The 72,089-nt window shown below is 40.1% G+C and overlaps 2 protein-coding genes across 3 annotated transcripts in view; one reads left to right on the forward strand and one right to left on the reverse strand.

Moving 5' to 3' along the window:
- Positions 1 to 1,364: 1,364 nt before the first annotated feature.
- MAT2B (methionine adenosyltransferase 2B) lies at positions 1,365 to 24,170 on the reverse strand. 2 transcript variants are annotated; one of them, XM_053461946.1, is made up of 7 exons: positions 23,834 to 24,170; positions 11,716 to 11,907; positions 4,882 to 4,996; positions 4,562 to 4,714; positions 4,001 to 4,194; positions 3,451 to 3,564; positions 1,365 to 2,743 (listed from the first exon to the last, which is right to left on the reverse strand). In XM_053461946.1, exons 1-7 carry the CDS (start codon positions 23,861 to 23,863, stop codon positions 2,573 to 2,575), a joined length of 969 nt encoding a protein of 322 aa, XP_053317921.1. In that variant the 5' UTR covers positions 23,864 to 24,170; the 3' UTR covers positions 1,365 to 2,572. The 2 variants fall into 2 exon arrangements, with proteins under 2 accessions (XP_053317921.1, XP_053317920.1); XM_053461945.1 differs by lacking the exon at positions 23,834 to 24,170 and adding an exon at positions 14,490 to 14,650.
- A 37,686-nt stretch (positions 24,171 to 61,856) lies between these two features.
- TGFBI (transforming growth factor beta induced) overlaps positions 61,857 to 72,089 on the forward strand; it is a 29,581-nt gene continuing 19,348 nt past the window's right edge. The window contains exons 1-3 of the mRNA XM_053461944.1: positions 61,857 to 62,043; positions 62,478 to 62,576; positions 71,753 to 71,817. Coding sequence (XP_053317919.1) covers positions 61,925 to 62,043; positions 62,478 to 62,576; positions 71,753 to 71,817 — 283 coding nt within the window. The 5' untranslated portion in view covers positions 61,857 to 61,924. The remainder of the gene's footprint in view (positions 62,044 to 62,477; positions 62,577 to 71,752; positions 71,818 to 72,089) is intronic.

Consider the following 72,089-nt stretch of genomic DNA (forward strand, 5'->3'; position numbering starts at 1 on the left):
GTTTCGTCAGGGGTATTCAAAAAGTTCCTGCCAATTCCTGATATTTAAAAACCCAGATCCTCACTGTTTGGTTATGCCGCCAGGGGCTCATCCATGTCAACCTTTCCTGGTTGACTTGCCGCTGATTTTATGAAGAACCTGGGAGCAAAGCTGGCACATCTGTCCCAGCTTAGCGATCTATATACTTTCACACTTATTTATACTTATTACAAATTAATCTATTCGTTATTAAACTGCTTCATGTCTGTTGCCTGTATTGTAGTTTTAAGCATTGGATCAGATGTTAGTAATGGCCAATGTTTCTCAAGTATCCTCGTTATCTGGGGCCACGTTTCGTCATATGTCCTCACACATCTAAATGTTTGCTCTGAATGTCCCTTTTGTATATTTTATATTAGACTTTCTCTGTCAAAGTTTAGTGCCCTTTGGTAAGCTTTTTTTTTTTTTTGAGGCGCTTATTCCAGCAGCCCTTGTCTGTCAAATTGTTGTAGCATCTTGGTCTTATTGATACAATATATTAGAACAATTCCTTCAATGCTATCCATTTCTTTTTGCATTTAATTTGTGTTTTTTCTTTGCGAAACAGAGATCACTGTAGCTATTAGAGGGGGATAGGATTTTGAGACTAGATAGTCATCGAGACGGGGTGATAGTAGGAAGCAGCAACACGATTTGCATTACCTATAGATTATATTCACCCCACAATTACAGGTCCAGCAGTTCTTCTATGTATAAAAAACAGTTTTTGTTCCCAACAAAGGAGTGCTTGTACAACAAAGTAGACTAGTGGCTGTCTACTTTGGGTGGGAAAAGCCAACAACAGATGCCGGTAAAGGAGGGATAATGGCATTCACATCAGAATGTACTCTTGCTCTGTTTTATAGCATTGATATAATCAGTGTTGTGTAGGGCTGGTCTCCCTGTGCTGCATTCTTCATCATAAAGAATACAAATCTAGCTAAAGTTGTTTGCAGGCTAGTATACGGTCCTTTGTGACATAGTGCCTTCTATTATACTTACTACAGGGCAATAAACTACTTCCTTGGTATTGTACAATATCAGAGTGTTAAACAATCTCTTGTTGCTCTGTATAGAGTTTGTTTTCTGCAGGGAATGTGTAAGACAAATGTCTAACTCAGGAGTGAAATAGGTTTAAATTCTACAGAATAGTATTTTCAGTTTCCTATTAATACCTTACTATTTGGTTCCAGGATACAATTAAAATTGACTAGTTTGATACTGAAAAATGTAAACCTATTTCAACATGCCGTTTCATGGTTATCTCAAACTATTAGGTAACTAAACCAGATGATGCTAACATCTAAGATTTATTTATGAATAGATACTTAACAAAAATAGGTATAATCTAATTTTTTATTTTTATTTTGAATGCAACAAAATTAAACTGCAAGTACAAACACTAAAGAGTTTATCTATCAGATGCACAACACTAAGTAAGCAGACTTAAATATCTTTTTCCAACAGATCACATGTAGGCATGTTAATACATACAAAATCATGGCCCACAAATGTTTAGCATTATTTTGCTAGGCACCATCTGTGGGTCCTACATCTTACATCTCATTTATAACAGCTGATGAGACTTTATCACACAACAAAGTAGTAATTTAAAACCGGTACTATGATCAAACCGCTGTTAAGAGAAGAAAAAAAGTTCAAGATGCAACTCTTTCTGTATAGAAAGTTAAATAAACCTCTGCACAGAAGAAATTGTGAATGGTCTTAACAGGACCGCATTATGAGCAACAACGTGAAAATGTGGTTGGACAAATTAGCTCTTTAAGCACAAGATTCAAAAAGAAGACAAAATAAATTCGTTATGGCCAGTCTTCCATGTCAAGCTCGGTGCCAATGTAACCAGAAATAACTTGTTACTGCTTGGCATTCTACATACTTACAGTTAAGTAAAAACGAGGCCTCTGTCTTGGCATGAGGAAATACCTTTACACAGAACTGTTGAGTCCACTATCACTGCTTTGTTCCATGCAGCTCTTAAATGCCAGTTTTAACAATGGTTAATTGGTTGCAATATTCCAATATGTGCTACACATACTTAGAAACATTTAAGTTGTAAAAATATTTTAATCTATAATACTACAAAACAGCAATGTTTACAAGCAAAGTTTACAGTTTTAAATGTAGTTTTGATGATGATAGAAGTAGGTAAAATTAAAATCTTGTCAACAATTTATTGTACTAAATTTAATTAATAAAGTAATAGGTTCACTTGCATATACACTCAAAACATGGCTGTACATGACAGGATAAATCACTAGCCATTAAGTTTCAATAAGCTACCATACACAATCTATATTGCCGCACATATTTAATGTGCACCCTGCAAACCAATATTCTCCCATCCCTTTGATTCAGTAGACAAGGAGTAAACAAAATGTATTAGGCATGTGACAATATTGCTCCACAATTTGTAAACAAAGCTGCCAGTTGACATAAAAAAAACCTTATAACATGCATACAAAACTAAATTTTCTTTAAGAAAAACCAAAAAAAGTGACAGTTTCTTTCTTCTGAAGAAACTACATTCTAATATCTAATGGAAGACTGTCTGTCTCCACCGCTTGTCAACCAGAAATGGCCACAGGGACTCCCGGATGCCCACTCTAAATGGTGTCCTCTGGCCGATGCCCATCATCTCCAGCTTTGAGCAGTTCAACCGTGGGTTCATTGGTCGAAGGGTGGCCCCAACAGGTTCATCTGTGATCTAAATTAACGTAAACCACATTTCGTTTGATAGGGTAAGGAAAACATGTATAAATATAAAAAACTAAAATATTTATGATTTTTTAATGTATTTGGACATCTAAATTAAACATAGAAAGATGTACATATCAAAGATCAGATTTAAAGTATATAAAGCAGTCAGGCATGATTAGCAATGCCTAACAAATTTACACTTTTTTCTTAAGATCTTTACAAATACGAAAGATGGTACATATTTTTCTTTTTCCGACACGCTACAGATTTAATCTACACAGAAGACTGAACACCTATCACAAAAGTGAATCATAGACAAAAGTTAAAGATAATCATCACACACACACGTGATGCAGTTCCTTTTACACAACAAAAACATACTTCAGGACATAGATTGCCAACAGCCACACAGACTATGTGGAACCACTCTGTAGCTCAAATCATTTGAGTTAGCATACAAACAAGCTCAAATTCAACAGCTATCTTACTTGAACTCATCTCATTAGGAAGTTTGTGATGTTTTTGAAACGCATCTGTCAGTGTGAGTGCAGGATTCTCTGCTACTCCGATACAAAAACACCCAAAACAGTAGGCGACGCCTGATGCAAATCCAAGTGAACACCGGTGTTGGCAATCAAAATATTTTGTAGAGGTGTAACATTCTAATGATCAATTGTTTATAAGAACTTTTGCTACTTTTGCTACTTTGCTTACTGGTCTTAAATGGCTGCTAGGGAGGTTGAAGGCATCAGCCATAGCACAAGCTATCTCATATTTAGTCATCTGTTCGTTTCCAGACCAATGAAATATTCCTCTTAGGGAAGGATCCTTAAATAAAGACAAAATAAACACGACAGTTAGCAATGCAATCAAGAACAATGCTCACTAAGAGTAAAAGGGCATTAATTTAAATATAAGAACATAAATAAATCTTGTTAAAAAAAATACATTTTACCAAGTTAAAGTACTATACTATCTGCATGCTAAATATAAAATTTCTATAAACAAATAACTCCTTAATTAAGATTTTGCCGTATTCATATTTTTGCCAGGAACACATGACGCATAAGCAGCCACCTATATTGTGTCCAAAGAAACATAAAATGCTTCTGAAAAGTTCACGTTTTGTGTGATTAAACCTTGAGGATGGAGAAAAAAAAATTCCAGAGGGAGAAATTAAATGGAAATGGCACACTATTTTACAAAGCCAAGAACAAAAAAAAAAAACCCCCACAAAATTGAAACCGTTAGTTGACAATTCTACCTGCAGTTTCTTTTCCACTAACTGAAGGCAAACCACAGCAACATCCTTCACATATGTCGGAAACCTTTGCTGCAAATGCTCCATATTGGCTGACTTGTTGCTAAACTGTACTTTGTCAAACATTATAGTAACAGCACTTTCCTCAATTTTTTCAACTGCTCCGTATAGCACAGGAACTCTAAGCACAGCAGCACCTATGAAATGAGGCAACCGTTAAACAAAAAGTACTCACAAAACAAAAAAAAAAAAGTTTATTTACAGTTTTACAGGTATATGAAACTATTCACAGCTAGTATAAATGGAAGAAAATACCAAATATATGTTAACTTACCCTTATCTAAAAACCAGCCTATATTTCTATATCGTTTTGGTTTTTTAACCCCTACCTAGCCCATTCTAATTCCTACTTAACTAAACCACACCAACTACAGAACTTATTTTTTAAACCTGAGCCTTGGGACCCAGGGAATGCAGTTACTGTCTCTTCCGCTAATGATCGGCAAAAGAAACAAAGAACAGAGACAAGCACCGCCTAAAAGATAGTAACATCAATGTTTTTACCTTCATTATTTCGTAACACCGCTCTTTCCCCTTCCAACTTTGTTTTTCCGTAAGTATTTAATGGATTTGGTATAGAATCTTCGCTGTAAGGGGGATCACGTCCATCAAAAACATAATCAGAACTTATGTAGATCATAAATGCACCAATTTTGGCTGTAAGCAAAATACACACAGATAAAATGTCAGATTTTATACCCTCTAACCTCTTTTTAAATAAAAATATTTTGCACAGTTAACATATGCAAATGAATAACCTTTAAATAATGAATAACACAATAATATCTGTAATAAGAATTTTAAAGAACTTTGTGGTGATTTACCTGCTTCTTTTGCTAAATTCTCAGAAGCACCCACATTCAGCATGGAAGCAGATTCGGGCTGATTTTCCACAATGTCTGGCCTTCTTTCTGCTGCACAATGTATGATTACATGGGGCTGCAAAGCAATACATTAATAAAAAGTTGTATTATATATTACACACACGCGTTGTTTTTACATGCCCTTGGAGTATTAGTAATTTATGTACCATTTTTAAAGAAACTAGTGAGCAGGCAAAACATTTTTTTATTTCGTATGGGATTTAGATTTAACTGTAGGTTATAATAGAATGGCACAATCATAAAACAAAAACAAATAAAAAAAAAAAAAAAAAAAAAGTGACCTCTGTTCAAAAGTCATACCCTTAGATCTTAATACTGTGTATTGCCCCCTTCAGCATCAATGACAGCGTGCAGTCTTTTGTAATAGTTGTCTGAGGCCCCACGGGTGGTATAGCTGCCCATTCATCATGGCAAAAAATCTCTGGGAGATCTCAATGATACTAAGGTCAGGAGACTGATGGCCACTCCAGAACCTTCACCTTTTTCTGCTGTAACCATTGGAGGATCAACTAGGCCTTGTGCTTAAGGCCATTTTCTTGCATGAAAGCCCAAGAGGGTCCCAAGCGCAGCTTTCATGCAGAAGAATGCAAATTGTCTGCCAGTGTTTTCTGATGGTGACACGCTGCATCCCATCAGTGAGCCACCACCATGCTTTACAGTGGGGATGGTATTCTTTTCGCTATAGGCCTTGTTGACCCCCTCTCCAAACATAGTGCTTACGGTTGTGACCATAAAGATCTATTTTGGTCTTGTCACGCCAAATTACAGTGTGCCAGAAGCTGTAAGGCGTGTCAAGGTGTTGACGGGCATATTGTAACTGGGCTTTTTTGTGGCACTGGTGTAGTAGAGGCTTCTGGCAACTCATGCAGCTCATTTTTGATGAAGTATCGTCATATTGTACTCTGGAAAAAGATGGTGTGGTTGTTTCAAGAGCAGCCTGTATTTCTCATGAGGTTACCTGTGGATTTTTCTTTGTATCCCAGACAATTCTTCTGGCAGTTGTGGCTGAAATATTTCTTGGTCTACCTGACCTTGGCTTAGTATCAAGAGATCCCTGAATTTTCCATGTCTTAAGTGATTGAGCAGTACTGGCTGGCATTTTCAAAATATATTTTTATATCCTTTTCCATCGTTATAAAGTCCCATTACCTTGTTATGCAAGTCTTTTGACAGTGCTTTCCTCCTCCCCATGTCTCAGTACCTAGCCTGCTCAGTGCTTTCACGTGAGAGCTAACAAACGTATTGACTATTTGTACACAAGCACTAATTGTAATTTAAAAAGCCACAGGTGTGGGAAATTAACCTTAAATTGTACGTGAACTTTTGGTCAGGGCCATTTGGGTGATATCTGTTATTATGAGTTCAAAAGAAGCCAAAGAATTACGTGATAATAAATAGCTTCACTACCCTTAATTAAAATACTTTTTTGCATGATCAGTCATATTTTCAAAGCCAACACCAACACAATTTCTGCCAGGGTATGCAAGCTTTTGAGCACAACTATATACAAAACACACACAGTACAATAACCCATTCAAAGGGCCAATGCACCCTTAAACACTGTTCTTTTATGCTCTATTGCTACATATCAAGTTTACTTTTGCTGACAGAATTACTTTAAACATGTGTTAACAACAGAAGGAAAAATTGCACATTACATAAATACCGTATTTGCTCGATTATAAGATGACCTTGATTATAAGACGACCCCCCCCAAAATCAAAATATTAATTTAGGAAAAAAACAAAAAGCCTGAATATAAGACTACCCCTATAGGAAAAAAGTTTTACTAGTAAATATTCATTCATGTAAACTAATTTTCATATTTAATAAAAGCTATGATTGAGAAAAATATATTTTTTATTTCCTTTTATTTGCCAACCTGCCCCCCAGTTATGCACATCTGCCCCCAGGCTTGCCACTCTGCCCCCAGAAATGCCTTATACCCCCCTATTTGCCACTCTGCCCCATGATGTGCCTTTTAACCCTCTATATGCCACTCTGCCTCCAGAAATGTCTTATACCCTCCTATATGCCACTGTGCCCCATGATATGCCTTTTAACCCCCTATATGCCCCTCTGCCCCATGATATGCCTTATACCCCTATATGCCACTCTGGCATATAGGGGGTTAAAAGGCATATCATGGGGCACAGTGGCATATAGGGCGTTAAAATGCATTTCTGGAGATATATATATATATATATATATATATATATATATATATATATATATATATATATATATACTGCTAACAGCAATCACACCCCTATCAAGCCAAGGCAGCCAGTACATGCTGGAACCTGGGGATGTTAGAAGTGTGATTACAACCTCCCTATGCCATGCTACCACCCCCCTTACACATCCATGCTATCACACACACACACTCATTCACAAACATTTAAATACTCATTCATTCCATTAATCACACATACACACACACGCTCAACCCCCCCACCCCCTTACCTGAACTGCAGATCTCCCACTCGCAGACTTCTGCAGGGGCCTGGCTGTGCGAGCAACTTCTCTGACCCCGCCCCCAGAGGAAGGAGGGGGGAGGTAGACTTATGTGAGGACTGTGCTAGCTTCCTGTTTCCTGCTGCTAATAGCAGAGACGTTACTCGCGATCAAAGCCCAGTAAGCAGAACGGCCGAAGCAGAATGAGGTCTGATTAGAAGACGATCTCGATTATAAGACGAGGGGTATTTTTCAGAGCATTTGCTCTGGAAAAAACCTTGTCTTATAATCGAGCAAATACGGTAGTAATGAGAAAAAGGGGCATGCCATACAGGCATGGTGGGTACGCACTACTTCCACGGCACTTTCCTCTGCGGAAACAATCTGGCAAAACGGCAATAGCTTTTATGCAGATGGTTAGGAATTAGAGTGTTTTCAGTAGTGATGTCCGGATCATGAACGAATCGTTCATTTGATCCGATTCTTTTTAGTGATCCGGATGAATCGGTTCAGTAGACTGAACGATTCATTTGTAGCAGTTCAGTCTGTGAATCATGCAGCTGTAACCTGATCCTAGAGCTGTGAGTCATCTGCAGAGCACTCAGACAAAGACTCTGGGGTCAGGTTACAGCTCATTAATTCACAGAGGAATGATGACTCATAGAGTCAGAGAGTCGTTCAAAGATTCGAATGATCCGAAGATTCGAATGATTCAAATGATTCAAATGATTCGAATCTTACAGGGATCCGGATCTTACAAGGATCCGAATCTTACAGAGATTCGAATCATTCAGAGAATATTACTGATACCATACTTTTATAAATAAATACATTAATAATGTTCACACTGCCCCAAGGATTTAGATTCCCCTGAGTTTGCCCCCCCCTTTACCTATAACTGCACCTACAGTTAACTTTATTAAATTAATTAAATTCACCCTCAGTCATCAGCATAAAATTAACCCTTATACCCCATCAACCATAACTGCCCCTGAAATTAACCGTAACGATCCCATTAAGCATAACGGCCACTGAAATTAACCCTAAATACTCCATTAACCATAACTGCCCCTAAATTAATTGCATGTACTCCAGATAAATTACCTAATAAATTGGTATGGTTGATGGGGTCTTTAGTGTTAATTTAGGGGCAGTTATGGTTAATGGGGTGTTTAGGGTTAATTTAGGGGCAGTTAGGCTTAACGGGGTGTTTAGGGTCAGTTATGCTTAATGGGGTCTTTAGTGTTAATTTAGGGGCAGTTATGCTTAATGGGGTGTTTAGGGTTAATTTGGGGGCAGTTATGCTTAATGGGGTGTTAAGGGTTAATTTTAGGGGCAGTCATGGTTGATGGGGTGTTTAGGGTTAATTTAATTAATTTAATAAAGCTAGCTTAAGGTGCAGTTGCAGGTAAATGGGAATGTAAATCCTGGGGGCAGTGATTATTAATGTATTTATTTATAACAGTATGGTGATATTATCTGACTGATTCGAATCCCAATGAAGCCAGAGAGTCGTTCAAAGATCCGGATCTTACAATGATCTGGATCACTGTAAGATTCGGATCCCTGTAAGATCCGAATCTTTGAACGACTCTCTGCCTTCATTGACATCACTGGAGTAGGCAGGGGGAGGATTCATTGAGTAATGAAAGGGGCGGGGCCAATCGTTGGTGTGCCTGCAGGGAGTTACTGGAAAACAGTAACTCCTGTGAGTCACACTGAGTGATCCGAAGATTCGGATCATCAATCGGATCATTTCAGTGAACGAGTCGAAATGATCCGATTCACTTTAATGATCCGAACTTCCCATCACTAGTTTTTAGCTGGAGGGGAAGACTATGGGCGGTATAATTTTGTTCCATGCAACAACTAGGTTAAAGAACAATTTTCAACATAACGGTTTCTTTAATAAAGTAGCAAGGCAATCAAATGGCTATAAGAATCTTTAATGTATAAATCCCTGGATTTTAAATACCGTATTGGCTCGGATATAGGCCGCCCCCGTATATAGGCCGCACCCTAAAAGTTTGGTGCTTTTTTAAAGAAAAAGTTTTTTTTCTTTAAAAAAGCACCAAAAAAAACATGCTGCCACTCTGTCCCCCCCCCGAGATACGCTGCCACTGTCCTCCCTCCCCGAGATACGCTGCCACTGTCCTCCCTCCCCGAGATACGCTGCCACTGTCCTCCATCCCCGCGATACGCTGCCGCTGTCCTCCCTCCCCGAGATCCGCTGCCGCTGTCCTCCCTCCCCGAGATCCGCTGCCGCTGTCCTCCCTCCCCGCGATACGCTGCCGCTGTCCTCCCTCCCCGCGATACGCTGCCGCTGTCCTCCCTCCCCGCGATACGCTGCCGCTGTCCTCCCTCCCCGCGATACGCTGCCGCTGTCCTCCCTCCCCGCGATACGCTGCCGCTGTCGCTGTCATCCTCTGCCCCCCCCTCCTCGACTTACCGGAGCAGACTCCCGGGTGTCTTGCGGGGCCGGCGAGGGACATCTACGCAATACGCGTATGCAACTTCCGGTACCGGAAGTTGCATGCGCGTATTGCGTAAATGTCTCCCGCCGGCCCCGCAAGACACCCGGGAGTCTGCTCCGGTAAGTCGAGGAGGGGGGGGGCAGAGGTAAAACGCTTAGATAACCTCCCGTGCCGGCACCCCCCCCCGTGGGAAGTGCTGGCAGGGGAGGCTGTCTGAGCGTATCGGGGAGAAGGATACAGGTCCCCTGCACCGCTGCGGGGGATCTGTATCTTAACCCCGCTGCCTGCCCGGCGCCCGGGACTGCATGTCCCGGGCGTCGGGCGCTAGAGCCCGAATATAGGCCGCACCCCCACTTTAAAAACTTAAAGTGGGGGAAAAAAGTGCGGCCTATATTCGAGCCAATACGGTACATCTTGTTTGATAGTACAAAATAGCTTTAATGGTGGTGTTTCACTTGTGCTAAATTTAACACATTTTTCTATGTGAAACACTCTACAGGACTGCTATGTCCCCATCTTTCAATGATCAAGTAAACTAACAGGCCTAGATGAACTGAGCTCTACAAGGGCAGGGAGGCCCAGCATCCTGGACAAACACTAGGAAAAAGAAATGTTAACTTTTGTTATTGTTTAAATACAGACAGTATCCCTGAATACACCAAGAATAAAAACCAAAAAAAAAAAATATCAGATGCCACTGTAGTGGAAAAAAGAAAATGTTTCTATAAATCCCTTAAACTCTGATGTAAAAGATGTAAAACTTATACCCAAATATACTCAATACTGCGCAGTATTTCGGTCAGATCTGTCCGGATATGGCTATTAACTCTTCATACACATAGCCGGAGCCCAAACTCATCTGCTCAGTTATATCACATGTAACGTAACTAACAATTACCATAAAGCAGCAGCAGCAGCAACTGGGAATACCGGTTTGTATAACAGTAAAATATTCCTGCATTTATAATATTACATTAATAAAACAAGTCCTTTAGGTACAACATGGGTGCAGGTGCAATTTATGGAGGTTCAAAGTAGGTGCAGTAGCCAGTCCATCATTTTGCAATATGGGTGCAATAAAGAATTATGCGGGTGCAATGGCAAGTCATTTTTTTCATTATGGGTGCAGTTTAAATGAATGTGGGTGCAAAGTAGACCCACAAACTTTCACTTCACCCACAATGAAATGAAAAAAAATAAAGGATTTTTTTTCCACCACCCCTGCTGTCCGGTAAGGACATGTACATAACACACTATTGCCAACCACAACAATGGATTGTGTGCACTTGACGTGGAAGGGTATGAGTTGTCAGAGCAGAAATAAGGGTCTTAACGTTGAAGGCTATCTCCTACATGCAGTAAATGAAAACACCATCATAATGTCACGAGGCACTTTGGAAAAAATACCAAGAAGGTGCCGACTACTATAACTGATGTTTCTAGTTTCATCGCTAAGTATGTGAAATGCACCAGCAGTTGGCGTCAGTGACACTGTGCCTCTGGCATCCAAGTATTGTACCTCACGTGCACACTCCTCAACTATACAGGCACTGTAAGAAATCAGCCAAGAGGCAAGTTATTATGGGTTTATTAAACAGACATTCATTTCTTCTTGGCTGAATGCTCAGGACAAACTCAGAAGCATCCTGTTCATGCTATTGGCACAGATGCTTTCCAACAGGCTAGGGGTACATACATCAGAAACGTGGACCAGTTTAGACAATCTACAGTGTATCTAAAATTCTGTGCTGGGAGGAGGGAGACCTAGCTTTACCAAAACAAACGCTGGAATAACTGGGTTAACAGTTTCATTAAATACCCATGAAACAGAACCAAGCTTTACCTTAAAGTCCTGGATCAATGATCTCACTGCTGTTGGGTCTAGTAGGTTAAGACGTTCAAATCTGGGTCGTGCTCGGCTATACCCACAGCCCAACACATGCCAGTTGCTGTCCTTGAATTCTTTATACACGGCTCGGCCAAGAAGGCCAGAAGCACCAGTTATCAGTGCCCTTCTGTCGGGAACAACATCCTCCTATAAAAGGCAAGAACATCAAATTTAGTATAGGGACATTATTTAGGTAGATCTGTTAGGAGACAGACACTGTCTATAAGAGAGCAAATCAAATATATTACGCCAAGATTACACTGTTCTCTTTGATAACATCGGACAGCCTAGTAAACGAGAGAAAAAAACAAACATTTTGCAGCGATTCCCTTGCCAAATAAAATCGTGAGCCAAAAGTACAGAAGTAATTAATTCTGGAGTTTTATACAGCAACTATATTTATTGGGCTGCTAGAGATGCATACATTGCTAGTATATTTTAAAAAGGGGACACTCCAGTGTCCCAGGGAGCCCCCAAAACAAATTAATGCATTTGCAATTCTAAGTACTTTTCCATATATTCTTCAAACCTAATTTATATTATAAAAAGAGTCCACAATGTCTGTACTCGGCTCAATAGATTCAAAAACCCCCGGGTGCTACACACACACCATCAGGATACACCCGAAACGTTGATCTTTTCTTTTTGTGCCCTGGATTTTTGTTGATTGAAAAAGCCCATTAGTGCTGGAAGCTGGAGCCTCCCGCTTCCTGAAGCCAAATCAGTGGCAGCAAAGTGCTCCCAACAAAAATGTTTTTCTGAGGTTTCGTTAGCCCCCCTCCGGAGGATTTGCCAATTCAGCACTGGAGCTAACTTGCAGTAAGTACATCAGGTGTCAGGAGATGCGTTCATCCGACATGGTCTACTGCATGGCAAATGCATATGGGAGATTCTGCAGAATGCCCACCGTGTATTTTCAAAACAGACTGGGACCACGCAGCTATTGTATGCATTGAAGTGCATACGATCGCTAGAGTGTCCCTTTGGCTATTTTTCTACATTAAAATACGTTAGACAACTAAAAGAAAAAAACAACACACACATTTAGGAACTTCCAAGCCATCTTGAGAGACTTTGGTTTACTTGTTACAATGTTAATAAAAAAAAAAAAACAGCAAACCATCCTTAAAAGGAACCATTCACCACTACCATATACTCCGCATATGGGTGGGGAGGAGCAACTTCACGGTTAAATCGTGGCTAAATCAGTTTTAAGTAGTGTTATGGAGGGAGCACCTTTTAGCTTAATCAAAACAATTATATCAAATTTCCTAACAGACATGCACCACAAATGCAGCCAATAGAATATTTAACGGCAATGAAAGTATGCTTGGTATTCTTGTATGCATTTTTTTTTTTTTAAATCCTACAAAATAAAAAGTTCCTTAACCCTGTTAATCAGAGGCTGATGATTAATCAAGTATTTTCTCTTTTGTTGGTTAAAAAAAAAAAAAAAGATATTCCAACCTTACTTAAAGTCTGACCTTGACGTTTGTCTTTCCTCATTGCATAACTTAACCCCTTAATGACAAAGCCCGTACATGTACGGGCTCAAAATGCATTGTTTTCAATGGTATTAGGGACCGCCCATTGTCCTTAAGGGGTTAAACCAGAGGTCAACAAATTAGGTTTGGATCTAGGAGCCAGTTTTTTTTTCCATCCCAAATAGTGTTTTTATTTTCGTATGGTACCCAACCTGGTGCCCCGGGGTTTGTCGGGCACTGCCATAGACTACATTTACACACCCTTAGACCATACAGTAACACCCGCTTACACCATACACCAATACACGCACTCATGCTAATGCCATCCTGTAACGTAAACAAACTATTTATGTAGCCTGGGGATCCTCGCACATTAACCTACAAGCAGAGGCATACAGCCTCCACTCTTGCTCGCTATAACAGGTGACTACAGAAAGAGCTTATCATTGGAAGATAAGGTCACATGATGAAAAACAGGAAGCTGCCATCACAGGCTTATACAGACTATTCCACTGCTGCATACAAGCAGCAAACTAGTGTCAAGGGACTCACATTGCCTCATTGCTAATCCGCCTTGGTTGTAAACTGTGAAGTTATGTGAAAATACATAAGACTTAGAAAGTAGCAGAAAAGGTAAAGCACAAGAAACATTACTTTAAAACCATACTTGGCCTGATCTTACACTTAAAACAGCGTTTTTAAATAAAGTTGTTGACAAGCTTGAAGTATCGTAATTGTTTTAAATATTCTGCTTAATATACTTCAGGTTTATGGGTTCTTCTCAGCGAAAGTCTAACTTTTTTTATGATCATGATAATGATAATGTGAGCAAGACATCCCATTAGAAGCTTGCATAGCTTCTCCAACCAACAGGTTATTTGCGAATAACACATTTATTAATAATCTTAACATTACAAAATATTTATCAACTTAATTAGCATACATAAATCATCGAACAGTATTGTATTCCAACTGAAGCCCTCGATATGTTTTGGATCTCAACCACAAGATTCTGGAGCGTGCATTAAAAATAAATACCCAGCTCTCCGTGATCCATATACCCGAGGATCATGGGAGTTGCTGACCAAAACAGCCTAAAGTTTACCTCCTTTCCCAATATAACCAAAATACCCTCTCCTGGTAACATTTTACCAGCAAAGATCTGCGACAGAAAAAAAAAAAGAGTGTAGGAACCGCAAGACACAAGCACGGCCTGTTAGTTCTTCCCAAACACCTGCCTCTCACCTGCACTACCTCTACCCAGCCAGGTAAGAAGTGAATCTTGTACTCCCTGTCTCTCCCCTCCATCACGGAGCTTTGCAGAAACAGATCCCGCAAGTCTACCTTTCCTTCGGACGAGCACCGTTTTCTCTTGCCTTCTAAATGACTCTATGACAGGACATTGACTATCGGGGCGTGTCAAGCGATCGCATTGGCTTGCTGTAAGCACAATTTCCCGTGTCAACCAATCGAACTGCGCCCACAGCGGATTCAACGAGGTCCTGTTATGAGGAGGGTAGAACTCTATTGGCAGGGCATGGATGTTGGTTTTCAGACAGCCAATCGGATGGTTTACACGCGTTTTGTACGTCACTCTGTCCGTCCTTTGCGGCAGACGGACGGCTGTCTGTACGTTTCGTTCACGTTTGATCGCATGTTGTTGTGCTGCTCCAGAAAAGGCACTGATATAAATGAAACCTGCACATAATTCTAGAGTGAGAAGATGCTATCGGATTCGATTAATAATTATATATCACTATACTTGCAAATATGTAAAGCAACCTTTTTTTTATTATGTCAAGTGTTGGCATAGGGCAGTTATAAGGGGTGTAAAGTGCCTCATACAGCCATGACATCCATAAATATGATAGTTGAGTGTCACCTTATATTGTACCTTTTAAATCTATAGAATTCATGAGAATTCTTTGTATACATTTATTTTTCCCTATCACAAGCTCCATTTAAATGCATGAGATGGTAAGTTCCTGCAGAAACAGGGCCCTTGATTCCTCTTGTATCTGTATGTCAATTAATGTATTGTACTTGTCGTTATCTGTAACATTTTCATCTTTGTACAGCGCTGCAGAATCTGTTGGCGCTTTATTAATAAAGTATAATAATGAGATCCAGTTAACAAAAAATACAGCAGAAATCCAAGTATATTTCACATGTGTACAGCCAGAGCCATGTATACTTCACATGTGTACAGCATATTTCACATCTATACTTGCTGCTTTATAAATGCATGAAATACAGCTGGGATCCATGCATGTTTCATATGTATATAGTTCTGTACATGCATATTTCACAGCTATACAAACCCGATCCATACATATTTCACATATATGTAGCAAATCTTAGACTTGCCCTTGCAGCCATATGCTTACTTGCTGTACATGCAATTTCTTTATCTCTCTTCTTTTGCTATTTCCATACCTATCTCTTTTATATCCGTCCTTTCTCATTAGCTTCCCCCTGTATCCCCATCTCTCTTGTTTCTCGATATACCGTCCCTTTCTGAAGCAGAACAGACCTTACGCTCCCTTAATTTTGGGCCCGTCACCTCCCCAACATTTGGCACTTATGCACAGATGGATGGCATCTTTATTGATGGGAAAAATATATAGCTCCTGCTAACTGTGTAAGGAATATGACTGGATCCGGCTATATAGATGTGAAATATGTGTGGGTCTGGCTGTATATGTGTGAAATGTGCAAAGATCTAGGTGTATAGATGTGAAATATGCAAGAATGCAGCTATATGGATGTGAAATATGTGTGTATCTGTGCTGATGTGAAATATGCATGGATCTGGCAGTAGACGTAGATGTGACATATGAAAGGATCTATCCGTGTTGAAATAGGCATACTCTGCTATAAGGACATTCACTTTCAGGACAATCGCAAGTAAAGGTATAACGGCAGCACAAACATTTATGTACACTCGCTCCTCGAGAATGGACGCATAACAGCATGACACAAGCACGTTAGTTTGTCTTTCCAGCGTCTTTTGACGTTTGCAGTGAAGTACATGAATTGATTAGTGAAAAAAGTAATGCTTATCTTTAAGTATATTTTCATTTTACATTCGTACTCTGGAACCCATTGTGTATGTTGTGGGGTATGCTATTATGTGTAAGGTTCTGGTCCTATAAATGTGAAATATGCATGGGCCCAGCTGTATAGATGTGTAATATGGATCTGGCAGTATACTTGTATCCATCTGAGCTCTGGCATTTAATGCGGGTAAGTGCAAGATAATGCACCTAGGGCGTAAAAACCCAAGGGCAGAGTATAGAATATTTGATACAGTCCTAACCTCAACATGTGAGGTAAGGGACTAAAGAGTAATTATATAGCCTCGAAGAAAGATGTGACAGGGGGATATGATAGAAACATTTAAATACTTAAAATGAGTCAGCAATGATAAATGAAGAGAGTTTATTTAAAATGAGAAATACTTCCACAACAAGAGGACATAGTCTTAACCCCTTCAATCCCAGGGGTTTTTGGTACCTCAAAGCCCAGAGCAATTTTGCCATTTTTGGGGTATGTCGGTTTAGCGATGATTCTCTTTTCCTGTGAATAGTGTACCCATGTAAACTATATATTGTTTTTTCAAGGAGAGATAGAGCTTTCGTTTGATACCGTAGTTGGATGATTAGCTGAAGATTTAGAATGAGAAATTTAGTAAAAACTAGCGAAGATTAGAAAAATAAACTAATTTTTTTTACATTTTCCCTCTGAATCCTCACAAAATTAGGTAAAGTGATGGAAAATCCCCTCCAAGTTTATCAATTCAGGTGTCCTGATTTCAGAATTACCTAATTTATATAGATTTTCCAGACTTTCCCAGCACCAGGGAGCATACTATTAGGTGTACAATATTGTATAATTTTTATGCCTATGGCTTAACGGGTTTGGGGGTTGTGAACGGGGGCAGGAGGGTTATATTGGCTATGTTATGCTAGGGCAATGGGATGTGAGTTTTTTTTAAGAATTTTTTTTATTATCTTTTTTTATATATTTTTTTTATTTTAATTTTTTTAATTTTTTTTGTATTTTTTATATATATTGTTTTACACAGTAATGGTTAGAGGTCCTCCTAGGGACCTCTTGAACATGCCAGTGATGTCACAGTGACATCACAGCTCACATAATTTTTTTTTGTATTCTTTATATTATTATTTTAATGATTTTTTAATATTATTTTTTAAGTGGACTAACGTTTTCTTTTTTCAGCTTTTCCGTTTCAGGACGGGAGGGGGAGTGAGAGAGATGGTTTCTCACTCCCCTCCCCACGATCCCTCTGCACTGATCACACTGTGATCTCTATGCAGGTCCTCACAGACCTCAAAGCCGGCTTCTGCTGTCAGTGGGGAATCCAGGCTGTCAAACGACAGCCTGGTCTCCCGTGCAGCGGCAGGGATGTGTCCCTGACGCTGCACGAAGGGCTGGACGTACCGGGACGTCCATAGGGGTTTCTTAGTGGGCGTTTTTTGGACGTCCCGGTACGTCTATAGGGGATTGAAGGGGTTAAGCTAGAGGGGCAAAGGTTTAAAAGTAACATCAGGAAATATTACTTTTCTGAAAGGGTAGGGGATGCATGGAATAGCCTTCAAGGCGAAGTGGTAGATGTTAATACATTGAAGGCATTTAAACAAGCATGGGATAGGCATACAATTGGGCTAGATATAGGATAAGGCCAGAGAATAAGACAAGTATTCTGTGGCTGGGCAGAATAGATGGGCCGAATGGTTCTTATCTGCCGTCACTTTCCATGTTCTATGAGATGTGTTTTGCGCAGTCACATGGTACTTGGTTATCTGGGATCCTGGGTGTCGTGCATCCTCGCATAAGCTAGGGGATACTTCCAAAACATGAACACGATAATTTGTTCTCAAGATTTAATTCTAGCCTAAGTCTTGATCTCTTGCTTCTTGCTATAGCCCAGTTACAGACAAATCATGTTAGGGACACAAATGGTAATCATTCATCAGTTTTTAATAATTGTCTACATTGGTTTTCACTAAAAGAAACTTATATTTAACAGTCAGTTTAGACCTTCTCTGGAAGTTGGATCTAGAATGACACCCATTCTAAAAAAAATTCTTCCTGTCTGTTTGACTAACTACCGTCCTACCTCTAAACTGCTTGAACGGATTGTGTACAAACTTCCTCTCTTCTAATTCCCTCCTTGACCCTCTACAGTCTGGTTTCAAACCCCCTCACTCTACTGAAACAGCTCTAACAAAAGTCTCCAATGACTTGCTCTCTGCCAAAGCAAAAGGTCACTTCTCCATTCTAATACTACTGGATCTCTCTGCTGCTTTTGATACTGTTGATTACCACCTTGTTCTAGACTCACTTGCTTCTATAGGCATTCGAGATACAGCTCTCCCCTGGATCTCCTCATATCTGTCTAACCGTTCCTTCTCTGACAAGACATCATCGCCCCTTCCACTTCGGTTGTTGTCCCCCAAGGTTCAGTCCTTGGCCTTCTGCTTTTCTCTCTTTATAATTCATCTCTTGGCAAACTAATCAACTCATTTGGTCTCCAGTATCATCTATATGCAGATGAGACCCAAATCTACCTGTCTTCTCAAGATCTCTTTCCATCTCTCATGTCCCGTATTACCAATTGCTTGTCTGCTATTTCTTCATGGATGTCACAACGCTACCTGAAACTTAATCTTTCTAAAACTGAACTCATTATCTTCCCTCCCTCCATCTCCACTCCACTACTTGAATTCTCTATCACCATTAACAACACGACTGTCTCTCCTACTAACCAGGCCTGATGCCTTGGGGTTCCCCACTCTGTGAAACCCTCCACTGGCTCCCAATTACCTTTAGAATTAATTTATAATGCTGGTACTGACATATAAGGCCATCCATAATACTGTTCCTCCATACATTTCTGCCCTCATAAGCAAATACTCTCCTACTCGATCCCTACATTCTTCCCATGGGCTAAGGCTCTCCTCCTCACTTATCACCTCTTCCTTTTCCCGTCTACAAGATTTCACTCGAGCTGTCCCAAATCTCTGGAATCTACTCCCAAGGAACCTTCAGCTTTCACCCTCCCTCCCAACATTCAAGAAACATCTTAAAACCCACTTCTTCATAGAAGCATACCATCTTAGCTGCTAGAACTTCCTTGTCATTGATACAACCACCACACTACCTCTCACCCTTTCTCTGTGCCTTATGTTTGTCACCCCATTCCCTCAAGATTGTAAGCTAGCGAGCAAGGCCCTCTCCACCTAATGTATCGATTTGTCTTAGTCTGTCAATTCTTGTCTTGTCATACCCCTTGAATTTATGTATTGTATTAAGCACTGCGTAAACTGTTGGTGCTATATAAATAAAAGATAATAATAAATAATCACTGAATGTTATGATTTGCAGAATTCATTGCTCTTGTAATCTGGGATGCTTTTAACAAAACGTATACTGCAAGTCTGCATTATATTCAAAGTATAATACATATTAAGTGTACCTTGTTGAAGGACATATATATTTATGTGTGTGTATATATATATATATATATATATATATATATATATATAAAGGACCAATACTGATGCAAAGTGGTGAAAGCTAGTAGCAGGATCATTAACATCATGATTTCTCAGTGACTTCTATAGTTTGAAGTTTCCATATGAAAATAACTCCTCTGTTAAGCTGAGTAGCCTGGGAGTTATATATTTTTGGTATATATTTATGTTTATGGTATATATATATATATTTTTTAATGGATTTGATTATCATGCACTGCAGACACTCCATCCATTAATATATATATATATTAAATTTATATATATATATATATATATATATATATATATATATATATAAATACCTGTATTACCGTATTTGCTCGATTATAAGACGAGGTTTTTTTCAGAGCAAATGCTCTGAAAAATACCCCTCGTCTTCTAATCGGGGTCGTCTTCTAATCAGACCTCAAATAGAGGTCTGATTAGGAGACTAAGATCCAGATCCCCCGCACCGCTGCAGGGGACCTGGATACTCCTGTCTCACCCCCTCCCCCCATCATACACACACTTACCGGTGCTTCCTGCTGTATTGCCGGGGCAGCGGGTTGACGTCTACGGGATCCGTGTAGACAACGTCCGCTGCAGCCGGAAGGAGGTGTGGCTAGCAGCGGGGGTTGTCTGCGTCCGTCGTGTAGACCTTCCCCGACTGTCAGAGATCAGAGTTCCCCGCACCGGTGCGGGAAACTCTGATCTCTGACAGCCGGGGAAAGTATACGCGACGGACGCATACAAACCCCCGCTGCCAACTCCACCTCCTTCCGGCTGCAGCGGAAGGCGACGTCAACCCGCTGCCCCGGCTGGAAGCACCGGTAAGAGAGGGGCGAGAGAGGGGGAAGGGGGGTGAGAGAGGGGGGGAGAGAGAGAGTATGTGTGTGTGTTAGTTAAATGGGGGTATAGGGTGTGTGTGTGTTAAATGGGGGCATAGGGCATTTCTGGAGTGGCGTTAAGGGGGCATTTAATAGAGCACTCTGCCTCCTGAAATGCCTTATACCTCCCTATATGCCACTCTGCCCCATAATATGCCTTTTAACCCCATAAATGCCAGAGTGGCATATAGGGGTATAAGGCATTTCTGGAGGCAGAGTGCTCTATACAATGCCTTTTAACTCCCTTAATGCCACTCTGCCTCCTGAAATGCCTTATACCTCCCTATATTCCACTCTGCCCCATAATATGCATTTTAACCCCCTAAATGCCAGAATGGGATATAGGGGTATAAGGCATTTCTGGAGGCAGAGTGGCACATAGGGGGTCAAAAGGCATACCATGGGGCACAGTGGCATATAGAGGGTTAAAAGGCATATCATGGGCCACAGGGCCATATTGGAGTGGCAAGCCTGGGGGCAGATGTGCGTAACTGGGGGACAGGTTGGAAAATACAAGAAATAAAAACAAAAAAAATATTTTTCTCAATCATAGCTTTTATTAAAAAAAATAGTTTACATGAATTAACATTTACTGGTAAAACTTTTTTCCTTTGGGGTCGTCTTATATTCAGGCTTTTTCTTTTTTCCTTAGTTAATATTCAGATTTTGGGGGGTCGTCTTATAATCAGGGTCGTCTTATAATCGAGCAAATACGGTATTTTTTTTAACGGATGGAGTGCCTACAGTGCTTAATAATCAAATCAATTGACAAACCTTAGCTGGGTTACTATAGTATGCACACACCCTTACATAGCTTTGGCTTACTTAACAGGTAACTTTGCCATGGCAGACAGACTAAGCATCAGGTAACTATATTTGCACAACAGTTAACTATTGGCTATCTTAGCACAAATAATGCATTTCTAGATCACACAAGAAAATGAAGGAATATCTCACCTGTTGGCTGGCTTGTTGTCTTAGAGTACAGATACCACACAAAACCAACATCTTGGGAAATGCAAAGCATATGTAGCCCAAAACGTACTTTATATAAAGGATTCAAGACTAAATTTAATAATGTTCACATGACTGTTTGTGCAAGCTATTGGGCTGTGAGTGTTACGGAAATGACTAAATTTGATTTCCATTTGCTGAAAGCAACTTTGAGCGGGTTTATCCTGCAGATAATGCAGTTCTTTTTTTATCCTGGATAGACAGCAACAAGTATTGAGATAAAAAGGTACATAGAGATGCCTCGGGGGACACTCTGGAGGTAAACTCAAAAGACAAGCGTAATCACATCAGCTTTGGTTTAAGGACAAATACTCCCAGTACCAAGGAATAAAAAGGGAGTTGCAAACTTATGAAAGTTAAATAAAATAAACTCTTAGACTGAAATGCAATAATTATTGTTAAGGTAGGTATCAATTACTATATAGTATAAATACCGGTAAGCAATTGTTAAGACTATAAAGCACACCTCCCAAGTGTCCCTCTTTCTTCTCCTGATGTGGTTCTTTTCTAGGTACTCAGAACGTTTGGTAGGTATAAGTGTATCAAATTGTAAGTATGATAGCAGTCAGGGCTGCCTCCAGACAGACACTAGCATACCCAGACACACACATTGATTGACACAGCGATTAATGCTGAGCGCTGGTATATGAGGTCATATCCCGGCGTTGGCATCAATTGCCGGCACACAGTTAAAGGGAGCATAGAAGTCAATGTCTGATGTGGTGCTCTCTTACTGTTGGGCTGGTTAAAAGGAGATCTCCCCATGCCTCCCAACTGTCCTACTTTGAGCAGGACAGCCCCAATTTTTGCCCTGTATCCTACTAAGCTCATACACAGTATTCAAGACCGCAGCCCTGATAGCATTCTCCGGAATTGTACGCCTGCGGCTCAGGATGCTGGGGGGGCAGAGCTTGGGAATTCTCAAGTTCTGCCCCCCAATGTCACGATTTGCCAAGGGAGAAAGTTGTGAGGTAATACCAATCAGTCGTGCAGCTGCTCATTGGGCATTAGGCGCCCCCTCACAGCTGCACCCAAGGCCAGTGCCTCACTGGCCTCACCCTTGTTATGGCTCTGATTTTGACCATTATTTGCTTGTCTGTATCAGGATCCCATGACATAAAATGGTGTTATTACTTTAACTTCATTACTGCTAAAATGAAAGTAATATTAGCAAGTTGATCCATGGAGTAATCTGACCACTATGGAATCAAGAAGGAGTTTTTTTTCCCTGGTGCGGCACAATTGGTAATTGCCTCAAGTAGGGGTTTTTTTTGCCTTCTTTTGGATCAACTTTCAAACTTTAGTAGTGGGTATGTGTGAAAGGTAGAACTTGATGGACTAAAGTCTTTTTTCAACCTACTATGCTATACATCAGTATTGTCTGAATGCTTCTTCCTTCCATCAAATTCTATATTATTGACTAATCAATCAACAGACATGAACTTAGCACCTTACCCATAATGTAAAGGTTAACATGTGTGCTGTTTGCATCAGATGAAAAATGGTTCAGATAATGTAGTAAACTTTGTGTTACCTAAAAGTATTGGAAAAGCCCTTCCATATACTGAACAAGATTTAATGTCATTTGGAGCGCCATATCCATTCTATTTTAAAAATACATATTTTTTTAATGTATTGAGTTTTACAGTAATGATTTCACTTCAAAACTCTCAATTTAATATAGTCCAAGTAGCATAAACAATGTAGCAATATAGCAATATTTGTATGATTCTGTTACCATAGAATATAGAGGTGGGACAGATAAATGGAAAAAAAAATCCAAGGCTTTGAACACTAAAATGCCCTGTTTACTAATATTATCGAAGGATCGTATTTATTTGCATTATTTGATGTAGTTCATCTCTTTATACATTTTTTGCAAATGGCTACATAACTAAAATAATTTTCCCTTCAATTGTATTCCTTACTTTCTTTTTCTATTGTATTATAAAAAATACCGGCAGGTACATTATTTTAAAAAACGACTTATTGCCACAATGACAATCATTATCCTGGTTCACAAGAACACAATGTACCAGGACTGGATGCATTTATCCTTAGGTGTCCTACAGACAAGACAAAATTTGATTGCACGCAATTACATACATATCAGTTTCCCTTGATTTGTATAAACAATAAATCTTACCTCCTCTATTTCCATCAACAATTCGGGCATTTTCAAGTGTGTACAAAAAAAAAAAGCAATAGACGTAGAAACTGGAGATCTCTGCTTAGTCTTTGTCTTTCTGTGCTGGGCACATGCACCGTAAAAATATCCCCTGCCTTTTGTACATAAAGGGCAGTTGTTCTACCTGTTTAAGATTCTTTTTTTTATTGTTCAATATTTAAATGTCCAATCAAAAATTAATAGGGCCGGTTTAAATGTGCACACACATGTAGATGTATGAAATACATAGAAATGACAGTGGGCTCCTTGTTCAGTGCTGATGTAATAACTCCTTTGTGTCCTGTGAGTGGGCGGAGCATTCACATTGCTTTGTGTGCTCAAGATGTGAGACATAAGGCTCATTCAGAAAGTCTCAGTTTCAAGCGTCTGTTACTTTTTTCAGTTTATCCGCAAATCAATAAACACACACACGGTTTATAACCTATTTATAACCTTTGCTGCAGACTGAGCAAGAAATCAACACAAATCCTCCCTACTTATTTTCTTGAACCTGATGGTTCGACTTCATTGAAAGTTCAAGAAAATAAGTATTGAGCGTTTTGTTTTCTGTGTATATGAAACATTTACTAATTGTATATTTGTCTTGAGCTGAGGTTCTTTGCAGCTGATGTCACATTATATTAGTAAGGCAGCTATTTCACGATAAGATCACCAAATGCACTGATTAGGCTGCATTAAATGTTTGAGGGGTGCTGACTGACAGCAATGATATTTAAGCTTAGACTGAGCCTAATACAGTTTAAAGTAAAAATATATTTTTATATATGAGATACCAATGTATTCGCTGTTACGCCGGATCAGGCACCACAGGTGATGGACCCACGATGCAGGAATGGCGAGAATATCCGATAAACAAGCCGGGATCGAGGCAGGCAGCACAGGAGCGTAGTCAGTACAATAGCTGGCGTCGGCGCAGGCAGCACAGGATCAAAGTCAAACAACAATAGCCGAGGTCGGGACGGGCAGCGCAGGATCAAGGTCAGAGGAACGAAAGCCGAGGTCTGGTACACGTGAATATCAATCAGAAAGCAAGAGCAACACAAACACCCTGAGAACAATAACATGGACTCGTTGAACGGGCAAGGAAACATAGAACCAGGAAGTTTAAATAGAGCCAATGGCGGGAGAGCAGGTAAGATGACGTCATCGCGACCGACGCAATAATAGCATCCTCGCGATGGCAACCTAACAAAACCTCCTGCCTCTGTTACCTCTGCGAATGACGCAGAAGAGCCACACAGGCAGGGGAGGTAATGTAAACAGCCTCCGTGGACATGCAGCGACGATCGAACACTCGATCGCCGCCGGCATGCCTGCGGCGGCTCAACCACAAGGTCCTCTCTGCTTGTGTTGCCGCCGCGAGCGACGCGGAAGCGCCACACAGGCAGAAGAGGTACTGGTCGGGTGCGGCGAGCATGTAGCGACGGATCGTTTCTCCGATCGCCGCTGATATGCTGCGGCAGCCCGAGCAGGGCTGTCAGTGGCTGGGAGGCGTGCCTGCTCGATACGCACGCCCCCTCGTGTGCGTGTAGAGCGCACGTCAGTACACGAGGGGGACGTGCGCGAGGAACACCCTGGGACCCCAGCCGGACAGGTAGGTATGACACAACCCCCCCTCCCAGGAGCGCGCTCCCGGCGCGAAAGACCAGGACGGAGAGGGAACCGGGCATGGTAACGGGAGACACAGAGGCTTGATCTCCAGAACGAGGTTCACCCGTGTGCAAGGTAGAGAACAAAGGCGGTGACAAGAAGGACTCCATGTAAGTATATCGCCTTTGTCCCAGTCAATGCGTGGGTTGTGCAGCCGTAGCCTGGTGAACCCCAGTATCAAGGGGGCATGAGGTGACTGTATGAGTTCGAACGTGATGGTTTCTCTGTGGGTTGCCCCAATGAACACAGTAAGTGGACTGGTCTCTTGGGTGACCACTCCCCGACCTAAGAGACTACCGTCAACAGCCGTCACCACAGAAGGAGTCTTTTTGGGACGTAGCGGTAGCCCGTGTCGTACGGCCCATTGTTCGTCCAGAAACACTCCAGCCGCCCCGGAGTCTATGAAAGTGTGGGTGACCACGGAGTGGTCTAGCCACCTAAGCGAGACGGGTATCAACATGCGTTGGGGAGGAGAAATGTTCTTAATGCTTAGGGGTTCTCCTCCTTTCGTTTCCCGGACGTTGCGGGCATGTACGTAGGAGGTGATCCGCTTGACCGCAGTAGAAACAGAGACCTTGATTCCTCCTTCATGTCTTTTCCGCTTCGGTGAGGTGACGTATAGTGCCGATCTCCATGGGTTCCTCGGAGGGATGGCTAGGTGTGGTAGGTGGAGAATGAGGACTGCTATGGGAGGTAAACGGCCGATATCGCCTGCCTTTGTCTTTCTCCAAGTGTCTCTCCTGAATGCGCTTGTCCACGCGCAAATAGAGGGTGATAAAGTCCTCCAGGTCAGATGGGGGGTCGTGGAACAACAGCACATGCTTGATCTTGTCATTGAGACCCTTCCGATAAGCGGCTCGGAGGGCGCCTTGATCCCACTGGAGTTCACAGGCTAGAGTACGGAATTCCACTGTATATTGGGCTAGAGTCTTATGTCCTTGTTGTAGCTCCAACAAGGAGGTCTCCGCTGTTTCTTTGCGACCTGGCATATCGAAGACTGAACGCAAGGCTGCCATGAAAGCTGGCCAGTCATCCATCAGGTCGGATCCCTGCTCAATAAGGGGAGAGGCCCACAGCAGTGCCTCACCCTTCAACAGTGAGATGATGAAGGACACCCGTTTGGAGGAGGTACAAAACGCCCGTGGATGGTTACGGAAATGCAGCAAACATTGGTTTAGGAACCCCCTGCATTCTTTAGGATCCCCAGCATATTTGTCCGGGAGAGGCAAGCGAGCGGTAGCGCCTCCTTCCTCTGGGCTGGGATCCCTAGGTAAGAAAGACGGTCTGGCAGAGGGAGCGACAGCCAGAGACCGTAGCAAGTCAGTCATGGTGTCCAGTTTGCTGGATAAGGACTGTAATTGCGAGGAATGGGACGTAAGAAGCTGGTCCTGCAGGTCCATGGTATGGCCTGTTCAATGTGTTACGCCGGATCAGGCACCACAGGTGATGGACCCACGATGCAGGAATGGCGAGAATATCCGATAAACAAGCCGGCATCGAGGCAGGCAGCACAGGAGCGTAGTCAGTACAATAGCCGGGGTCGGGGCAGGCAGCACAGGATCAAAGTCAAACAACAATAGCGGAGGTCGGGACGGGCAGCGCAGGATCAAGGTCAGAAGAACGAAAGCCGAGGTCTGGTACACGTGGATATCAATCAGAAAGCAAGAGCAACACAAACACCCTGAGAACAATAACATGGACTCGTTGAACGGGCAAGGAAACCAGGAAGTTTAAATAGAGCCAATGGCGGGAGAGCAGGTAAGATGACGTCATCGCGACCGGCGCAATAATAGCGTCGTCGCGATGGCAACCTAACAAAACCTCCTGCCTGTGTTACCTCCACGAATGACGTGGAAGAGCCACACAGGCAGGGGAGGTAATGTAAACAGCCTCCTTGGACATGCAGCGGCGATCGAACACTCGATCGCCGCCGGCATGCCTACGGCGGCTCAACCACAAGGTCCTCTCTGCTTGTGTTGCCGCCGCGAGCCACGAGGAAGCGCCACACAGACAGAAGAGGTACTGGTCGGGTGCCGCGAGCATGTAGCGACGGATCGTTTCTCCGATCGCCGCTGATATGCTGTGGCAGCCCGAGCAGGGCTGTCAGTGGCTGGGAGGCGTGCCTGCTCGATACGCACGCCCCCTCGTGTGCGTGTAGAGCGCATGTCAGTACACGAGGGGGACGTGCGCGAGGAACGCTGTGGGACCCCGGCCGGACAGGTAGGTATGACATTCGCTACTTGAAAATCAATAACCTCTTCTTATACCGAAGATTAGATTTGTTGCTTTTTCTATGTTGTACTTTATTTATTCTTGCACATTAGTGTTGATTAACAGAGATCCAGGGCCAAATTGGGAAATAACCGAATACCAGCCCCATATTTCATGGTTCCATAATTGTGCATACTTGCCCCAATTGTTTTGGATAACTTATGGTGAATTTGTGTGTCAGCCCTGTCCCAGACCCATTTCAGAACATAATCAAAGATGACCATTACCAATGCCCTCGGCAGTAGCGTACCTAGCGGGGGGCGGGGGGGGCGGTCCGCACCGGGTGCCGCTCATCAGGGGGGTGCCAACTTGCCGGCACCCGGCACCCCTCCAGAGACGGACAGTAATGTCCGCCGCTGGAGGAGCAGGCTCGCAAGGGAGCGGTATCGGAGGTCTTTAACAGACCTCCGATTCTGCTCCCTTGAGTGATTTTAAGCCGGTTTCCCTGAACCGGCTTAAAATCACTCAAGGGAGCCGGAGGTCTGTTAAAGACCTCCGATTCTGCTCCCTTGCGATCCGCGCGGCAACTGCTGCTGTGCAGAGGGCACTGTGGGCGCGGCTTCAGTGCCGCCGGGATCTGACAACAAACCCCGGCGGCACTGTAGCCGCGCCCACAGTGCCCTCTGACCCGGAAGAAGACAGTAGAAGAGGAGCGAAGAGGAAGACTGCTGTAAAAAGAAAAGACTGCTGTAAGAAGAAAAGAAGTAGAAAAGAAGGTAGGAAATCATTCATTAAGACTGAGTGACAGTGAGAGTGGATTGGTATGTGTGGATTGGTATGTGTGGAATGTGTGGATTGGTATGTGTGGAATGTGTGGATTGGTATATGTGTGGATTGGTATATGTGTGGAATCTGTGGATTGGTATATGTGTGGAATCTGTGGATTGGTATATGTGTGGAATCTGTGGATTGGTATATGTGTGGATTGGTATGTGTGGAATCTGTGGATTGGTATGTGTGGAATCTGTGGATTGGTATGTGTGGTATGTGTGGAATCTGTGGATTGGTATGTGTGGAATCTGTGGATTGGTATGTGTGGAATCTGTGGATTGGTAAGTGTTGATTGGTAAATGTGTGAGAGTGATGGGTGTTATGCTGTACCGTTTCCAATGTCTTTTTCATTATAATTATGCTCTAAAGTACATCATAACTCCCATCACTCTATACTGTTCCGTACAGTGGCAGAGCTGGGAGACAGAGGCCTTGCACCCCCACCGCAGGGTGCTGGTCAGGTTCTATGTGGGCAATGTGGACGCTGGCTTTGGGGTGTGCAATCTGTGATCTATGCCTGTAATTTAGGGTGTTTTATCTATAACTTTAATGCTGAGTTTTTATGTGAATTCCAATTGATCAATACCTGAAAAGCTGGGTTTGTGTGTTAATGTGTTGGTCTATATCTGCTATGCTATGTTTCTATACATTATTTATGTTTACCAGCAATTACAGGATTTGTATGTCTTATTCAGTTGATCAATACCTGGGGTGCTGTTTCCATGTGTTGTTTATTTGATCTATACCTTCAGTGCTGAGTGATTTCCAGTTGATCTATACCTGCAATGCTGGGTTTGTGTGTTCTGTTGATTTATACCTGCAATGCTATGTTTCCATACATTATTTATGTATACCTGTAAATACAGGATATTTATGTCTTATTCAGTTGCACGTGCTGTTTCCATGTGTTGTTTATTTGATCTATACCTGAACTACGGGAGTAATTAAAAGAGAGTTGTGGTTTAGTGACGTAGGGGACAAATGGACTTTGGGGATGATTACGGGGAGAGGACCTCCCAATGTCACAGTGGAGTCAGAAGAAGGGAAGGCTGTACTGACTCTCACAGTCTTCCCCTGATCTGCAGTTGAGGGCAGTACAACATAATCCCTATCACTATACATCGATCTAGACATTTACAATAATGCAGCATAACCCCTACCACTATATACTAAGCCAGACACTGAAGTGGTAGGCCTACACCACATCAATGGCTTTGTATATAGTGATATGGGTTATGCTGCATTATTGTAAATGTCAGGCTCAATGTATAGTGATATGGATTACGCTGCCCCACCGTCAATGTGTGCTCAGTATAAAGTGATAGGTGTTATCCTGTATCACCGGCAATGTGGGCCTCAGTATATATTAACAGTTATGTTGTACCACCGTCAGCGCGTGCCTCAGTATATAATGGAAACAGTTATGTTGTACTACTGTCAGCGCGTGTTTCAGTATATAATGATAGCAGTTGTGCTGCACAACTGTCAATGTCTGCCTCAGTGTATAATGATAGTTATGTTGTACTACTATAAGTGTCTAGCTCAGTATATAAAGATAGCGGTTATGCTGTACCACCATCAATATCTGGCTCAGTTATAGTGATAGGTGTTATGCTGTTCCACTGTAGTATCTGGCTCAGTGTATAGTGATAGGAGTTATGCTGTTTCACTGTAATGTTTGCCTCAATATATAATGAAATTACTTAAGCTGCACCACCGTCAATGTCTGTCTCAGTATAGAGTGATAGGCATTATGCTGTACCACCGTCACTGCCTGGCTCAGTATATAGTGATATGTGTCATGCTATACCACAGTCAGTGTCTGGTTCATATGGTATATATAATCATGAGTCGACATGGCAACACCACTATATATGCAAATGCTTAAATAAAAAGAGAACAATGTTATGGTGACTCCTGATTATAATATCAGAATTTTTTTTAGTTTATAGTGTCTTTAGCTGCTTAGCCAGTACTTAATTTGTAATGTTTGTCACTCATTTGTTAGGGTTATTAAAGAAAGCACTATTATATGTTCAGTAAATGTTATTTAAACATATTTATTTTACTTATAAGTTATTAATTTATTTTTTCAGATTTCTTGTTGTTTACAGTTGACATACAGTTTACAAATTGGTGCAATAAATATTCTTGCCAACATAATTTTGTAGATGTCTTTACATTGGGGGGGGGTGCCACTTACAGGATCCGCCCCGGGTGCCAAATACTCTAGGTACGCCCCTGGCCCTCGGTACACACAAGAGGAGCTGGTGGTGCCTATTCCTGGCAAGAATGGATGTGTACTTTTGTGTGTCTGAGCATGGATGTGTACTTTTGTGTGTCTGAGCATGGATGTGTCTGAGCATGGATGTGTCTGAGCATGGAACGTGTAATTGTGTGTGTGATCATGGATGTGTAAGTGGGGTGAGATGTGTGTGTTAGTGAGTATGAGTAAATGTGTGTAATTTGTGTGTTTACATTTGTTTTATGTTGGAAGGAGGGGGCAAGAGGCAGTGATGGCACAGACTAGCTGTTGTTAGGGGGCCAGGGGCAATTTTTCGCATCAGGGACCGGTTGTTTCTAGTTACGCCCTGCCCCTTTATTATAATGTGTCCCTCTGAGTCCTGAATTGTCGACTTAACTTAGCTATTAAAATGGAGGTGCCTCTACATTTGCAAGTAAACATAGAAGACCTAAGGGCCCGTAAGGTATTAGTTAACCCCTTTGTGACAATGGCTGTTTTAACATTCCTGCAGTGCTCGTGTTTAGCTGTAATTTTTTTCACACAAGTTATATATTTATCATCTCATTTATTATAAAAAAAAAAGTATAAAACATGGTGAAAAATTGAGGGAAAAAGGACTTTTTCTGACTTTTACTTTTACTCATCTATAAAAGCTAATAAATAGACTTGCTAAATAGATTCTACTATTTGTGGTGAGTTTAGAAATACCCAATGTTTTTTTGCTTTTTTTCCTGCACATTATATGGCAATAAGTACAAGTAGCTATTTCAAAATAATTTTTTCCAAATCTGCTAATTCTTCCCCCTTGTGCTATTTTGAGTATCTTTGAAGCTGACCAAAGCATGTTACCCCATCAAACCATATATTTGTGAAGACTAGACACCCCAGGGTATTTCAAATGCTAGTATTTTAACTCTTCCATGTGCTAATTCTACCACCAGTCTTTGTCAAACTTTGTGGTAGTCACATATTTTACTTCAGGTATGAATTTACAGTTCCTGGTATACGTCACTGTCACACAACACCCAATATGTGTTCAGCAACATCTCCCAAGTACATGCATGGGTTTGTTGGGTGGCTAAAAGGCCACATTTGGGATGTGTGCAATTTTCATATTGGAAATTTGACATGTGGTCATCCTGCCTCCTGTGTTAATTGGGACATCGTATTTTTTTTAAAACTAGACACCCCATGGGTATTTAACATGCAAGCATTTTGACTCTCTTTCTTGTTTGAAGATATAGCGCAAATTTTAGGACTTGCTCATAAAAAAAAAGATTAGAAAGCTGGGCTGCATTGACTTGCATGTACCTGTATTGTTGATCACCTCTGAAGCTCTCCTGAAATGGGCGTCCGCCATTATACAGTGGGGAGGGCCCAGACATGACCCCTGATGCCGATCTCAGTGTTGCTGAATGCCTCAACATCGAGACATTACAGCAACACCATTTGGGTGAAGAAAGTGATCGTCATTAACTGACTGTTTTTGGGTGACGTGACTGGACTGTCAATTGTCGAAGGGGTTAAACAAATAACCTGAGGGCCAGGCATTTGACCCCTAATATAGCAAACTTAAACAAAACCATAACTTAGAACTAAAAAACAGTTTAAAAAAAAACAGTAAAATATAGAACCTTACGGTAAGCAATTTGTCAGGTTTGAGAAGAAGAGTGGGGGGACCCCGGGCCCCTGATTGCTCCAGGTCTGGGCCTAGCTTGTGAAGTTGTGAAGAGGCTTCCTTTTGGGACAGCCATGCAGACCAATTTGATGCAGTGTGCAGCTTATGGTCTGAGCACTGACAGGCTGACCCCCCACCCCTTAACCTTTGCAGCAATGCTGGCAGCACTCATACGTCTATTTCCCAAAGACAACCTCTGGATATAACGCTGAGCGCATGCACTCAACTTCTTTGGTCGACCATGACGAGGCCTGTTCTGAGTGGAACCTCTCCTGTGAAACCGCTGTATGGTCTTGTCCACTGAGATGCATCTCAGTGTCAGGGTCTTGGCAAACTTCTTATAACCTAGGTCATCTTTATGTAGAGCGACAATTCTTTTTTTCAGATCCTCAGAGAGTTCTATGCCATCAGGTGCCAATTGTCGAAGGGGTTCAACAAATAACCTGAGGGCCAGGCATTTGACCTCTAATATAGCAAACTTAAAAAAAAACATAACTTAGAACTAAAAAACAGTTTTTAACAAAATGAAGGAAAAACAGAAAAATATAGAACCTTATGGTAAGCAATTTGTCAGGTTTGAGAAGAAGAGTGGGGGGGACCCCGGGCCCCTGATTGCTCCAGGTCTGGGCCTAGCTTGTGAAGTTGTGAAGAGGCTTCCTTTTGGGACGGCCATGCAGACCAATTTGATGCAGTGTGCAGCTTATGGTCTGAGCACTGACAGGCTGACCCCCCAACCCTTAACCTTTGCAGCAATGCTGGCAGCACTCATACGTCTATTTCCCAAAGACAACCTCTGGATATGACGCTGAGCGCATGCATTCAACTTTTTTGGTCTTGTCCACCGAGATGCATCTCAGTGTCAGGGTCTTGGCAAACTTCTTATAACCTGGGTCATCTTTATGTAGAGCGACAATTCTTTTTTTCAGATCCTCAGAGAGTTCTGTGCCATCAGGTGCTATGTTGAACTTCCAGTGACCAGTACGAGAGAGTGTGAGAGCGATAACACCAAATTTAACACACCTGCTCTCCATTTACACCTGAGACCTTGTAACACTAACGAGTCACATGACACCAGGGAGGGGAAATGGCTAATTCGACCCAATTTGGACATTTCCACTTATGTACTCACTTTTGTTGCCAAGGTTTAGACATTAATGGCTTTTCTTGAGTTATATTTGAGGGGACAGCAAAGTTACACTGTTATACATGCTGTACACTCACTACTTTACATTGTAGCAGAGTGTTGTTTCTTCAGTGTTGTCACATGAAAAGATATAACAAAATATTTTAAAAAAGGAAAAAGGTGAGGGGTGTACTGTAGATATATATATATATATACACGCACATAATTTAGTTTAAATTTACTAGATACACTAAGCAAAAAAAAGGGAAATTATAGTAGTATACTATACTATCAAGGGATCCATGTATAAAGTGGATATATGTGGTTGTGGCAGCACCATGAGATTTCTGAGGGAAAAACAAGCCTTCTGGCTTGTCTGGTGTCTGTAGATGACTTAATAATGCTTCTACTACCCTTATATATATATATATATATATATATATATATATATATATACCGTATTTGCCGAATATAGACCGCACTTTTCTAGGCCTATATTCGGGGTTTAGCACATGGATGCACAATTCGTATCGCCCGATGCCCGTGACGTGCAGTTCCGGGTGGGTTTTTTTTCTTTTTCAGTTAGCCCTGCTGCGGGCAACTGCAGGGGACTTGGATCCTACTCTCCGGCACCTGGTGGACGTCTGTGCGATGCGCGTAAACAACCTCCGCTGTCGCCACTTCCACCTGAGCTTATATGGTGGAGCACCTGCATGACATAACCTTCCGGTGCTCCACCATAGAAGCCCTGGTGGAAGTGCTGGCCGGCATATGTAGGGAACAGAGTGGCATTTCTAGGGGATAGAATGGCATTTCTAGGGGACATAAAGCATGTCTGGGGGTGATCAATGTCTATAAGTATGGTGCATTATAAATTAACGGGGAACTTAAAATGGCTATTGGTTTTCCAAATGTTAAACTACTGTTCATTAGATAAAATACTGTTTTACCTTTCCACTGTGTATTTTTTCTTCAAAAATATTTTTTTCTTTAAAATAGCTGCAAACTTTTAGGGTGCGGCCTATAATCGAGTGCGGCCTATTGTGGAGCCAATACGCTATATATAGTAGAACATTCATGTGTTTTGGTTCATGTTTGCTAGCACTAAAATACAATGTAATAAATAATACAATTGTGTAAAAACTGTTTTACGCCCCTTTATTTATTACACTATTATTTGTTAGTTGAAAAATGTTTGGTTTGTGCAGCAGCAACGTTTGTTTTCAAATGATATCTTTAAAGGAGGTTTGGGTACTTAAAATAGAATATAGTTTTTTAGTTTCTTTCTATCATCCTATAGAATATCATAGGCCAGGATTCATGACCCTCTTCCAAATTGATCTGTGGCCTTTCCTTTTAAAGGGAATATACCCAAAATGGTAAATTGGAAGGTCTTCAGTTAAAACTTTATTTTTCTGGGGGCTCCAGGATAGCATGTTCAAGCATCTGTATATCATAATTCAGCCAAGCATTGGTTATTCTTTTTTGCATTGCAAAACCAAACAATTCTGAAGATATTGATGTTGGAAAACCTTGTACCAATTAATAACTGTGCATAATCATGTAAACACCCAGCAGAGGGTGCACATGCTACATCATAAACTAGGGGGCTTCAAGCAAATGTCAGAACACCAATGCACAAGTTTTTGAAACATGGCACTGCAGGCAAATGCCTAGTAAGGGGAAATAGAAATATTCAGAAATGTTTCATTTCCAGGCCCTTATGGCTAACAACAGTCCTGAAATGATAGTGAGAGTCCCAACAACCAGGTTTATGTAGTAGCAATATTTCAGTAGTTCTAGCGTAGTGAGAGTAAAATTCCTCTGAACATAAATACAAATATGGTGATCAGGATTTTCTTTATTTGTGTATCCTAGATATTAAATGGATATTTAAACTTGCAGAAACAGGGTATAGTTACTGATTCCAATGCCTCTATTTATCTATTTTGTTGTGTCTAGAAGCATACATAATTCAAAGGTGAGCAATGCAAATTTATCAAGAGAAATTTACGACTTGTAAGGCACGATTGGATGGGGGGAAAGTATGCCTAGAACAAGAATTTTGGAATAATGATCTTGAGATTACGCGGACTAGCAGGCCCGGACTGGAAATTAAAAACAGCTCTGAAAATAACTGAATATGGTGCTGTTGTCATGCACATGGCACGTTTGGGGTTCCAGTTGGGTGCTGGTGTGCTCTTATTACCCAGCTTAGGAGACACCGCTCCAGATTACATCAGAGTCATAAAGACTCAGTGTACACATATATGTGTGTACATGTATGACAGAGCAGGGGAGGGTTTCTTTGGGTCCGGTGGATAAACACAGGTAAATGGCCCACTAGAAGTGCCAGTAAGAGAAAAAGCCATGCGAGAGAAATGGCAAAGCAAACTAGGGAGCGGGTGAACAAGTAAATGGTTATGATCTTGTCTGCAAGACGGGAAAGGAATTTTGATTGAGAAGCGACCAGATGGATTGATGAAAGGTAAACTGGTAGTAGGAGCAGCGGTTGAGCAATGGGTGGTCAGGAATAGAGAGAGTTTGGGGTTGACTGACAGAGTTTGGGGATGACTGATGGAATGGAACAAAAAAACACTGTCCAAGACTTTCCAGAAATGTCTTATGCCCCCCTATTTAACACTCCCCCGCCCCCCCCCGCCCCACTTACCGGTGCTTCTGAGTCCCCGGTGTGTAGCCGGGGCAGTGTGTAGATGTCTACGCGAATCGCGTAGACATCTACACGCTGCCCCGGCTGCATGACAGGGGAGTCAGAAGCACCGGTAAGTTTTTTTGGGGGGGCGGGGGAGTGTTAAATAGGGGGGCATAAGACATTTCTGGAGGCAGAGTGTTCTATGAAATGCCTTTTAACCCCCTTAATGTCACTCTGCCTCAAGAAATGCCTTTTTAACTCTCTATACGCCACTCTGCCTCCTGAAATGCCTTAAACCACTCTGCCCCATAATATGCCTTTTAACCCCCTTAATGCCAGAGTGACATATAGGGGTATAAGGCATTTCTGGAGGCAGAGTGGCACATAGGGGGTCAAAAGGCATATCATGGGGCACAGTGGCATATAGGGTTAAAAGGCATATCATGGGGCACAGTGGCATATAGGGGATATAAGGCAAAAAAAATTTAGTTTACATGAATTAACATTTACTGGTAAAACTTTTTTCCTATAGGGTCATCTTATTTTCAGGCTTTTTCTTTTTTTCCTAAATTAATATTCAGATTTGGGGGGTCGTCTTATAATTGGGCAAATACGGTAATAGAAATAGTCCCTGTAATTCACAGAATGTAAAGAGTCTTAATACTTCACAAAAATAAAACAAAATATGTATCAGACTTCCTAAGTAACTCATCATAAATTAAATTTGTCTGTGATGTAATACAATTAGGAAAAAAAGTTTTTTCAGGTTGGGTGTCAGGTTACAACCAAGAGAAAACTATAGTTAAAATGATACCATTTATTGGCTAACTGAGAGTTTAATTGCAAGCTTTTGAGACCAAGTTGTTAGATCCCTTCTTCATTAATGGTATCATTTTAACTATACATTTCTCCTGTTTTCTCAACGGCTAACACGGTACAAACCCTTTTATCCGGTTACAACCAAAACATCATTACATCAGATGTCTAGCAAAGCCAGACAGAGTGTCTTATATTCTCCCAGTAATAAAATACAGATCTTGGATGATATTTAGAACATTTTACACTAAATACTGAATACTAAAGACTGGATTCCAGATTCTAATTCAATATGATGTAGGGATATCTACAATTAAGTTATGTAGATAGTCTATAGTGGTTGTTTCACATATACAGCAAATGCTACCCTACTAACACTTAAAAGAAGGTATGCACCAAATTGGTATTTGTTAAGAATTTCGAAATCATGTGATTCCGTTATAATTGATGGTTTATAGTAAATGAGATAAATCCAACCTAAAATGGTTAATCAAAAAGATCTAATACATTTGGATTTTGAGATGACAAAACCTTAATTCTCTAACACTAAAAACAAAGAAATATCTCTCTGCTGGGGCGAAGTGTTTGCAAAAAAAAGGGCCTTGCGCTCTTTTGCTCTGGGATTGATGAAATTGATATTGAAAAAAAGATGCAACACTAGAATTCTTCAGATCCCAATACCTCATTTTATTGATCTCTAGTTATCAGAAATAGACTTACATATAGAACTGGAGAGATCTAAACATGATGTTTTAAAGGCCATACAGGAACAATACTACCCCAAGTAACGGACCTCTGGTTGCAAACCAATAACATCTCTAACCACCCAATCTAAAAAAAGAGCAGACCATTAGAAGACACCTATCCACATAAAATTAGCCATCCCAAAAACTGTCTGGATGTCAAAAAGCTGCTTTAATGTCTGCCATCAGTTCTCCCTGTCGGCACTTTCTGTGAAGGAATTTTGGCCAATTTTTCTACAACTTTGATTCAGGTCATTGAGGTTTGCGGGCATTTGTTTATGCACAACTCTCTTGAGGTCCCGCCGCAGTATTTCAGTTGGGATGAGGTCTGGACTTTAACTAGAAATTCAAATGTGGAGGTCCTAGACAAAAATAATAAAAAAAAACAGTGACTCTTTAGCCTGTGGAAATTCTGTGTTTCCCACTGGAAATTACAAATAACCCCTAAGGAATGTAACATAATAATTACTCATCACATACAAGTTGTTTGGTTCAATAAACAATGATTATTGTTTGGAATTGCTAAAATAATTGTTGTCTGAGTTTAAATTTTCATAATCTTTATTTAAATTGAATGAAATGTTTTGAAATAGAGTGACATAGTTTAAACTTAAAACAGATACTAAGGTTAGTATAAATGTATAATATTCAGATGCTTAGGTGTGTGTGCAAGCAAAAGCCTGAACTGATTTTGTTATACAATAGACTTTTACAAATGGACTAAAAATCATCCAAATTTTCCATTTTGTTTTTGGGCTCTTTTTCATTGCAGAAATGCCAGAATAACAGAGGGAGAGGGAAATTGGCAGGGAAAGCTGCAATGGTGATGAGAGGAGTGTGAATATGTGTATGTGTAAGAGTGAGTATGTGTGGGTTAGTGTATAATGTTAGAGTGTATGGTGGTGCCACTGTATGGTGGCAGATTGTTTGCTAGTGTATGGTATTAGCATGTGTGTGTGGTGTTAGAGTAAGCTGTGTTTTAGTTACAGGAGGTGCCAAGTACTCCATGCTAATCCTACTAGACCTTTCTGCTGCTTTTGACACTGTGGACCACCCTCTTCTCCTTCAAATGCTTCATGATCTTGGCCTCCGTGACACTTCTCTCTCATGGCTCACTTCCTACCTCTCTGATCGTACCTTCAGCGTCTCTGTCTCCAGTAACACTTCCCCTCCCCTTCCTCTCTCAGTTGGGGTACCCCAAGGCTCAGTTTTAGGACCCCTTCTGTTCTCTCTTTACGCTTCCTCCCTTGGCAAACTGATCTCATCCTTTGGCTTTCAATACCACCTGTACGCTGATGACACCCAGATCTATCTATCCTCCCCTGATCTCTCGCCCTCTGTCTTAGATCATGTAACTAACTGCCTTGCATCTGTCTCTACCTGGATGTCTGCACGTTTCTTGAAACTTAACCTCTCCAAAACTGAACTCCTCATCTTCCCTCCCTCCAATGCTAAGATTCCCCCATCTATCTCCCTCAATGTTAATGGTGCTATCATCTCCCCCTCTACTCATGCATACTGTCTTGGTGTCAACCCTTGACTCCGACCTTTCGTTCACACCCCATATTCAGTCTGTCTCTAAAAACTGTCGCCTCCATCTTAAAAACATTGCCCGCATCCGTCCCTTCCTAACACAGCATGCCACTAAGACTCTTCTCCATGCCCTGATTATCTCCCGTCTTGATTACTGTAACGCTATCTTAGCTGGTCTCCCTCTTAACCGTCTCACCCCTCTACAATCCACCATGAATGCTGCTGCCAGACTTATCTTCCTCTCACATCGCTTTACTAACGTCTCTCCCCTCTGTCAGTCTCTTCAAAGGCTGCCTGAATGCTTCAGGATTCATTTCAAAATCCTCACTCTTACTTTCAAAGCCCTTCACAGCGGTTCCCCCCCCTACATCTCCTCACTCATATCTAAATACACCCTTAACCGGCCTCTCCGCTCATCCAATGATCTCCTTCTATCCTCTCCTCTGATGTCTAGCTCTCATGCCCGCTTACAAGATTTCTCAAGGGCTGCCCCTATCCTCTGGAATGCCGGTCTATCATATCTCCCCCTGTCTTTATTCCTTCAAAAAATCCCTCAAGACCCACTTCTTTAAGGATGCTTACAACATAGCACATTAACGTCGTCCCATATTCCTTTAGCTCACCTTACCTAGTCCCTCTCCTGCAATGCTTTTACCAGTGTGACTGGTCTATCCCTAACAACAGCACTTTTACCTATTGTGTAATACACCCTAAATCCCTGTAACTGTAAGCTCGTTTCAGCAGGGCCCTTCTCACCTGCTGTCTCTGTTAGTCAATTTGTTATGTTACATACCACTTGTTATGTCCTGTCTACCCATTGTACGGTGCTACGGATTTCGATGGTGCTATATAAAACAATAAATAATAATAATAATAGTCTGGACCTGCAAGCAACAATGAGACAGAGACCCTCTGAGCCATTGTTTGCATATCAGTGTGGGGATCAGCCCTGACCCTCTCCTGCTGTACAATCACTCAAATGTGAGTTATCTAATTATTAAGACATACACTTGATGAACCATCCCCCTTTCCATCAGTGACAGCTACCCTGTAGAAAGAGCGAAAGTTCATCCAAGAAAAAATATTTTATTATTTATATATTTGCATAGGATTTTTTGGTAATTTTTCAGCTGCACTCACATGGTAATAGCTATTTTTGGTGAGCTTCCGTGACTAAAGATATAGGAATGATTGAGTAATAAAGACGTGCTCAGCAATAATTATTTTGGCATCTAGTGTTTTTCTTCAAATTAATGGCAAACATATTTAATTTGACTAATAAAATGAATTGCCTTTGTCTGCTTTATTAACATGTTAAACACAGGATGTGTTCTAGTAAATTATCAAATTAACTTGGCTAGACAATGAATCATTTCTACACAAGACACAAAGCCATAACAAATGAAGTCAGATCTGACAATTTTCCAAACAGTAAAGTTTGAACAATTCTGTTAGGATAAAGGACAACAATAATGACTTTTATTTTTAAATTTGATTTTTGGAAGTATGTTTTACCCCTTCGTGACAATGTCTGACTATTTTAAAACCATTTCACCCCCATCAAACCATATATTTATTTAACTCTTTCCAAGCACAACTTCTACCACCAATCTTTGTCAAACTTTGAGGTAGTCATTTTTTGTGTTTTTTTCACAGACATTTTACTTCAGGTATGATATTACAGGTCCTGGTATATATCACTGTCACAGAACACCCCAATATGTGTTCAGCGACATCTCCCAAGTACAGCGATACCACCCATGCATGGGTTTGCCTTGCTGTTTGGGGGCAAAAGGGCCATATTTAGGGCACCTGCATTTTTCAAATGTTATCCACTGAATGCAATTCAATGTGCCCAATAAATCATATATTTTTGAAAACTAGATACCCCATGGGCATTTATCTTGCCAGTATTTTAACTCTTTCCATGCGAAAAATGCATGTTAATAAAAATAAATTTTATTTTATACATATATATATTTTTAACTTTTTTTTGGCCTTTTTTTTACGTTACCATTTTTTAAAAAACTTTTTACTGTTTATTATTTTTTTAAATGTATTTTACTAATCACATTGTGATTAGAAAGCTGGGCTCTATTAACTTGCATGGTTAACTGCAGTACCTGGAGTAAACCTTTTGAAAACTTTGGAAACTTTGTAAGTGGAGCGGTTATAGTGCTATCGAGGCATTTCAGCAACACCATTGAAGTTTAGGAGGCGATCGTATGTGCACCAAGAAGACAAGCCGGATACAGGCAACAGCGGCAGAGCAAACACCTAAATAGGTACCGTAGTCAGAGAGTACTCAGAACAAAACTCTTTGACAGGCAACTGGAAGACAGCTAAAGTGTCCTTAAGTAGCTCCAGAGTCCAAAACCAGGTAATTACTGGAGCAGGCAGAAATAAAGGAATATCCCTTTAGGTCCCAGCATGCACATGCGCAGTCTGCCGCAAGTTTTACTGGTCAGCTGGTGTGGTTCGCACATGCGCACTCCACCATTTGTTTTCCTAATCGCCCATTTTGGATGCGGCGTGTGCATGCGCAGTGGATGGTTGTGGCTCGGCATGAAGCAGGGCCTTTCATCCGACGGTGGTGGAGTCTCGAAGGAGCTACTACGTCTGTAGCAGTGGCAGGTAAGTTGGTGACCAAACCGCTATTAGATCAGGTGGTTTGGGATCAACTTCTGGTGAGCTGTAGTGGGAGATTGTTCTGGCAGGCGCAGGAGTTGTTCAATGCAGACCTCCACGGAGTTCACTGATGCTGCTGATTCAATGGGCTTTGGGGCCATATTGGGCACACACTGGTGCACATACACATGGTCAGTATCCTGGCATGTGTCGGGTTTAATTAAAATTCTTACCTTTTTAGAATTGTTTCCCATTGTGATGGCTATTGAAATTTTAGCAAATACACTCAAAGATCGTAGATAACCTGGGAGTGGTTATGGCCATTAATAGTATATCTGCTTTGTCCCCATCTGTCATTAGGCTACTCCAGCGTTTGGTGTTGAAATGCTTAGTCTACAATATAATGGTATATAGTGCATATGCCGGGGTTCCATAACGTAATTGCGGATGCCCTTTCTTGTTCGAGGTGGCAAGCTTTTCAAGACACCACGGGTGGACTTATGGTATCTCGGCCAGAGCAAATGATAGAGTGGATTCAGGCTTCGGTTTCGTTGTCTACCTGGGTCAGGTACACTAGGGCCTGGGGTGAATAGCTTTCTTTCGAGAAAGCACAAGGTGGGTTTCATTTCAGTATGGAGTGGAGTTTGTTAGGTCTTATGTTGGTCCGGGAATCTTCTGGTGGTTCCCCAGCAACTGTTTCTGCAAAATTGCTGGGTTTCAGGTTTTGGTTCAAGATGTTTAATTGTCATGAAAATTGCTTGATTCCCGTAGGCCGGTTTCGGGAGCACCACTCCTGGCTATTTTTCAGGTGTTACTCCATATCTGCTCATCTGAGTTTGAGGTTATACTATTTTGTCTGGCATTTTTCTCTTCCTTCTTTGGGGCATTGAGAGTTGGGGAATTAGTTAGTCATACTAAATGGATAGTAGGGGTATTTTATTTCAGGATGTTTTAGTAAAGGGAAATGGTTTTGATTCGCTAGTCAAAGACGGATCTATTGGGAAGAAGCTCTTGGGTGGTTTTGCATCAAATCTGCAGCTCTACAGTATGTCCCATTTCTGTTTACCGGCAGTTTTGTGCAATCCGCCTTAGGAGGCAGGGGTCATTGTTAATTCAGGGGAAGTGGGGTTTCTCTCCTGTTTCCTGTTTGTTAAAGTTTTTCGCCTTTCATTGGACAGGCTGGGGCTAGACAGTAAGGAGTTTGGGGATCATTACTTTGGCATTGGGGCAACAACAGAGGCCTTTCGCCTTGGTTTTCCTGAACAGGCCATTCGCTAAGTCGGCAGGTGGGAATCTCGGAGGTTCCAGTCATATGTCCTCCCGTCTTTTGCATCTGTTTTGTCTTCTTAGGAACATGCGTCCATAGAGTGTGGCTTATCTATGGGTCCCAGCTTGGGTTTTTGTCTGGTGTTGCAGAGGTCTGGTGGTTCAGGATAAGGGAAATGCACTGGATCCAGCTTCTACCATAGTTGGTTCAATTGTGACGTTTGCTAGGTGCACCGGATATTTTGTTAATCCATCTCGGGGGGAATGACCTGGGGACTATACCTGTATAGGGCCTGCGGGATTTGCCCGCTTTTTTTATAAATTAGTATTCAAATTTTGCAGGGTCGTCTTATAATCGAGCATGACTAACAATAACTTAAATTGAAGTCCTATCATTTCCTTATTGAAGAATGCTTCACATTGGATTATACGGGCAAATAGCTAACTCGCTACACAAGCAGAGTTGATTGGGCCAACAGAGGCGTATCTAGGGTATGGCACTTATGGCTCGTGCCATAGGCGCCATTTGAAACGGGGGCGCCAGTGAGCGCCGTTTCTTTTCTTTTTTTGATGCGGAGGAGAGAGAGGGGCGCCGAGCGGTCTCCTCCACAAGGCCTCTACCTCCGTCCCGGTGCCGGCATTTCATGCTGAGCGCCGTAATATGACATCATATTTCGGCGCTCAGCAGTGAAGCAGCGGGCACCAGCGAGCGTCTTTTAAACGCTGTTTTTTTTTTTTTGATGCGGAGGAGAGTGGCACCTAGCAACCGCTCGGCGCCCCTTGTTCTCCCCCACATAAAAAAAAAAGACAGCGTTTAAAAGCCGCTCGCTGGCACCGCAGCAGTGCAGGAAGACAGAAGCCTCGTGCTCCCGTCCTTGGACCTCAAGGTGAGAGAACTACAAAGGGGGAGAGGGGTTAGAAAGTGATAAGGGAGGGAGAGGGGTTAGAAAGTGATAATGAAGGGAGAAGGGTTACAAAGTGATAAGGGTGGGAGAGGGATTAGAAAGTGATAAGGGAAGGAGAGGGGTTAAAAAGTGATAAGGGAAGGAGAGGGGTTAGAAAGTGATAAGGGAAGGAGAGGGGGTAGATATAAGTAAAGAGTGTGAATTAATGTGTGTATGCATTGAGTGAATGAGGGAGAGCATGAGTTAATATCTGAATGTATTGTCTGTATGAGGGAGAGCATGAGTTGTCTGTATGAGGGGGAGCATGAGTTAATATGTGGATGAATTGTCTGAATGAGGGAGAGCATGAGTTGTGGATGTGGATGAGTTGTCTGAATTAAAGTGTGAATTAGTGAGTGACTGTAAAAGTGTTTGTGTGTATCATAGATGTATAATTGTGGAAGGGCAAAGATGGCACTAGCAGGAGGTTTGAGCCTTGGGGACCAAGATGGCACTAGCAGGAGGTTTGAGCCTTGGGGACCAAGATGGCACAGGCAGGGTGTATATGTTACAAAGATGGCACAGGCCAGGCTGTTTGGGGACACAGTTGACTTGTGCTGGACTATTTGGGGACAAAGATGGCAAATCTTATGTGGGTTATCTGGGTGCTGGCCATGTTCTATGTGGGCAGTGTGGATGCCAGGGCTGGCTTTGGGGTGTGCAACCTGTGATCTATGCCTGTAATTTAGGGGGTTTTAAATATACCTTTTAATGCCGTGTTTTTATGTGAATTCCAATTGATCTATACCTGCAAAGCTGGGTTTTTGTGTTATTCTGTAGATCCATATCTGCTATGCTATGTTTCCATACATTATTTATGTATACCTGCAAATACAGGGTTAAATGTGTTATTCAGTTGATTAATACCTGCAGTGCCGTTTCCATGTATATATTTGATCTATACCTGCAATGCTACGTTTCATATATTATTATTGTGTACCTGCAAATACAGGATTTGTATGTCTGATTCTTCAGTGCTGAGATCACAAGTGAATGTCAATTGATCTGGGTTTGTGTGTTGATCTATACCTGCTATCAGCAGCAGGGACTAATATTTATATATAATAAATGGGTTTTAGATATTTGGACAGGGGCACAATTTCAGTGCTTGCCATAGGCGCTATTTTCAGTAGATACGCCTCTGTGGGCCAATATAGCTTAGTCAAATGCTTACAAAAGTTTACTGCTCCTCGCCGGGGCAACAGGTTCCAACCTGACAGGTGTTTGTTCCTCAACATGTCATCTGGGTTTATAACACGTCATCTGGGTTCGTGTGTAATAAAAAGTGACACGAATTTCAGATCTTTTCTTCTTTGTTTTTTGTTTTATCACTCTAGGACTTTACTCTCTAACTTTACTCTCTAACTTTACTCTCGTTAGAAGATGTGCTTTCATTTCTATTGGCCTCTTCCTTACTTGGTTCCAAATTTTCATTGCTCTAAAGATATGTTTGCTGCATAGCAAAAGTGCCAGAAAATGATTACACTAGAAACACTACAAATCATATACCCATGCATTATTACCTCAAACTAACCGTGAGTTTAAAAATACTTTCTCTTAATGCAAAGGGCCTTAACACGCCGCATTAATGCCACTTGCCGTTTGGAGAAGCTACTAGATCAAAATCTAACATATTATGTATTCAGGAAACTCCTTCTGCTACAAATAAAATATTCTTAAGACCTAAACTAATACCATTTTACAGCCATAATTCAGAAAGCAACAATATAAAATAATTAATAATTATGCCCCCAACGCAAAATCAATGCAGTATCTGCAGAAAGTATTTTATATAGTTGAAGACAACCTCAAGAACAAAAATTTATAGATTTACCAAAGGTATAGCAAACGATTTAGGAACAAAAGTTATTTGATGCCTGGCGAACATTAAGCCCAACAACTACACCTTTTTTTTGCAGGTGCTCTTAACTTATTCCACAATAGACTACTTTCTGTGATGGCTAGATGACTGGGTCATCTCCAAAACTGCAGCTCTTGTGGGTGTTCCAAGTCTGCAGCGGTTAGTACCAAAAGTGGATGAGAAGCAGATGAGAGCCATCTAGCCTGTCAATTTTTCCTCAAATATTAATCATCTTAGATTTTTAGCATTACATGTTAAATTAGATCCATGCATACCCTACTTGTTAACCTTGCATTTTCAAGTGTTGAACTGACAGCTGGAAAAGAAACAACAGCAACAACACACAACCTCATAGAATTTTTTCTTGGCCTTTAGAAACAGATACATCAGCATGGTTCCTATTGTATTAAGAAATACCATTACATAAGTTATGGTGGGTAAAAGGTGATGGAAACCCTTCCACTTAAATTTAAGGGGTAGTAGAGGTATTATTAAACACTCATCTACAGACACCAGACAAGCCAGAAGGCTTGTTTTTCCCTCAGAAATATCATGGTGCTTTCACAACCACAAGGGATTCTGGGTATGCACATGCAAATAAGGTTTACAATTATCACCTTTGCCTCTATATCCACTTTATACATGGATCCCTTGAAAGTAATTGCCCGCTGTACAAGACAGCCTTTAGACAAAACTCAGGAAGAGGTACAATAGCCAGATCACCACTCATGGACAGCTGTTTTGTCCTTCATGGGACTCGACAGCATGAGGTTTGATCCAAGGAGAAATCCGATTGCCTCTTGGAGTCAAGAAGGAATTTTTTTCCCCTGATGGCAGAATTTGTAGTAGCTTAATTAGGGGTTTTTTGTCTTCTTTTGGATCAGGAATAGGAAGGTTAGGTAGAAGGGTTGAACTTGATGGACTTAGGTCTTTTTTCAACCTTATGAACTATGTAACTATATGTAACTATGTATGATTTCTAAGTGTGTTCATGTATTTTTTTTCTTCTTGATGATTTTGTTCTGATTTTTTTGTTAATATTTGAGTGCTATATACAGATATACTGTGTATTCCAGGCATCCTTTTATAAATTTACATAGCAGGCCATGACATTTATCATAAAAAAGCCTCTGAATCATTGGCTACAATATTGTTTTTATTTTAACGGGAACTTAATTAGCACAGTTGCAGTTCAACAAATACCACAAGGCCAGTCTTCCAGTATATATAAATAGTGCAGATGACTTTGTTTTCAATAAAATTGTAAGCTTGTAATTTAAAAAAAAAAACTGAAAACAGTATTTATAGTACTTTTCTGAGTTTTTTTTTTTTTAAACAAACGTATAATCTTATTGAAAACAAAGTCAAAGTATGTTTACAGCATTTTAACATGTAAGTATGAAAAGTTAATTTAGAACTGTAAATAGTATGGTGTTTTTTTGGGAGGACCATGTTTAAATGAAAAACTGGATTCTACCTAGGTTTATTTCCAGCTAGGGTAGCTCCCAGGAAAATATCTCTGTAAAACAAATTAGAGGCATTTATTAGGTAAAAACAGTGGGTAGGCTGGATTTCATGGAAAGAACAACCTGTATCCTTGTTTAAAACAGGAAATAACCTGACATTTTGTTACGTCCCTTATGGTGTTTCAGTGACTCTGTGCATCAGGAATGGCATTTGTAAATGGTTAAGTTCTCCATGTCTAGTTTTGAAAGACTCGATATAATATTATTTTACTTAAGTTGACAATGCAGCATATACTCCTCTGCAAATGCTCTGTATGTTTCATGAATTTTCCATGGTTATCTGTAATCTACAGCAGAGGAAAACATTCACAAGAGTCAAGTGAATTGAGAAAAATGTGAGACTGTTGTTGAAAAACAATAAAATGCAAGATACAATTTTGTAATTAAAACCATTGACAATTGATCACATATAACTCTATTGTAATTAGGTACATTTATGCAAATATGTTACATCTCATAATATATGATATATTTTTTCTTCCTACAAATCTTACCTAAAATAAATAAAGGTTACAATGTAAGCTTCTCCTATAGGGAGGCAGACTTTGCAAAATTAGCAAGTATTTATAGAGAATTTTTTGTATTTTGAACAATATTTGTAATTTGAAAGGTGTTGTTTCCAGTAGGCTGCATCCCACAGTTATGCTTAATGTCACGAGACCCACTAGGGTATTTTAGGGTACTTACTGTAGGGCAGCACATTCCCATTGTGAATCCCATTTCATTCCTACAATAGTTTTACACACTAATTTATAGTTACAACTAGAGTTTTAACACTGGTGTTTCAATATAATTAATGTAGTATAAAATGAGCAGACTCAAAAAAGATGTGTATTAATGTTCATTATAACCTCTCCAAATGTGAAACGATATAGGCAAATTGATGTACTCCTACAATTTTTGATTTGCTTAAAAGGTGGCTTATCTGAAATAAACCAGACATTGTTTCAGGTAGCCTGTTTTCAGTTGCAGGCACGAGCTGTGTTCTATCAACAATATTTATAACAAACATTGGATTACAAAGAGATTCAGTATGGAGAGGTTTCTTAAAATAACCCATTGTTTATGAGGCAAACAGCAAAAAATCTTTTGTTAACATTAGTTATTTAAAGTTCAACGTTTTATTCAAGTTTTAGTTTAGCTTTGTCTATGTTATCTAGATACCAGATATGCTTAATAATATCAATATATCTAATACAATAGTGTTGTTATATTTATATGTTGTATAATATTGAAATTATTGGGGAGATGGTAAGCCTCCCGAGGAGAACCACAGACAAAGTTTTGTCCACCGAGGACAATGTTTTGTCCTCCATGGAAGCAGGAGTGGGCCCATGAGCCAAATTTTAATTCAGTGCTGAACATGGAGGACAGCTGTTTCATTACTGCCACTTACTCTCTGGTTTTCCCACCACAGAATCAGAAATACACTTCCAACGAGGGAGGGAAACACGATCCAAACCTCTTTCCCAGAATGCTCTGTTTCTTTGACATTTGTCTCTCAGTCAAAATATTATCCTTTCAGTAGAGTATATTAAGGGAGGACAGAGAGCAGGCAGATTCGCCCATCGGACAATCTCACTCTCCATGATTGCTCTGACAGGACAAGGTTAACTACTTCTTGCCTAGGTCCAAGAACAGTGAACCTCTTTGATTCCCCTTTCTCATTCACATGGGATCATCCTTATCACGCTTATCCTTTTCATCCTACCTCTCTCCTTCCCAAAGCTATTCAGTAAGTATAGGAGGACAGCATAAAGGATAGGGTCCTAGTTTACCAGGTCTGGTATCCTGCTTTCCAGAGGCATTAACCTCTGTAGGGTATTTTTGCGTATCATCTTAGGTAGCCTTAGGGTATCTGTGCACATCATCATAATAGGAAACTGCCTATATAAGAGCAGAGCTTGCATGAGATCTATTCATTTTCGCTGTGACTGCTTTTGTAACACGGCTGTGTTGCATTACTGAGAAAACAGAGAGATTGTTCTTGGTGGGACTGCCATTTCTTACACTGTACTAAAGTAGGATTTTTTTCAATGCTTCTGTGAAACTGTCAGCTGTGTAGACCTGTTGAGCTGACAGTTTGCTGCACACAGTGCCCTTGCCCTGGGCTGACAGTGCCTACTGCTTGCCTACTTCTCTTCCCTTAGTTTTTTTAAATTTGAAATGTGATTTTGTCATTTCAGTTCAGGACAGTCAGTCAGTTAATAAGTTAGTTAAGCTGAAATGTTACTATTATTAATTACAAATATTATTTAATAGTAATATAATATATAATATTAAAGTCAATCATAGTAGTCAACCATAATACTAATCATAGTATACTAGTGTAGAAGACTACTAATAATATTATAATTCATTTTAGCTGGCGAAATTAGCTGTATTATAGTATGTTAGTATGCTTGAGCTATTCTGCCAGGTAGAAGATTATATTAACATAAGAAATCTCTAATAATTATTAATTACTTCATTTAGCTAATCATTTTTTATTTTAAAGTTAAGCTAATCTTACTAGTACTGGTGCTGCAGTGCTTTAGTTTGTGCTTTGTGCAACAGCAAGAGACAAAGTCAATTGTTCTTATTATTATTAATAAAAATGTTTTATTTTTTTCACCTCCATCAGTGAAGTGAACTTGTTGGGCTAGTGAGTGCCACATAAGTGCCGTGTGTTTTTTTTGTTCAGCAAGCAGTGAAGCTAACTGATTTGCTGTTAAATATTATTTTCACTTGTTTAATTTTATTTTATTAAAAACACCACAGTGTTTTTCTCACCTCAGTCCATCAGTGAAGTGAACTTGTTGACTAGTGAGTCCAGCCGCATAAGTGCTAAGTGTTTTTTGGTTCAGCAACTGTTTTGCTCTAAAATGTTATTTTCTCTTTTTTTTTTTTTTTTAAAGAAAGATTGACTGTGTGACGACAACTGTACTAAGCAACGCTTTAAGGTAGCTGTAGTACCAGTAGTAAGAAAGAAAATAATTTAGCTAATTTTTTAGCTATTTTTTTTATTTTTGTAGACTTAGCAGAAGTAGTAAGACTATGTCTGCTTCTGTATCTTCTGTTAAAGTTGTTTAAGCAGCACAACACAGCTGAGTGGAGGAGCTGCGTTTTGGGAAGAGGCACTTGGAAGTATAGTCGGCCCCAATGACAGAGTTAGCAGCAGAAAAGAGAGTAGTGCTGCTGAAATGGTCAAACTTTACCTCTGTGAAGTTCCTTATGCGCCTAATGCGACCCTCTTAACTACTGGGATGCTATCATGTCCGCCAACCACTGTTCAGATTGTTCTATGCGTGAGCGCTGTGGACTCTTTAACTCCTGACTCCTTCACCGTCAGGAGTTAGAGTTGATCGTATGGACCTTTATCGGTTGCTCATATGGACCTTTAATTCCTGGAGCAGGGAGACCAATGGTCTCCCTACACTGAGTTTCGGCACCAGGAAGTACTTTAAAGGTCCGTATGAGTGACGCTATTGGTCGTTGGAAGGGGGCTCGTCTGACATCAACCAATGAAGAGCAGCTGTTGATGGTAGAGGAGGCCCCTGCCGGCGACCAATAGAGTTGCTCAGAAGGACCTTTAAAACCCTGGCACCAAAGCTGTTGCGTTCCGTTACAGCGTTAACCCCATATTAACCACTTCTAAAAACACAAACACGAAGAATGTACACAAATATTCACCCGAACCAGGAACGGACGAATATTGGTGAAATACAAAGATTTTTTTCCCCACAAAGATGAACATGAAGAGTTAGCCAGAGTCTAACCAACATTATAGGGCTGGATTCTTATGGCTATATCCTCAGCTGGTATCGATATCTCTCCCTTTAGTGTCCATTTTTTACAGGGCACAATTTTTCATGATGAAGTCGGCTAGGTGGTCCTCAGCTAAAACCTTTGTCAAACATTAGTGGAGACCTTCCAATCTGGATCATCTTTAGGAAAACACTCACAGGTGGGTGCTATTCTCCCACTAGCTGTTTCCAAGGAACACAACCAGGATTTTCAGAATCTGCAAGCCTCATTTGCTCTAGGAAAAAGGTTTGCTACCTACCAACAGTGTCCACCCCTCACTCTAAGGTATTTTATAAATTTGCCCTATTAGTGACTTAGACATTTTGTATTGTCTGTCTCATTCACTGACATCTGTTTTCTCTTCTCCCCCTTTAGTTTTGAGGCAGAATCCTCTGTTGCCTTCCATGTCACTTTGTTGCTCACAGCTCCTGGTCCTTCCAGCTCCCCTCTGATCCCCCAGCCCCTGTCTGCCATCTTTGTTCTGACCTGCTCCCTCCAGTGTCCTTCTGTACTGACTCACCTCCTCTTTTACAGCAGCAAAGCTAAATCCGAGTGTATGGAAAACCCGACTGTCAAACAACAGTCTGGTCTCCCCACTGGTGCATCACCAGAGGATGTCACCATGGAATACATGTGGAAAGAACTTGCAGGGTCTGGTATAATAGGTCACTGACTGCACAAGATTTTTGGCCAAATGATTTTAATAAAAGGCACATACATTAGTGTGTGTGTATATATACAGGGCCGGCCTTAAGGGTGTGCAACCTGTGCGGCCGCACAGGGCGCCATGGCAGCAGGGGCGCCTGCCCGGGACTTAAATTAAAACATAATTTTTTTTTGTTTTTTAAACTTTATTTAACATCCTTCATGTTAAATAAAGTAAAAAAAAAACAAAAAAACAACGCTTTAATTTAAGTCCCGGGCAGGGGCGCCGAGCGGTTGCCCGTGAAGTTTTCAGCAACCGCTCGTCGCCCCTCACTCTCCGTGACTCCGTCGCGGTGCCGGCATTTCATGTTGAGCACCGGAATATGATATCATATTCCGGCGCTCAACATGAAATGCCGGCACCGCGGCAGAGCGGGAAGATGGATGCCTCCCGCTCCCACTGCAGGACTCCAGCAACAAGGTAAGTGAGGATAATGGGTAGGGAGAGGGAGTAGATAGTTAGAAGGGGCAGGGGGGGTAGTTAGAAGGGGCAGGGGGGTTAGTGACAAGGGGGGAGGTAGTGAGAAGGGGGTGCCAGAGGAGTAGTCCGCACAGGGCACCAGAACACTTAAGGCCGGCTCTGTGTATATATATATATATATATATATATTTCACTCTGTAGATCATATTTTAAGGGATATGCTTTGAGCATTCTTTTAGATAAACTGTAATAATCAAGTTGACGGATTGGTCTGGAAAAAATGACTCTATAACCAGATGTTTTTCCACTTGTTGAGATTGCTGGTATAATCAGCAATTTAAAATATTCCATTGGTACCTCAGAAGCATAGATGAGAGCCTTAAAATTCTATGTTTAATAATTCACAATTGTGAACTACATTATGAATGTGAACAGAATTAAACCTTTACACAATAACTTATATTGGGGGAAGAGTGATCAAGGACAGGAAACTCAAAGCAGTAAAGCTCCGTAGGTGACAGTTCCACATGAATATCTGTCTATTATTTCTGTGCCTATGGACCAATCATCTGAGAGTAAAAAAAACCTGAAATACTAGGAGTAGGCAGATATTGACAGACTTTATCTTAAAGCATATTGCCTTGTATCGCAGGCATACATTACCCATTGCAAAGTGTTAACTAGATACTCAAATGTTTAAAACCTCTGGAGGAAAATTCCTGTATCCTTATAAAGCAGTGTACATTTCAATAGCAATAACAAGTTGTCTAAAGTTAAAAGAATCTTGGCTGAGATGAAATGCGCTACACTTTCATATACTTTTGTCACACATTAACTCTACATTTAAGGAATGGAAAGGCTTCCAAACACATAATATAAGCAATCATTGTTAATATCAATCACACCAGTAACTATAGCAAGATAGAATAAAGGTTCTGTTAGTTCCCTCCTTAAGAATTGCTGTTATTTGTATAATACATAGCATTATTTAACATAAACCTTTGATTGAAACCAAGCAAGCAGACATTGAGTAATTTTATAAATCTTAGCATCGTAAACTTCAGAAAGTTTTGCATGCCTTACTCATTATCTGTTTATATATGCTAAATTGTAGCTAGAGTTTTCTGATTTTAGAGGCATCTAGGTCATAGAAAGACTAAAAACTGCTCCGAACCAGGAACACTGCAGTCATATAAATTAAAAGCAACATATGCTGCAATCCTGCTTTAAATGAAATCCCTGGTGTATAAAAAAAAACATACAATGCATTGCTCTCTTTTACTAAGCAGGGCTCAAAAATCTATCAAACAATATGAAATAATATAAAATATAAAAACACAAATATAATAATCTCTACCACCCTGTTTTAACCTAAAAAATAAAAACCCAATAAAACAATACAACCTTGACTACAAATGGTTTTTTAAAAATGGGAATGTTCCAATTTTCAATAAAAAGTGACTGAAGTTCAGTGTCGTGCACACCAAAATGAACAAATTCCCAGTGAATGTGATAATTGAAAGTTGTTTAAATACTGCATTGTCAAATGTTGGTTGCTCACACAATATTAACAAACAAAAATAAGAAGAATAGAACACAACCCATAGTACAGACCATTTCGGGATGCACAATCCACATGATGTAAAAGAAAACATGATTCATCAGACCATGCGACCTTCATCCATTGCTCCGTGATCGAGTTCTTATGCTCACGTACCCATTATATGCTCTTAGCACTGGACAAAGGTCAGCATGGGCTGACCCATACTCAACAAACTATAATGTACTGTGTGTTCTGATCCTTTCCTTCAGAATCAGCATTAACCTTTTCAGCGATTTGAGCTACAGTAGCTCGGCTGTTGGATTCGACCACAAGGGCTAGCCTTCGCCTCCATGTACATCAATGAGCCCTGCCCCCCCCATGACCGGTTCACTGCTTTTCCTTCCTTGGACCACTTTTCATAGGTACTGAGCACTGCAGAGTGGGAACACCCACTGCAGTTTGGAGATGGAGATGCTCTGACAGTCATCTAGCCATCACAATTTGGCCCGTGTCAAAGTTACTCAGATGCTTATGCTTGCCATTTTTTCCTGCCTCTAACACATCAATTTTGAGGACGAACGGTTCACTTGCTGCCTAGATTATAAGTGCTATTCACTTCACCTGTCAGCAGTCATAATGTTATATATATATATATATATATATATATATATATATATATATATATATTATATGCATTTTATATACATAGAGTTGTGATCAAGTCTGCATACCCTTCTAGAATTGGTTACCATTTTTAAAACATGAATAAACAGACAAAAGGCTTTGGATATCTTTTTGTATCCTTTTCCATCTTTATATAGTATCTTCATTACCTTGTTACTTTTGACAGTTCTTTTCTGCTCCCCATGGCTCAATATCTAGTCTGCTCAGTGCATCCAGGTGAGAGCTAACAAACTCATTGACTAGTTCACCTCTCACATTTTTGTAAATATTTTATAATATCTTTTCATGTGACAACACTGAAGAAATTACACTCTGCTACAATGTAAAGTAGTGAGTATACAGCCTGTATAACAGTGTAAATTTCATGTCCCCTCAAAATAACTCAACACACAGCCATTAATGTCTAAACCTTGGCAACAAAAGTGAGTACATCCCTAAGTGGAAATGTCAAAATTGGGTCCAATTAGCCATTTCCCCTCCCTGGTGTCATGTGACTCATTCGTGTTACAAGGTCTCAGGTGTGAATAGGGAGCAGGTGTGTTAAATTTGGTGTTATCTCTCACACTCTCTCATACTGGTCACTGGAAGTTCAACATGGAACCTCATGGCAAAGAACTCTCTGAGGATCTGAAAAAAATAATTATTGCTCTACATAAAGATGGGCTAGGCTGTAAGAAGTTTGCCAAGACCCTGACACTGAGCTGCAGCACGGAGGGCAAGACCATACAGCAGTTTCACAGGACAAGTTCCACTCAGAACAGGCCTCGTCATGGTCGACCAAAGAAGTTTAGTGCACATGCTCAGCGTCAAATAGACGTTTGCAAGCATTGCTGCAGAGGTTGAAGGGGTGGGGGGTCAGCCTGTCATTGCTCAGACCATATGCACCACACTACATCAATTTGGTCTGCATCGCTGTTGTCCCAGAAGGAAGCCTCTTCTAAACATTATGCACAAGAAAGCCCGCAAACTGTTTGCTGAAGACAAGCAGACTAAGGACATGGATTACTGGAACCATGTTGTGTGGTCCGATGAGACCAAGATAAACTTATTTGGTTCAGATTGTGTCATGCGTGGGTGGCGGCAACCAGGTGAGGAGTACAAAGAAGTGTGTCTTGCCTACAGTCAAGCATGGTGGTGGGAGTGTCATGGTTTGGGCCTGCATGAGTGCTTCCGGAACTGGGGAGCTACAGTTCATTAAGGGAACCATGAATGCCAACATTTACTGTGACATACTGAAGCAGAGCATGATCCCCTCCCTCTGGATACTGGGCCGCAGGGCAGTATACCAACATGATAATGACTCCAAACACACCTCCAAGAAGGACACTGCTTGCTAAAGAAGCTGAGGGTAAAGGTGATGAACTGGCCAAGCATGTCTCTAGACCTAAACCCTATTGAGCATCTGTGGGGCATCCTCAAACGGAAGGTGGTGGAGCGCAAGATCTCTAACATCCACCAGCTCTGTGATGTTGTCATGGAGTAGTGGAAGAGGACTCCAGTGGCAACCTTTGAAGCTCTGGTAAACTCCATGCCCTAGAAAGTTAACGCAGTGCTGGAAAATAATGGTGGCCACACAAAATATTGACACTTTGGGCCCAATTTGGACATTTCCACTTAGGGGTGTACTCACTTTTGTTGTCAAGGTTTAGACAAAAATGGCTTTGTGTTGAGTTATTTTGAGGGGACAGCACATTTACACAGGCTATACACTCATTACTTTACATTGTAGCAGAGGATCATTCCTTCAGTGTTGTCATGAAAAGATATAATAAAATATTTACAAAAATGTGAGGGGTGTACTCACTTTTATGAGATACTGTATGTATGTATGTATGTATGCGAGCATGGATGTGTAATTGTGTGTGTATGAGCATGGATGTGTAGGTGTGTGTGTTAGCATGTGCAGGGCCGGCCCTACAATGGAGCCGACTGGGGCAATTGCCCCAGGCGGCACTTTTGAAGGGGCGGCACTTTGCCGCCCCAAGCGCTTTTTTTTAAAGCGGAGGAAAGAGAGGGGCGCCAAGTGGTTTTCGCTTACCCGCTCGGCGCTCCTCTCTCTCTCCTCTGCGGCGAGTCTCCGTGCTCTGCCACGGTGCCGGCTTGTAATGCTGAGCGCCGGAAGTGACGTCAATTCACGGCGCTCAGCATTACAAGCCGGCACCGTGGCAGAGCAGGGAGACTCGCCGCAGGACTGTTAAAAGGTAAGTACCGGGGGCGGGGGCAGGGTAGATAATGGCGTCGGCGAAGTTTAAAATGCCGCCACCCGGCGTCGGCGGGGGGGGTGGCATTTTAAACTTCGCCCCAGGCGGCATTAAGTCTTGGGCCGGCCCTGAGCATGTGTGTCTAGGTGTTTGTGTGTGAGCATGGATGTGTAAGTGGGTGAAATGGAGTGTGTGTTAGAATGAATGTGTACATGTGTGTTAGTGAGTATGAGTAATTTGTGTAAGTGTGTTTACACATATGTGCCAGAGTGTATGTTGGAACGGAGGGGGCAAATAAAGCACAGACAAGTTGTGAAGTTGTGAATTTTCGCATCAGGGCCCTGTGGTTTCCAGTTACGCCCCTTTCATGTTGTTTGATATTTTAGATATGCAGGCCCCACTTTAGTGTCCCAGATAACAGAAACAGAGTCCATATATCAGTGTCTCTGCCCATGTCTCTGGATATTCCTGGGACACTGAAGCAGACAAATGGAGATGGAATCACTAAACAGCGCTCTATATACATAAAAAATAGGACTGGTGTGGCCCTTTACATCCCGTCACCATTCTTTAAGGGCATCTCCTCCAAAGATTTTAACTGAGTACATACTAATATAAACTAGACTAGTGAAATTACAATATCAATACATTATCAAATTTGGAACAGAATCAACCACCAGTTTGTGATATACCAAAACCTATATAAATTTAGGGTGTCTGCACTGACATTGAATATAGGTCTTCACTACAAATACACTAATGACTAATAATTAGTGTATTCCTATGCATCACTTTTACTTGATTTAGTGTTTTTGTTTGCATATAATATATATGTTAAAAATTTTTATGAGGGGTAAACCTTGATATGCATTTATTTGATTAAATATACAGTACATACAGTAAGAAGGAAATCCCACATAAATATTTCAATACTAGCACATAACCTGAAAATGTTTTAGAAAATACTTTTAACAAAATACTGAGCTATAAATAGCTTTGGTTCATTAAAAATAATCACTGTAAGCACATCATGCTAGCCAAACATCAAGCATTCCTTTTTCTTTTTGTGAACGTTTAATTAAGTTGTTTTTACTAGGTAGTTAATTCCTGCTGTGTGAGCCCCATGGTATTGAGGAGACATTTGGGAGAAAACAAATTTGGCTAACATAAAAAAGTCTCAAAAGTAAATAAAATGGTACTAGTAAATCAACGAAACACATACTGCAAGATTTTTCAAGAGAAAACATTGACATGAGAACTTTGTTTACACCTCTCAAAGTATTTCAAAAGTAAATACTAGGAGGGAATAACTGAGGGGAGTAGTGTTCCAAAAAGCCTAGAAATTATGTGAGATATAAAAGGCTTATGTAGATGGTAGTGCCCAATTCCATTATTTTATTACAAATAAATATTTAATTATTTCAAAACCATATATATATATATATATATATATATTTGCCCTATGGTTAGTTTTACTGAAGAAAATGTTTTATCCGTCAATGAAGAGGCTAGCAACTGAGGCAATGCTAGGATGGCTAAGAGGGTTAAAGCCTGAAGATTTGTGTAGGGAATAAATATTGCGTCAGATTATTGTATAGCATGTATTAGAAACTCTATTTCATGTAAACAGATAAAAACATGATCCAGTTGAGCACCATGCTTACAAGGGTGTCTGTGTACCTCAGCAGACCCATGGGTGGTATCCAGATGCAAGCCTGGTCAGACCAAGAGTAAAGTAACAGGTGTAAAGGTAAACTAGGAAAATGCAAGGGGAAAAACTAGATAATTAGTCCAGGCACAAGAAACAACAGGCCACTGGCTGTGTGCCACCCACTCCATCTACACCATAAGAAAAATCATAATGACAACTGCTACAGATCCTCATGGTCAAGTGAGGGTTAGCATGGCCAGGTGTCAGATCCCATCCTTTCAATAGCAACATCTTGGTGCACCAGACATTCAGGATGCCCCATGTGGAAAGCTTGGATCTTGGCTGGTGCAGGCATTGTGGAAGCTGGCTCTCTTTAGATATTTTAACCCTTCAAAAGTATTATAAATTTAAGATGACTTGTACAGATGTGAATTTCCAAGATTTTAACTTGTAACTTCACATCCCAACTGGCTTTAACAGAATACATGGCAATCGATGGATCAGGAAAAGTTGTGACTTCATTCATGAAGAGGCCTTTGACAAGGATGAAATCGGCCATGTTGGTTAAGCAGTCATCTCCAACCATGATGGTTGCTCACTTGCATGTGTTAGTTCAGTGACGACATCAGTCTAGACTTTGTACCAATGTTAGGGAGGAGCTGAAATTGTCATTGGGTTTGGTACAGAGGGATTTGATCATACCCACTGGAGCCAGCTGTAGGCAAGTCATGATGGATTATCAGAATGTCATATTGGACATGAGGAGGTCCTGTTGTTGCACAATAACAAAACACATCTGGGTTGTCTAGGGTGTAATTATTTGGTTCATCTGAAGAACTGTATTCTAGAGCTTTAGGGTTAGTGTATATAGTTACATGATTAAGGGAATCCTCCATAATGGTGCCTCCAGGAAGCTCTCGTTCACCCAAAATGTAGTTAGGTTCTGCAGTATTTAATCTTCAGTAGAATACAACAGAGTGTATGGTTTCTCTCTCCTAATGGTGCAGAGGCAGAACATTCAAAACTTACATTTTGGTGTTTTTTTTGTTTGTGTGTTTTACCTGTATCGTGTGATCAGTTGTACTAGATGCATAAAGTAGGCTAATACAGGTTAGATATATAGCCTGAACTATGAAATGGGTTTGGTTATTTGTAATGTTTTACAAGATTACTTGCTTCAATTTGAAGAAAACCAAATTGCCAAAAAAATACTGGTCAACAAAATTGCTTCAAGCTCTTACACATACAGTATATACATATAAATAATACTTTGGATTCCTATGTTTAAAACTATGTTTATAGTTTTAAAAAGTTATTTTCTATGTTCTCCTTTTTAGATCCTATTTTCAGTCACCCTTATAGCTTCAATTTCCCCTCTGTCTTATAATTCTAGTGTTTTTTCTCAGCCTTTTGACTTTCCATCTTTATATTGTTTCCCATTTAGCCACTAATTGCCTTGCCTATTATGGTTCCTAAGTGGTGGTATTATGAGGTTTAGTGGATATTATTACGCCCTAATTGTGGTTACATTGTAAGATTACTGCTTAGTGAAAAAAGGTAAACTTGGCAATAACAACTACAGTAAATCAAGATTGGGTTTAGATATGTTGCACAGATTGGGCAAACTGGTATTGGTGAGGACATGGCGCCACAACTTCACACTAATTCTTTTCTTTTCTTAATAATGGGTTCTCAAAATTGTGATAACAAAGTTAAACAGATGCACTGCAGTAAGTACGTTTGATAATGAGTGCCCAGTCTGAATAATAGTTTAACAGGCCTGAGTAATAGATTACATAATACATGGGTTTCAGGTCCTTACTGGGGATGAATAAAGTTTTTAAACAAAACAATTTATGGCCAGTGACCAAATGATGTACATGCAGCCATTGGCTGGATACCTACTACAGTACCCACAAGGTATTTTCCAGTTGTGCCAAATGATCAGTCTGAGCCTGATGGATTTTGTATGTTCAATATTTTTTTGCTTTGTGACTGCCAATCTATCTAAGCCCTGTAACAGTTAAACGTTTATTGCTCTGCATGGCATCTAGAAGCACTAACTACCGTCATTCAATAAGTGGAATTATCCTCATGTCTGTTATATTTCTTAATATATGAATCTCTTACACCCCTTTTCCAAAGATTTGATGATTGAAAACAAATAGGAACAATGCTTCCTTTATAGATTTAAAAGGAATATTGCTCAAAAATGTGGATTGCTGATGAGTACCATATGTGCATGGATCAGGAGAAAAGCATAAAATTACAAACAACAGACCAGCAGTGCAGGAGATGGAAATGTAATTGTTTCACAGAAATTCAACAGTATAAAATAAAACTGTAAACTTTTATCTTTTTTGCTACATGTCTCAATTTTATTATAGGCAGGGTTAGGCTACTTTAAAATCTCCAGCTGCTATAGAAGACAACCACCATGCTGTGCAGCCAGACATAGGCTTGGTAAGCATATTGAGAATTATAGTCTTAACAGCTGGAATGCTGGACGTTGGAAACGTTCTCAAATAATGTACAATACTGCTTTCAAGCAGCTTCTAAGAATTCAAAGTGACCTTTATTTGAACAGATGATCTTCACAAATATTTTACCTGTTCCAAAAGTAAACAAGGGGGTGGGTGATGGTTAACCCTGTGGGTTCAAGACATTTGAGGCAGGGCTTAACTTCTAAGGTGTTTAGGAGCCAGCTTTATTTTGTTTGGAGGCACTGCAATGAGGGATGTAACTATAGTGTAACATAGCACACAATGTTAAGTGACAGCGAAACATTTTTAGGAGCCATGGAAGTTTTGTCCACGATGGGTTAACAAACCGGTAGTGTTACAATATTTATAGCATCCTCTTATGGCAGTGAAATAGAGTTAACCATTTTGGACTAGGAACCAAACTCATGTTGGTGTACGTTTTTATCCACAGGAGCAATATTACTAAACATGGACAAAGGAAAAATAATACTAGGATGAGTAATGTGGTTTGCAACGGTTATCCAAAATATCTACTTAAGTACAAAAGGAAATATGCAAACCAGTGGTCAATAACTTAACTAATGTCTGCTGTCTGAACAAAGCAAATGACAGGCAACATTAGCTGGCCCTAGCTATTGTGGCTCTGATTTTTTAAAACTCCTTTTAGATACACAGCCAAAAAGTTACATATTCCCCTAGGAGTCAGCTTGGAAAGTCAGTCTCAGATTGCACCAGTAGCCTTCTCTTTTTTTCCCCCACCCATTCCAGCTCTCGGTCTATTTAACACAGCACCATTTATATTTCCTGGCTTTTGCTTCAGGGGCTTTGTGAGTTCAGGACCTGCACATACTCACTAGCTTTCCCAGAATGAATGGTATTGTATTACTGAGTCTTACAGTTATATTACTGGTTACATTTGTGAGCACAGCAAGGTATCCTTACCAGCAAGTCTTACAGCACAGCCGGATCAGAGGCAGACAACATGGGTAAGATATCTATAGATAGATAAATATATTATATATTTTAGTTTTGTGAATATATAATACATAACAATTGCTCAAAATAAACATTTGCATGCTAAGCTTGAGTAAGTTATAAAAAGCAGTTTCTGATTATGACATCAATGTGTATTTAAATAAAAGTTATTTTAATAATTGCGTGCTATTTATACAGGCTTGCATCGATATTTTTTTTAATGAAATACCTTTTCTTATTTTCTCAAATATAATTTAACTGTCCATATCTACATTGTCCTACGTAGTTTGGCTCATTCAAAACACACTTAAATGTTTAAGTAAGCCAAAACCAAAAAATTATATAACATTTTATCTTTTTTGTGTGCATATTAGCACCGTCCCCATACTTCTTCTTCTTCTTCTTCTTCTTCTTTTTTTTACTCATTTTGTGATTTTACTTTTAGCCCCAATGTATGTGCAGTGCAGAAAGTTTCTGGAACCAACAAACAATACTACGCAAACTGCAAGCAGTGGTACCAGAGGAAGATATGTGGGAAATCAACGTAAGTTACCTCAAACGATTATAAACTGAACTGGATGATGTCCAAGTTTGTCATTACACACATTAACTAGGCAATGAACAATATACAGATGTATGCATGTATGTGAAAGGAAGCCTATGGTGAGATAATATCTAAGTATGAGTTTGTTTTTTATACAGGTATATTGAGTTGCAAAAATGAATGTTCTAAAGATACATTAGTAACATATTTCATTCAAGGTTCCATGTCTGGTTGAAACAAGGTTGTATGTTGTCAAAAGTATTTTCTACTTATGTGTTCTGCTGTGTACCTTGGCCTGTTTCTGTGCACCAATGTATTGTTTACAATGCCATCAAACATTGTCTACAACAGAGTGAGTCAAACTGTGTTAAATGGGGAAAGAAGAATAAAGGAAGCACGAGATAAAATTAAAGTGAAATGCATTCTCCAGCAGATGAACAATAGGTGTTTAGATTAGTGGTTTCCAACCCAGTCCTCAAGCCACACCAATCTGTCCAGATTTCCCAAAAATCTCCAAATGAGAGAGATGAACGGATAATAAATCGAATTCCCCCTTTTCTTTTGGGACTGGAAAACTTGAGCAGGCGTGTTTGTAGCTGAGGCTCTGTCTTCTGCTTCAGCTATAACCACTGAAAATCACTTAAAACATTAGCCACATGTTTGGTTTAAGTACTCCTGCAGCTGCTTCACGTTAAACAATACAGTAAAATGCCAGTTTTAAAGAGACAGCAAGACTACCCCCCCCAAAAAAAAAAAAAAAAAAACAGTTGCGTGCAGAACTAGGACTGCAGCTTTGGCACAGCTTGTACCCCAGTTAAAATGAATGTATTGTATCTAGCCCTTAACAAACCAACTAGATGGTTACAGGATGAGCAAAATAAAATTACTTTTAAAAAATGTAAAAAAATGTAAAAAAATTTTTTTAAAAAGAATGCAGTAAAGTGGAGTGTACAGAATGAACAGGAAGTTAATTGTATATTGTTGTTGAGGAGGAGCGCAGTTACATAATATACCCCATGTAATAAATGTTTTGAAGCAAAGTATCCTCTGAGTTCTCTCTTTCTGCTCAAAATGTGCTTCAAAATATAGATTGTCAGCTTTGCAATACATTTAGGCCTACAATATTGATTCAAATGTTGGTTTTTATCAAAGTATCTATAGAAAGTTCTAATATACTTCATTTGCCAAAAAGGTGTCATTAACAACAGCCACATTTCTTGGATGACTGCCCAAACTCTAATCTCTTCTACAGAGCAGTAGTTAAGACAATTTCTTCTCAAAGCAGATTTTCCTTGTGATTCTTAAATTGTTTCCTTTGGCTTTTAAGCCAGAAACATACAATTTGCTTAAATCTTGACCTATTGAAACATACTGACAAAATATTATGGAGAAAATAATGACTTTCCTGCTTACAACTTTGGTTATCTATACAGACTATCATTGTGTACAGCATCCTAAATTATAATCCATGAAGACATGTTGAATATATATGATAGAGTTGTCAATGAATAATAAACAGAAAAAGTGTGCCCGTTGCCAACTAATGGCTACCTAAAAATACCTTTGCAAGATAACAGATTTAGCCACCACTCCAAAGTACTCAAACAAAGGTGAGTCCTAAAACTAAATATTGTTACTTATATGTAGTTAAATCACTTCTAATATATTGCTTACCAAAAGGCCTTCATATTTTACATATACAGAGACACTCCTACATATTATAGATTTCTCTGGACATTGTTTGTGGAGCACTTATGATGAGGTGGGATTCTAAACCCAAAGCCTGGTCACGCTGGCCTGAATTATAAGGGAGTGCTGCTGAAGACCAAATCGCATACACTCACTGGCCACTTTACTAGGTACACCTGTTCAATTGCTTGTTAACATAAATAGCTAATCAGTCAATCACATGGCAGCAACTCAATGCATTTAGACATGTAGACGTGGTCAAGAAGTTCAAACCAAGCATCAGAATGGAGAAGAAAGGGGATTTAAGTGATTTTAAACGTGGAATGCTAGTTGGTGCCAGATGGGCTGGTATGAGTTTTTCAGAAGCTGCTGATCTAGATTGTAAGCTCCTTTGTCCTCCTATGTCCTGTCTACCCATTGTACAGTGCTACGGAATTTGATGACACTATATAAAACAATATATAATAATAATAATAATCTACTGGGATTTTCGCGCACAACCATCTCCAGGATTTACAGAGAATGGTCCGAAAAAGAGAAAATATCCAGTGAGCGGCAGTTGTGTGGATGAAAATACCTTGTTGATGTCAGAGGTGAATGGGGACTGGTTCAAGATGACAGACAGGCCACTCGTTACAACCAGGGTATGCAGAATACCATCTCTGAATGCACAACACATTGAACCTTGAAGCAGATGGGCTACAGCAGCAGAAGACCACAATGGGTCTGTAACGGGTTCACCAAGAGAGCTGTAGTAACTCCCAGAGATCACCCACATGTATCCTCCTGTTGTCCCCGGAATCACTTCCAGCACCAGCCAGCATGTGCACCTTGGAACCTTGCTATGTGTACCCAATAAGTAGACACAACTACCTTGAACTGAGTACAGCAGGAATGAACAGTTTATTGATGTAAAACATAGACTCATATATCCAGAGAACCGCATTAACATAAATTAACAGATACATGTAGACAACCCAACCTTTAATCCCCTTTAGCTACTGAATATCCCCCTGGTAGCCATCTTGTTAATGGGATTACTTTACACAATGGAGTTCCTGCCTGTTTGGCAGCCAGGCTGGAGCCATCTCTGAGTACTTTGGGCCCCTGTATGACAGGTCATTCTGTCACAGGGTCCTACTCCTGTTGGCTAAGAACAGGAAACTGAGGCTACAATTCCCAGAGACTCACCAAAATTGGACAATGGAAGACTGGAGGAACATCGCCTGGTCTGATGGGTCTTGATTTCAGCTGTGGCATTCAGATGGCAAGGTCAGACTTTGGCATAAACAACATGAAAGCATGGATCCATTAAGCCTTGTATCAACGGTTCAGGCTGATGGTGGTGGTATAATGGTGTGGGGGACATTTTTTTTGGCACACTTTGGACACCTTAGTACCAATTGGGCCCCTTAGTACCAATCGTTTAAACGCAACAGACAGAGTATTGTTGCTGACCACATCCATTCCTTTATGACCAAAGTGTTCCAGTAGGATAATGCACCATGTCACAAAGCTCACATTATCTCCAACTGGTTTCTTGAACATGACAATGAGTTCACTGCACTCCAATGGCCTCTAAAGTCACCAGATCTCAATCCAATAGAGCACTTTTGGGATGTGGCTGAACGGGAGATTCGCATCCTGGATGTGCAGCCGACAAATCTGCAGCAACTGCATGATGGCAAAAGGGGTACCCAGTACTTGCAACGCGTACCTAATAAAGTGGCCAGTGCACCTTATTTCTACTTTTATTTTTTCCCCTTCTGTGGTGGGTTTCCCCTTATACCATAACATTTTTAATGGAAATGATTAAGTTAATGGTAAATCATTTAAAATATATATACGTCTATGCTGGATAATGTCAATTGTCATTTATCTAATTCAAATTAAGGTTTGGAATGATATGTGTAAAGTTCCATTTAATTATAAAATTGGTTAATGCTTTCCTGGCCAAAAGTATGAATGAGGAAAACATTTACTCAATTTCTTAAATAATTAACATTTACTTAATGTATTTGTAAACATTTCAATATCTTTGCGGCAATTATGAGTTAGAAGGCATATATTGCTGTTTCAAAGACTTGCATTATTTCCACAGTTAGTATACGGGTTTGTACAAAGTACATATTTATGGAAAGTAGAGAGCCATTTGACCACCAATCTTTGCTAAAGCTATTAGCTATTATTTTTTATTTTTTTAAAGCGATTTTGTTTTAGCTAGCATTTTTGCAAGTGCACAAAAAAATCACCAAAATGGATTCAGCTGATCCATGGTGAATGGAACCTCGTTGTTAGTAACATGCATTTTCCATTCATAAATGGACTGTACGATCACGATGCACACAATGACTTTGTTTCCACAGAAGCAAAGACAGTTAGCTTTTTAGAGGTTTTATTTTCTTAATGGTAGAATGTATCATTTGCAATGAGCAAAAATATACATTTTTCGCTACCGTGAAAAAAGATATTGTGGTATTTTGTATTGTAGTAAACTAATTTGTTCATTATGTTTAGTTGTATTAACGTTAACAAATAGTTGGCCGTATGATAAGAGGTTCCTTTCCTGTATAATTGCTCCAGGGCCCCCTTAATCTGGCCATGACTCCAGTATTCCAGGAGATTTAACAGGTCAGGAATTCTGTATGTCAATGGCTAAAGACACGTCACACAAGCACAAGGATTGGAGTGTGCTTCCTAGGCTTAGGAATTTGTTGTCAAACTGAAGTCTTTGTGGCCTTCCTTGGTTTTTATAAGGATTCCAGCCTTTCTTAAAAGAAAAAAAAATACAAGAAACAAAACATAGGTTCTATTGTAAATTTTATTGTATCTGCTCCCTCAATCCTACTTCCAGTGATATATAGCTCGCTCAATGAAAATCTGTTACCTATATTAAGTTTGCCTTAGTTCCTTATATAAGCACTTGAGTTGTGTTGGACCATTAAATTGTTTGATAAGATTGAAGGCCTGAACAGCAAACACTGCACTGGAGCTCTGATATTTCTAGTTATACCATTCAAGACTGAGTTCTCACAGGATCTGCTTTTCTTTTGTTGAATAAATTCCTATCTTTTTATCTATGTGCTTAGCATATGGTGCAGTTACACGGAGGAGTTGGTAGCTATGCTGTCCCCTTGGACAATGAAAAGGATTTCTTTATGCAAGCAGTTTCCACATGGAATTTTCAATGTCTAGACGCAATGAGCCTGGCTTTGTAGCTCATATTATTAGAGTATGATAGATACAGTTTTATATAACAGAAAAAAGCTATGTTCCTTTCTTGTACTCCAATTTCTATTTATAAATCATTATTTGAAACAATAACTAGTACATATATATGATCCGATTTTAAATGTATCAGTAACATTAACATTGTAAATAAATTTTTACTAAATTAATGTTATTTGATTAAAATATTGCAATTTCTGAAGTGTACTTAATAATGGGGAGATGCTTTTTAGTGATAAATAACCATGGCTTCTTTTGTGTTTATGATGATGTCACATGTGGTACAGCTGTTCAGCAGTATTAGTTTTGCACATAAATTATGATGATGAGGTGATGAACTAATGGTGTCAAGAGAACTTCTGACCTGTGATTATATAATCTTAGATGCCTATTAAGGGGCTAAACATATCTTTTCAACCATACTTTGTAACTTTAAGAAGTTTTAAAGACATGAGTGTGAAAAAAGTACTTGATTTTTGTAGCACCACTTTAACCTAATGCCTGGAAAGAATAACTGTACTGTTGGCAATAAAAATAAATTCATATGATTCAGTGTTTTATTTGGAAGGCACACTTCTTTTCATAAGTTGTACTTGAAAAGAAATTGGTTTAGTACGTCAAAAGAATAGGAAAAATAGAAAATGTTAAAGGGACAGAAAAGTGTCTAAGAATTACTTAAAGGGATCTTCCTATAGAAACATAATTTCTTCTAAAGGTTAGCGTTGACAAACAGTTGGTTTCATTTCAATAAACCTCCTTTTTCTGCAGACCTAGAGGCTGCCATTGTCAGTCGTGATATTTTTGTGACTTTCCCTGCTCAAACACAGAGAGCATATGATTTATGGCAAGCTAATGAATTTCACTCCTCCTTAGACCTTCAGTAGTCAGAGTGTCTGGCTAGGTAATTAAGACTGAGCCATTTCATGGCTCACTGCTTACCACAAGCAGTATGATAATTAGGTTGTTTGTCTTATCATAAACTTAGCATCAGTTTTCATGAATAACTGTATTACTGTTATATAGAAACATAGAATTTGACGGCAGACTGGAACCATTTTGCCCTTCTTGTCTACCCATTTCTCTGATTTTAAGACTCAGACATTAATCAGTCTTTGGTTTCATCTTAGATTTAAGATAGCTTTATGCCTATTCCATGTATGTTTAAACATTTTAGCGACCTGACATGAGAAAGGACCATCTTTTATGGGACAGGGAAAGGTTGTAGTTGTGGAAGCAATGCTGTAAACTTCATGTCTCACCCTTCGTGTGGGTATGCTGGAGTGCATTCTCCTCTGACATCAACAAGGTATTTTCATTCACACAACTGTCACTGGATATTTTCTCTTTTTTGGACCATTCTCTGTAAACCCTAGAAATGATTGTGAGTGAAAATCCCAGTAGATCATCAGTTTCAGAAATACTCATACCAGCCCATCTGGCAACAACCATGCCACGTTCAAAGTCACTTAAATCCCCTTTCTTCCCCATTCTGCTCGGTTTGAAATTCAACAAGTTGTCTTGACCATGTCTATATGCCTAAGTTGCTGCCATGTAATTGACTGATTAGCTATTTGTGTTAACAAGCAATTAAACAGGTGTACCTAATAAAGTGACCAGTAAGTGTATATTATGACCCCTTTTGTGGTCTTTATTGAATGACCTGACTGAGCATTCTTAGTTTATGAATAATGTATTTAATTATTATTAATGCTTTTATATAGCACTATCATTCTGCAGCACTGTTCAGTTGGATAGCTTTCTGTTGCTATAGATTTCAGTCGTGATCGATTTTGTTTTATGTTTGAGTCATGATGTATATTTTGTTTGTCAGTCCCCAGGCCTCCAGTTACCGTGGAGATAGCTCCACAGTGGTTGTCCTCCCTGATGAGCCCAGGGATATGGTGCCATATCCCAGCACTCCTCCTCAGATAAAAGTGCCCCACTACCCACCCACTTCCCCATTAAAAATAGTGCATGTCCCAGCAACATTAATCCCAATGACTTGCCAAATATTATGGTTACATAAATGCCACTGGTTAACATGTTTCAGCTTAGCTATTATTGCATAAGAACAGATGATACATCCACTTTTATATAACATTTTTAAGAGTGCATTTTCCAGATTTATCTTCAGGGATAAACACATATAAGATCATAAACTCTCACTGGATGTTTAAGCAATTTTTCCAGTGATATAAAGCGAAAACAGATGGATTTACTCACACACTCTGGGAATGGTTTTACCTGACACTGGTGTGGTAAAGGATTATGTAATGAACCACACTTCCTGGATCATATTGTGAATGAGAAAGTCAGTCTCTAACTGAGTTCCATTGTTTGTGGGTGGCCTGACCATTAAAGCCTGGTTATTTCTTTTTCATTTATTGTAAATGTAGGCTTTCATATTTAATTGAGATTGTTGAATTATCAAGTGATAATTTTAATCTAATTTGTCCCATCGGATCAACAATGGTTTAGTATACATACTATTTCAGACAAAAATACTAACATCAATTTTCTCATTCCTCAATTTGAGAGAACAATGGTATGTACTTACCATTACTAATTTGAGTATTAGCTATATTAATGTTGGTTTTATGCAACATATGGAGTGAAACTAGGAAGATGATTTATAGTCTATGGGCATACCTTTTTTCAATTTAAAATTTTGTATACTAAAATTTACTTTTTATCCGGATAATGTGATTGGTGGGCTGTAGTTAGATGTTATATGTAATATCATATATACATAATAGTATTGAAATCACTAACAAACATAAGAACATACTGTATCTAAAGGATTACCTGCAACTGATGACTAACCTACTGAACATACAGAGTATATTCTGTTTTTACTCAAAGTGGCATTCTTTGTATTTTTCCTCTGTAATCTTAACATCCTCTTTCTATAACACAACTTTTAATGTATACACATGCACACCAGCTGGCTGATGTAATGTTATAGTCTAAAAAAGTGCCATCATGTCTCTTTTCCTTTTATTGAATGGTCCAAAAGAAGGGCAGATCACAAGATACAGAAATCCAAGTCCCGGCACCCCAATGTTTCTTACGATAGCAGTGTAACACCTAATGTAGGGGACAAACTATGTTCTTCCTCATGTGTTAATTTTGTATTTCCTTAACAATTTTTCATAAAAATAAGCGGTGGTAGTAACCTACTAATCTTCTACATACCAAATTCATTAACAGTCGGTACCATTAGTGCCAGGTTTAAGTGGCCAACTTGTGCAAGAATAAATCTTTGGGGCCTCTTGAAGGGACCTTCATCACATCCTTAATTCAGAATTATAATTAATATTGTACAACCTACATCTAATTTAATACATAGAACAATATGCTTGCTTATTATTTCAACTTTGCACCAGACTTGCTCTTCATGCATAACACCCAGTGCATAATGTTATGATTTGTTTCCCAAACCAGACCAGAACTGGCCACCTGGTTAACCTGGGAAAATGCTCTTTGTCTGTTTCCTTTGCTGCTATGCACATGGCAGATCTGGTGTGTTAATGTTGAGCCAGGTACTCTACACATTGCAGCTTTTGCCTTAAAGTGTCATGGCCACTTTTCTTTCCCAGTCTGGCCCTGTTCCAGACATATCAAAAAGCATAAACTGTATTCACAATTCAGTAATTTGTTTACATAAACAGTCTGGTAAACTAAGGTGACTGCAACAGAATTCAGTTTGAGTTGTTCAATTTGTCATAATGCGGTGAGCTATCACTGAAAAGCTTGGTTTGCAATAGCATGTATTATATAAACATTTGAAAGAAGAAGCGGTTTAAAATGTACGCGCTAACAATTAAAGATGGTGAGTTTTTTTGCTTTCTTTTCCTACTAAACAAGAACACTCATGTACATATATTCAGCTGTATTACCTTGACAGGACTTGGTAAAGTTGAGGGCCAGATCAGCCCTTCCCATTGGAGAAATATGCTAGTGTTTGACCCTAATAATGTATAGAATGCATAGAGAAATAATAGTTAAATAAGTGTTTTAGATATCGATTTAATAGGATAAAACTACATATAATAAAGTCCACATTTTAAGCATTGGTAGTAACATTTTCTGTGTATACACTGTATGTACAATTAAAGTAGATAAAAAAAAAATAGCATACAATTCCTGCAACTTGGCATGACCGTATAAATAATCTTTGAACTATAAGTTGCCCCATAAGTGCATGCTGCTATATGCTGCTATTACTTTAACTTACAATCTATTTTCTGCTTTTGTAGAATAATCAGCTATGAATGTTGCCCAGGGTATGAAAAAGTTCCAGGAGAAAAGGGATGCCCAGCTGGTAAAGTCATTTTTTTTCATTTTATGGTTTTATTTTAAACGAATTTGTTATGTGTGCCAGAAGGCTTACAGTTTAGGGCTTACGTGTACATAAAACCACAAAATCTTCCATTGAAAGGCCCAAAAAGGAGTTTGCCAAACCATCCAAACTCAAATACAAATGTTTTAAAAAAGTAGCGGGATGACGTAGCCACCAGAAGAATGTTCCTACTGAACAGATTATTACATAGCAACCAGAAGAGCTGTCTAATAAAATAGGAACCTTCCGCTGTT

The sequence above is a fragment of the Spea bombifrons genome, chromosome 4 (genome assembly GCF_027358695.1).
Source record: "Spea bombifrons isolate aSpeBom1 chromosome 4, aSpeBom1.2.pri, whole genome shotgun sequence".
NCBI classification, from domain to species: domain Eukaryota; kingdom Metazoa; phylum Chordata; class Amphibia; order Anura; family Pelobatidae; genus Spea; species Spea bombifrons.

Excerpts from the sequence above, each read along its gene's own strand:
- MAT2B (XM_053461945.1), bottom strand. The coding sequence starts at position 14,552 with ATGGAGGGGAGAGACAGGGAGTACAAGATTCACTTCTTACCTGGCTGG. Across the intron at positions 4,715-4,881 it reads GAATTTAGCAAAAGAAGCAG|CCAAAATTGGTGCATTTATG; the intron begins GTAAATCACCAC and ends TTTTGCTTACAG. Across the intron at positions 2,744-3,450 it reads CTAGCAGCCATTTAAGACCA|ATCACAGATGAACCTGTTGG; the intron begins GTAAGCAAAGTA and ends ACGTTAATTTAG.